At 39.2% G+C, this 72089-nt stretch overlaps 2 protein-coding genes across 2 annotated transcripts; one reads left to right on the top strand and one right to left on the bottom strand.

Annotated features, from left to right (window-relative positions):
- Positions 1–16668: 16668 nt before the first annotated feature.
- On the bottom strand, positions 16669–48396 carry LOC137606515 (replication protein A 70 kDa DNA-binding subunit-like). The gene is made up of 17 exons (XM_068331790.1): positions 48272–48396; positions 47802–47849; positions 47511–47589; positions 47203–47311; positions 47016–47107; positions 46831–46932; positions 40698–40857; positions 37818–37920; positions 37642–37710; positions 35073–35265; positions 31996–32132; positions 31292–31440; positions 29683–29812; positions 23042–23218; positions 22778–22885; positions 22291–22377; positions 16669–16831 (listed from the first exon to the last, which is right to left on the bottom strand). Exons 1-17 carry the CDS (start codon positions 48302–48304, stop codon positions 16730–16732), a joined length of 1878 nt encoding a protein of 625 aa, XP_068187891.1. The 5' UTR covers positions 48305–48396; the 3' UTR covers positions 16669–16729.
- Positions 48397–49425: 1029 nt separating this feature from the next.
- smyd4 (SET and MYND domain containing 4) lies at positions 49426–54483 on the top strand. Its single transcript, XM_068331268.1, has 10 exons — positions 49426–49606; positions 49907–50051; positions 50501–50590; positions 50997–51981; positions 52411–52671; positions 52764–52945; positions 53054–53201; positions 53304–53417; positions 54053–54176; positions 54274–54483. The coding sequence occupies exons 1-10, from the start codon at positions 49473–49475 to the stop codon at positions 54395–54397; spliced, it is 2307 nt and encodes a 768-aa protein (XP_068187369.1). The 5' UTR covers positions 49426–49472; the 3' UTR covers positions 54398–54483.
- Positions 54484–72089: the final 17606 nt, after the last annotated feature.

The following is a 72089-nucleotide window of genomic DNA, read 5'->3' as shown; positions in this document are numbered from 1 at the left end:
AATATCACTGTCTTAGATGCTTTTTCATATATTCACACAAAATTAAAAATAAATAAATAAAAATTTATATATATACATATATATCTGTAATTTCTATTATGATTCATGTATAAAGTGTTTTGTTAACTAATGAAATAAAATTTTTATTATGTCATTGTTGTATTTATAGATTTAATGTACAATAACATAATAGTGATGGAAATGTCGCTCTTTTGGCGGACTCGCCCACCTGGCATGCTTCTTATAAGGTCTTCCTCTAGAGCAAACACGTGTGTGACAGATTGAGATAGCCTGCTCACAACCTGCGAGCTTCTGAGTAAGAGCATTTGGAAATACAAAAGAGACACAGTGATTGTAATTTAGAGACATGGATCAATTATGATATTATACTGCATTAGTCTGCTCTGGAATGCAACATTAAACAAAATGCAAGGTATGTATCTGCTGTCTGGCTCTCTTGTTGTTGGCAGTTGAAAGGATTGACGGAAGGAACTTAATCATTTGTGAACAATGTCCTCCCACAATCTTAAGACAAGACAATATTCCATTGAACACCCACACTACTATCCATAATGAAATGTGGTATTATTCCTCTGCGGAACACCTCTTTCAGCTTTCCCTCCACAATGCGATAACCTTCCCTCCAATTACGTCGTCTTTGTATTTAAGTAATCTAGTGTGACTCTTAAGCGGGCACAAAGAGAACAGCATCTTCTAAGACAGACAGAACAAGAAATCTTTTTAAAAAATGGAAACTCACTTGTGCATGGTCTCAACATTTCATTGGTTTCTAAGTGAAATGGAATGCCTGATTAAGCCCACCTCAGAAGGTTTGGCATAAAGCAGTGAGGAATGGGTAATTGTAATTAGGCTGAAGACAAACTAACCACAGAGGGTCTTAGCTGTGATATCACTAAGAAAGCTTATTTTAAAAGAGAAAGTAAAACACGTAAAGGAGATTAGAGGGCTGGTACTATTAACCAGTAAACTCCCAAATTAAAGAGTATCTTAATGTTTCATCTGTCGTAAGGAATTCTGATATCTATTTTTTTAAACAACTATCACCTTTTTATCTTCAAAGTAATGATATCTTAATCTTAATGAAGACTACTGTATGTCTTTGACCTGTCACATATATCACAAGACCTGTTCCGCTATGTACGGCTCATTCTACGGGGTTTTTTTCTATGCCTATTGCCTATTGGCCACATGTGAATAGTGTTTATGGTCCCTGAAAGGGATATTTTTAGAAATAGCTTCTTTAATGACACTGTTTTCAGCTGCCGTTTCATGTGTCGGCATATTTTTGTTGAGGTATTTACATTGAATTGTTTTGTTTACATGCTGACAGTTTGCTCTCAAGATATTTTGTTCACATATTTTTACATCATACAGTTATAATTCATCGGGTGCAATTCCTCCTATAGTTCCTATAGTTTACTCGATATGTTTTATGTCTCGTTGTTGTCTATTCTGATTAAAGCTCAAGATGTTGCTCAACACCGTACTTTGATGGTATCTTTGACACAATGCAGACATGTGAGATTTTTATCATACCTTTTAAATCTATATTCAAATGTATTTATCAAGGTATTCATAAATTAATACCTTTTAGATAGCATGAATATCACAAGCTTTTGACGTGCATTCCCACTCTGTGTCTGTGTGATTGGAACTGTGTCATTCTATCACTATTCTTGTAGCATCATAAATCTAAGGTACAAACAATATGAGCAAACTGCTAATGAAAACAAGACTGTCATACCTCAGCCTTTGTTGCTGCTTGGTAAAATTTCTTGCAGTGTGCCTTGTAATAAAGCTGTGTTTTCCATTTGCCAACAGAAATGGAGAGGTCTACCAGATGGAAAGTCAAAATCAATTTTTAGGGAACAATAAGAAACAGCAGGTAGCAAAGACAGAAAGAGGTTTGAATTGGAGCAGGATACAACCTGTCCAGCTCTTCCTTTTTTTCTCTATTGTGCTGGACTGCAGAATATGAGTAAACTTTTTTATTAATATGTTGGATGCGCCCGTCACATGAGTGCTGAAACCATCAAAATGAAGTAACATGAAATCCAGAACAAGTTTCCCTGCAGGGATAGTTAAATTTTTCTCATGTCTTCTGTTTAAAAGGTGTTGCTGCAGATTTTATACCTCATGTTCGGTAGCAGGAGGCTTTTGATTGGCATTTTCATCGTCATTACAGCTTCTATTTATGCATCTTTATCTCTTACTGTTTGTTTGCGTGACATTCATGATCTCTTCAGTAGGCAAAAAGGAGACCAGAGGCTATGATGATAAAACAGATGCAGCCAATGCCGAGCTGAAAAATGATGATTGGATGGCTTTGTGTGTGTGATTATAAATGGCAGGAACACTCAAATGCTAAATGTGAGTGTAGGTCGAACTCCCTTCAAAAAGATTGTCAGTAGGTTAATACAATAGCAGAAGGATGGAAAAATCATTTTTACACATTAGCTCCACTCTGACAGCCTCTACTCCCCAATCCCCCATTTAATAAAAGATTTCACTATTTTTCTTTCGAATCTAATTTCATACAAGGTTGCAAAGTTTTCTTCAATCACCTCCTCCAGACATCGCGTGTTTGGAATTGTATCTGCATCATTGTTGCTCTCTGCTTTATGAGTGGATAATGGGACGAAGTAACAAGCTTCAGACATGAAATGTGTTTAGCCACGTCCCAGTGGGAGAGAGATTTATGAATTTCGAACTCTGTTGTTTTTATGTTACCAGGTACTGAAACAGCCATGTTCCATAATAAAACAGACATGTCTTGTTATGTCTTTCTCTGAACATGGGTGTTGGAATATCTCATCAAATGTTAAACTACTCTATGAGCTTTGGGATCTTAATACGGTAATAATTTGTCACTACTTCTATACAACAAGAGTGGCGTTAAAAGGATTAGAAGATTTTTATAATTATAATCGATACAGACTTGTTATTTTTGAAGGTCAAGTCTTGCATTTTTAGCTATGAATTCAGTTACATTTCAGGTCTCGGTGTTTTGTCCTTTTATCAGTCAGCATATTATACTATTATCTTCATCAGACGTTTGCTCACTGACTACTAGAATTTTACCACCAACAGAGTTATGTTTGGCTGGCAGCACCTTTCTTTGATCTATTAGTGAGTTGCTACCATATATTTTTGGCAAAAGAGTCTTTCTATTAAGGTTTGTAAGTTTGTAATATAACACAGGCTAGGAAATGAATACTTATGATGACATTAATAAGAGAGATGTAACGTGAGAGTGCCAGGAGTGAAGACTTATTCAGGGTTGTGGTGAGTTCTTGTGTAATTGGAGGCATTTTAAAATTTATGTTGTGCAGTTCCAACAAAGACTGCTTGAATTTTAATGTGATTGGTACTGTTATTTTGTATTTGATGTAGACTGTTGATTATGTCCTTTCTGCCAGCCCCCACTTCCTCTTCTCTATTCACTCACCTAAACACCTCTCATTAAGAACCACATCAGGGAGCGACGCTCCAGATGAATGCTTATTGCTTCACAAGTTTGTGTTTAACATATTGGAAATAAAAAAAATACAATACATTTTTACTTTCAGCTCTGATAATCTCAAGGTTGGCAGTTCAAATCCCACTCTCTGTTATATACTTGGGTAAGACACTTTCCCCATATTTGCCTTCAGCATCTCACGCTGGTGTAGGTTGTCCTAGCTGGCTACCGACAAGAGGCAGGGTAAGTCCTGGACATGTCACCAGAGCATTGTGGGGCCACTAAATAAAGGTTAAAAAATAATGTACAAAAAGGAGTCTGTTAACAGCAGGTACTGAAGATGTTGCTTGAAAGTTGAAAGTTAAGTGAACAATTTGCAAAGAAGATAGTCACCGTTGCTATTTTAATGAAATGAGCTATGGAAGCTTATCTAAAGATTATGGTTACACACACACACACACACACACACACACACACACACACACACACACACACACACACACACACACACACACACAGGAACGGGCTGCCACACAACCCTTTCCCCTCTCCCTCCAATTCAAAGTCTAGTGCACTCAACATGTAACTTCCCATAGGGGTGTAATTACATTTGTGATGTAAACTGGATAATTAGCTGAGTCTCCACTTAGCCCTCAGCTGGAAACATACAGAAGAGCAAGCAAAGCAGCAGGCAGTAACATCCTCCCATCTGCTGACTCTGATTCTAGTGGTAGGATAATGCAATCCCTAAATATATCATTATAAAACACATGCTATTATAATGAAAATGATCCATATGCTCTATTTACAATCAGTATGGTTTCTTTTCACATTCAACCCCCCCCCCCCGTCTGGAAGCGTCCTTTGTGAGGGAACAAACACAGCGCACACTCATGCATATGTGCAGGATGAGGATTGGCCATGTCCTTGTGAAGCACACAATGGATTCATTTTATTCTATGATACATGTATATTTGATTAATCAGTACTGTACCATAAATACAGTCTGAGCTTTCAACATTTCACAATTGAAAAACAAGCCGATTTAAAAAATCTCTGGAAAAGCCGAGCAGGCATCCTTTGATGAGGATTTTTCTAATTCATTTTGATTTGTTTCATAAATGGCCTTAAACCAATGAATCATAAAAGCAAGTGATCTCTTAATTTCTCAACAGTTGATATTTTGAATATACTGCTCAGTTTCATTATGATCACAATCATCATAACAACTGCTTATATGGATGATTTTGACTACACATTTTTTGCAAAGTTTTGGTCCATATTTTTGAAGCCATATTTTTGAATGTAAGACTCTCCTGAATAAACCCAGAGTATGAGTTTTAAAATATGTTTTGCTGTGTTTAAACAAGGTGTACATGCTACATTATGGGTGACCAACTATGTATTTGGGAACTGCTTGAATTTAAACCCTGAACATCCAAAGCAAATTGAAGATGGAAAAAAAAAGTGGTTTATTAATGAATGTTTGATTAGCTTAATCACAGACCTCCCACACCTCCCTCCCTTTCTGTACCTGGTGATGAAGAAGGAGAACCATCCCAGCAGGTGCCTCTAATCCTGCAGATATGTTAAACAAACAAGGGGGAGTCATCATGGTGGACCGATCAGATTAGAGGGTAGAAAGTCGGAGGCTTAAGACATTTATCTACTGGATCATCCAGCTAACAGGTGCACACAGAAACCACATCATGTGATCTGACTGAGAATTACTCAGCCACTAGGATGAGTATGGCATCAGGAATTAATAAATATACTGTAGTTTCAGTCACACATTTGTCACACCTTCGCCAGATTTGGATTTGCAGAATTCAGGTTGGAAGATTTCAAAAAGCATACAGAAACATCATGCAGGAAACAGACATGGCAGCCTGAAAAATACGACAAAAGCCAGCAGGCAAAATGTCAGCGCTACACACACAGACACTAAAGATAAAATGAGGTGCAGCTGGCGAGGCGAGCAGCATGACACGATGGCTGGTGAAAGAATCAGCAACAGGTGTGCAGAGGTGGGGAAGCCAGGGGAGCTGCAGGTGAGGAATGATGCCGTCCCTCCACTCAGGATGTTTGTGCTGTATAATTACTACAGAAACTGTGATGATATGGTGTATTACTGGTACTGTTACCATCACACTGCCACTCTGATTTATCACTAGAATCCCACAATCCCACAAATTCTTTGGCCAAAATTGTATATAATTTTCTGATAGGTAACATTTTTTAGATACTGCAGCCTTACTTTCATATCAATATGATGGGGGTGGTTAAATTGACTTCAACACACTTGAATCTTTTTCTTTACCACAATTCCAAACTTACAAGCAGTGAACTGCTGAACTGTGTATCCATGCACATTAGGTCCAAAGTCATTTAGCTCATTTGCATTGTGATTTAAATAGTTGTCTTTTGTCATTCTGCATTTATGTGTTAAGTAATTACCAAGGAACATATATCAAAAATACAAAAATGTTATATGCACCAGCAAGAAACATGTTTTTATTCATTCATTCATCCATTCATTTATTTGGTCCTTTTAATTTCAACCTGGGTCTACCTTAATTGCTGCCCATAGACAGTGGATGAATAGTCGTGGAAGCCAGAGTGCAATTTGTTAAAAAACAGAGGGGGGGTTTAATCATTAAAAAATAATCTACAGGCCTAATTCTTTTTTAGGTTAATGGTCGGCCCTATGAGCCTAAACTCGGAACAGTTGGACATTCATATTTAATACAGACTTAAAAAGACATGGAGCATTTAATTTTCTGTGCCAGCCTCGATGTAGAAGATGAACTAATTAGGCTTCAAGACCATGGATAAGGGCCAATCACACGAATGTGGCAAGAGGGTTAAGCCTTATGCGAACGATCTGTGAAACATAACATTAACACTCCAAAGATTAAGATTTAACATGTCATGTCAAAATAAGTCAGCGAATATCAGCCTAAGTGAACAATTTGCTCTGATGTCAGACTTCATGTGACCTGTTTGGCTTTCCTGCTGGTGCATCTCTGCAGCGTTTCGTCTGTCTTTTTTTTCTCCACATCTCTGTGAGCAGGAAACTAACACACATCAGACCCAATAACAGTGATGTAAAATAGACTGTTCAGTGTGGACACATTCATTCTGTTCTACTCACCGGTGAGGATGTTATTCAGCAGAGAAAGAGATGTAAAAGGATAGCCCCCCCCCCACTCCATTACATGTTTTTGCTCATGCCACCTACTTGCTAGAAAAATTATTTGTTTAATTTTTAGAACAATTAAAACATACAAATACATCAGTTTTTATTGTAAACCTAAAAACAGCTACTGTAATGACTACTGTAATGACTTTAATGCTCCTCTGTTTCTCCTTAAGATAAAGTTTACATATTGTTGCAGGGAAATCCACTTGCATTGTGTATGTTCTACTGGATATGTATTAGATAGGACAATTTAGGGTTCATTAGCATTTCTTGATTTAGAAATTGTCAAATACAATTCATTTGCACGGCACAAAATCCCGATTCGGAAGTTTCTCATGAAGGAAAAACAAAACCAAACCAAAAGCGAGATAAATGCTCTTGTTATATTTTGTAATCACACTTGTCAGAAATCCAAAAATCTCACGTTTGAAATAACAACTTTAACCTGTTTTGGAATCACCATTGCAGCCTCTAAGCTAAAAGCGCCCCGCCTGTGGCAGGTGCTACTCAAACACCTGCTAGACAAGATCACAGGGACTCACAATGTCTGCATACCTTTGTGTTTACCAGCAGCCTGGAAGATACACAACACAAAATGGAGACAACTCTGCCTCAGAACAAAAGCCTGTCAGATCCAGACAAACATGTTGCATATACCCACAACGTTACAAGTGGCATAGATGGCAAAGGATACAGATCTGTTTCTAGGGTACACAAAACAGTGAAAACCTGCCTGGGACACATTTGTTGCAACAATTTTTGAATCATGATGTTATTGAAATCTGTAACTTATTAGGAGAGTTGGAATGGGATTGATTTTATCATCATGACATGATTCAGATATTGTGGCAGAATGAAGACAAAGTCACAGTTCTGATGAGGTAGCCATGCGCATCACGTTTGTCCACCTTCACAGTGACAGACTAAAAGAACATCCTTTTTCTTTATTTCTCTTTATCACAATATCTATTGTCAACTGAGTCTCTCCCACCACTTTCTTTCCCTGGTGTTTGTTTTGTGTATGTGTGTGTTCATTTGTTTGCAGCACATACTGTATGGTGTCAAAATGATATCTTTGTTTTCTCACCTTGTATGGGTTTTCTGAGGTGATGTGTCTTGAGCTCTTTCGTATTGAGTTTCATTTCATTTTCAGCAATGTATTTTCAGCACATATTGCTTTTATTAGTTGAGAGAGTGTTTTTTGTTTGTTTGTTTTTTGTCTGTTTGCTTGTTTTGTTCATTTTTAGTCCTTTGAGCTTTCTGGGCCACAGAAGGTAATAGACATGGCTGTAGTGGTAGTTAATTTACAGTATAATGTGCAGTACTACCTTGACGAGTTTGATTCATTCCATGACTGGGCTTGTAAGTCAATCTACTCGTAACTCAAACAAATTTTCCCATTTAAAATACCGGTAATTAAAATAATTTAATCCATTGCAGCCTTGTAAAAAAGCCCCAAACCCCCTAAACTGTGAAGAGTTAAACATTTTTATCAACCAATAGACATTCACACTCTTCCTGTGCATAAGTAATTACAGTATATTGAAATTACATAAATAAGGATAAATTATGAAAAAAAACCTGCAAAAGTCACAAGAACACACAAGCCACATCTTTACTCCACAGATGACACGTGGGAAAGAACGAGTCGCGAAATCAGCCTGAAGCACGACTCTGAACTCGGATTTTTCCTCGTATGTCGAACAAATATATTCACCGAACAATGACTCATATCTCAGAAATTTTGTATATCGAGTTATTCGTATGTCAAGTACTATTGTAATCAGTATCATTTATCACAAAAGATAATCTGGAGGGGACCTGCAGTCTTTAAGAGCTGAAAGTTAAGAGATTTATTCTTACCAGAGACTACTGTATTTATGATACGTGTAAAGTCATTTTGTGAATTCCTCTTTGGTAAACATTGACAAAGAATGAATAAACCACGGAGCAGTTTCATATGTAAAAATACTCATAAAAACTTTTGCAGTTCACGTTCCTTAATTTTTTTTCTCCCAACTGGTTCTGTTTACTCAAATTTGAAACTGTTTCTAGTATTGAATAAAGATTTGCAGGGCATGCCATGGAGTATCTATGCTTTTCTAAGCTAATTTAATTTGAGGTGCTACACACATAGTGAACCTGTAACTCCCACACAAGGACACCAGTTTCCTCTCGAGAGAAGCTTCTGTGGCAAATCAACTCCCAACTTGTTTGTATTACAGATGCAGTTCCGTGAAGCAGAGATCTGTTCTCTAGAGGAGGGAAGTAAAAGATTCATTTGACTGAAGATGACTGACACAAGCCCACACCATATCGTGTTATATACACTTTGATCAGACCCCGTCTCCAACGACACTTGTGCCACACAACTCAAGCAATTAAATGCATCCAGCAGTCATCAGGCTCAGTGGGAAGCAGTCTGCACCATTGATTCTTGGGATCAGAGCACACAGAAAACAATTTGTATATCAACAGCAGCTACAGTAACCTGTATGAATATGACATGTTCAACACTAACTCTGTACTACAAGTGATCTATAAATAAATCTATGAGGTTGATAACTGAATGTGAAAGAAAATATATTTTACAACAACCTAACTTAGCTGTTGTCAGGGTCTCTGTCCTTCAGATAAATTTTAATTATAATAAATTAAAATTGTTACTTCGTGAAGTTAAGGAGTCCTCATCATCTCCCCACCTATATATTTGAATAAGCTCACTTGAAAACCTCACGGTGTCACATTTTAACTCCACCCACTACTGCCCAACCAATCACGACGCATCTGCCAGAAGGAATCATGGGAATCATGTGAACAATATAGCGTAAGGCATCGGGCAGCGAGACTTGTTGCGTTGGTTATGCCTTTTGTCCACACAACAACGCAGATATCTGGGACGAAAACACCGGCCAAAGTGAAGTTTTTGGAAAACGCCGGGTCTGTGTTGTCGTGTGGACGCTGTAACCGAAACTTTTTCTATCCGGGGGGCGTCTCCCTGTGACGAAAACCGCTGCGACGTTAGTGTGTGTGACCCGTGTCTACATGTACACACAGAATGGACGGAGGACGGAGTTAAATCCGGCTATTTTCTGACGTATAACAGCTCCACGTCGAAGACGCGTTGATAAACATGCTTGACAGTTGGATGTTTGTTCTTCTGTTTCTTTCTTTACGAGTCATAAAATTAATTTTATTTTTTTTATTTATTCATTCATTCATTCACATTCCTCGCCAAAGACGCCGATGCCAGTTCAGGATGCACTAAAAAAACTGGTCGAGAGTTCCTTGAAGTTTTTTTCTTCTTCTTCTACTCAAGGGCTAAATTGAAAGGGCCAAAAACTTACCGCAAACTAATCTGAATTCAAAGCAAACGCATAAATCATGAGTGATGCTTAATGGTAGATACTGGAACTTTACGTACATAATTTAATATTTATGTTTTCATTCTTATTTATTGTACAGTAACATGATATTATGGGCTTATGGGCTATTATGGGCTAACCCTAACCCTAACAGTTTTCCAGTAATTTTAGGACTCCAGTATTTGTGGCGGACATACATAAAGTCTTGTGAAATGATGGAAACTTGATTTTTATTTTTCCGCGTATTTTCTTTTTTTTGAAAAGTGATGTATAATCGAGAACAACTTAACTTCAAACGACTTGTGGCTGTATTTTATTTTATCGTGTTTTTTATGTCCTGTTATTGTTTATGGTAAGTCTTAGGGAGTAGTACTATACTTTAGTATTCAGAGTGCAAATGATATTTGAATGATTTCCAATGGTGATTATAGATTGAAATTTAATAAATAACAACTTAAGAACATTCCAACTTAAGAACAACCTGTCGGACTCAATTGGGTTTATATGTTGAGGACTACTTGTGTCTTCAGACCAAGGATAATTAAATTCTACTTTATCACCAATTTTATTATGATTCTATATTGTATATTTAAATAAGTTTTCTGTACTGTATGTTTGGTATCTGGTTATTTCTTCAGCACTCTAGTCAACTCATTATTTTTAAATGTGCTACTGTATATAAATGTATTCTGACTTCTCTTTTGGTAGTGTTATTATACTACATATCTGTATCAAATTTCCTATTTCTCTGTGCAATCCACCATATACTTGATGTGATGATCCAGTGCACTCACTGCCTTACAGGGTGCCTTCCTACTGTTGTCCGAAACATCACAGCAACTTGCCATTGTCAATTGGGTCTGCTAATTCTGCACACCTAACTACTCAACCGCACGACTAACAGTGATGAGCAATTCAAACATGCTGCAATGTCCTATTTTGATTCAGGATCCATCATAACTTGCAGATTTATAAACAGACACGCACTGGAAAATTAAAATTTTTATACCTCTGAAGAGTTATCACACATCAGAACAATTACACAGCATGAAGGGTGCGTGGCTTTGGTGTCAGCTTGGCCTCTGGGAGAGGGAGAGAGAGAAGGTGGCATGGAGTAGAGAGAAATCAATTCCTCTTTGTTCAGAGTCAAATGATGCTGAAGAACAGAGGTTAGTGGATAGAGAGATGAAAATTATATGTTTGATGACGAGGGGGTGGGTTATTTATGTCGAGAGTAGAAAGAGGGCTGAAGAAATGAAAAAATGGGAAGATGGGAATATATGTTTACAGATCCCTGCTAACATGAACATGAAATATTGACTTCACAAAAGAATATGTCTGCTGTTATACCTGAAAGCTTTTCTAAAAAGAATCAGGGGCGCAAACATATGTATCCTGAAAATAAGGAACTACCTGTAGTCTTGGAACTGTAATAAGATAATATATAATGATTTGACAAAGGCATGTACTATATGCTTAAATAAACAGGGAATTATACTCAAAATACAACAATCATTACATTTTCAGCAGTATTTTTCTCTCTTTACCTCAGCAGCCTCTCCTGTTCCTGTGCTTTATACCTTCTTCCAGCAAACCTTCTGGCACAACCCTCTATCCTCTGTTCCGAACCCCTTCATCCTGTCTAAGTTGTAATACTACACATCCTCATAATGTCAATCTCCTGACTTTCTCTATACTCTCTATCTCTGTTTGAGTACGGCCTCCTTCAAGAGGAGGGGCTTTGGATCCCTTAGGACACACCTCTTGACTCTCATTGGTGGTTTTTGATGAGTACACCTCAAAATTCATCAAATAAATTTATTTTAATGCAGACCAACGCATTGAGGACACTTCACATTCTATTTCAACGCAAGGAAAGTGGAAAAAATAATAGACTTTGATAATATCTTACAGAGGCGGCACGGTGGCGCAGTGGTTAGCGCTGCTGCCTCACAACACGGCGGACCCGGGTTCGAGTCCCGCTCTGTGTGGAGTTCTCATGCTCTCCCCGTGTCTGCGTGGGTTCTCTCCGGGTTCTCCGGCTTCCTCCCACCTCCAAAAGCATGCGCTTCAGGTTGATTGGCCGGTCCCAAATTGACCATAGGAGTGTGTGTGTGTGAATGGTTGTTTGTTTGTTTCTATGTGGCTCCGCGGTACACTGGCGTCGTGCCCGGAGTGTCCCCCGCCTCACGCCCTGAGACTGCCAGGATAGGCACTGGCTACCCCGCGACCTGCGTTAGCGGATTAAGCGGGTTGGAAAATGAATGAATGAATGAATATCTTACAGAAGTCACTACAGAATCATATGGAAGACAAACAACCACTCACACACACACTCACACCTTCGGGCAATTTGGAAAGACCAGTCGGAGAATTCGGAGAGAACCCATGAAGACACGGGGAGAACATACAAACTCGGCACAGAGCAGGATTTGAACTGGGAGCCATCGGACAGCGCTAGCCACTCCACCACCGTGCTGCCTACATCTTCATTTACAAACTCAAAAATGCACCGTATAAATTAGGAAATGCTTGAAATTTCAACTCTCCTGAGAATCATAAATTAATATTTAGCTACATAACCATGGTTTGTGATAACCGCTTCACATCTGTGTTTCATGCAGTCGGCCAACTTCTTGCACCGGTCAACAGGTATTGCAGTCCAGGACAATTGTACTAGGTTCCACAATTCCTCTGCATTTCTTAGTTTTCTATTGGCCACTCCGTTACTTGAATTTTGTTTGTCTGTAACCATGATTTTTCTCACTTGCTGGTGTGTTTGGCGTCAGTGTCTTGTTGAAACACCCATTTCAAGGGCATATCCTCTTCAGCATACGACAACATGACTTCTTCCAGTACAGTATTTTGATGAACCCACACTAATCCATGATCCCTGTTATCTGATAAATAGGACACACAGTTTGAGAAACATCCCCATATCATGACGCTTTCACCACCACCCTTCACTGTCTTCACTGTGGACTGTGGATTGAATTCTGTGTTTGCAGGTCGTCTGACAAGCTGTCTGTGGCCCATAGACCAAAAAAAAACTAATCTGACTGTCAGTAGTCCAGAAAATATAGCACCATTTCTTTTTGGGCCAGTCAGTGGGTTCCTTAGCAAATTGTAACCACTTCAGAATGTTTTTTAACAATTGGACTTTATGGGGGCTTCTTGCTAGTAGCTTGGCTTCACATAGACGTCTTCTGATTGCTACAGTTCTCACAGACAACCAGACAATCTTCTTTGATCCTCCTGGAGCTGATCATTGAACCTTGCCATTTTGGTTATTGTCGGATCCATTCGAATAGTGTTTTTTGTTGTTTTTTTTGCCTTCCTTGCCTTTCTGGTTTTGGATGCAATTTTAAAGTATTTAATATTATTTTAGTTGAACAGCCAATCTTTTCTTGCACTTCTTCATAGGTTTTCCCCTCTTTCAACAATTTCTTAATCAGTTTGCTCTTTTTATTAACAATGTCTCAAAAGATTCATTTTACTCTGTTTTTCAAGGACGGAGCACAGCCAGCATCTACAGCATTAACAGCCTTGATCCTTAATAAAGGATCACCTGTTTTTGCACTTCATCATAGACCTCACTAAATGAACTTCGCATTGCTATTTTTTTAAGACACCTCTTTCGGTTAATGACTCCGTTTCACAGAATCAGCATCATGCACATCATTCCTGTTGGGTCTGTTTGTTTTCTATACCTTTGCAGTGTAGAAGTTGTACTTCTAACAAAAATGGCAACTTATCTTGCTAGTGATGTGGGACTGCTGTTATTTTGAACAACACTGTAGGTGTCATTGATTGATGTTTCAAGTGGAATTATCTGTAAAGTGATGCTTCAGATCACTCCAGGGTGTATTTTTGCCTTTATACACTGGTGTTCCATGCAGTGGTGTTTATTTTAAATACTAGCTTTTTTGTCTTATCTATAATCCAGTTCTATTTCAGACATTCTTAATTATTATTTTTTCAATGTTTACATTAATACACAACTGTGCTTCTTTTTTAAAAGCTTTTATGATGATTAAAGGATACCTTTGTCATTAATTTTATTTCACGGCTACTGAAATAACTACAAGACCCACATGCTGTCACCAGAGTGGTGGTTGTGGTTTAGTTGGGATCCAGTTTGTAAAAAGTTAGATCACCAAGGTGATCAGAATTGGACCTCTAAATCTTTGCCGCTGTATGCAGCGGTTCTCAGGAAGACTGGCGTCCTCCAACATTTCTCTCACAGAGATTCACGGGAATGCTCGGCTAAACTACATCGTCTTATACGATAAGACTATTGTCAGATAGCTTGTGATCAGGGTTGCGACCTTTGTGATAACTGCTAGTTCATTTCCATTTGCTGTCCTTGTAGCCTCACATAATCTGCAGATAGAGACAAACTACATATTCACCAGGCTGAAGGTCCCACATTCCCAGAAAGGAGATATGACAAATTTAACAGCAATTCAGTTCACTGCTGCTTAGCACTTAGTTCGCCAAGGATAACACAAAAATGCATTTATCTGAGTCTCCTCACTCAGTCTTCCTCTCCATAATGCCTTTAGGCTGTGGGCCTATGCCCCCATTTAATGCCTTCATCACCTGCAAGGCTTTAAGTCTGAAATGACTTTCTGATCTTGCTGGCTTATTGTTTTACTCAAACAGAAAGCAGTTACACTCACTTCACCTGCCAATGCCAGCATTTTTTTTTAAAGCCCTGGATTTATTTTTTTTTAACCTGGCAAAACTTCAGTGTAAAGTGAACCTTGAAAGTAGCTGTCATGAGAATCATTAGTGGATTAAATTGCATGGGACCTTTCACGTTTCTTCATCAGTGATACATTAATCAAAAGCAAGCTTTAAATATTGACGTTTTGACACTATAAAATGCAGGATCTATTAGTATGTCTGGCCACTATGTTCATTGCTTCAGACAACCTGTGTTGTCACTTGAGGACATCGTCTGTCATCACATTACTCTAAAAAAATAGATAGAGGAAAGACAGATGATGAAAAGTTAAGGGAAAGGTGGCACAGGGATGAAAAGTCCACTGTTCTTGTGTTTTAATCTGCCAAACCTCCACACAGCACGATAGGCAGCAGGCAGGAAATGGCACTGATGGTGCTTGCATTAGAGGTAGCAGGCGGCTTGCTGCTGCCATAAATCAATGTCACCCTTGAGTCACACCCCAGTAGAAAAACATGCCACTGAAACACTGTCCTCACTTTCTGAATGTGTATCCACAGGGGGTGTAAAGTACTCCGAAATATTGATATATTAGTGTATTTTAAGTGTAGTAAAATACCTTATGAATGAATGTACTTAGTCTTTACTCTTAAAGACATAGTACATTACCACGGAAAAGTAGTTAACTAAACAATTTGAGCATAATGGCTGTATTGAAACTAAACTCAGATTGTATGGTGTACAATTTTCATTACATCAGAATTTTCAAGTATTTACACTAGCCTATACCTTTACTTTTTTAAGATATCAAAAGTGTATTAAATTATCAGAGCATAGGTCAGCATAAGAGGCAAAAAATATATTAAAGGCTTTAAGAATTAAAAATAATTGTGATGTTTTTGATAAAAATTAACAGTAAACTATAAGAATTGTGGGAAAATATTTCAATTATTAAAGCTGGTAGATTGATTTACACAAATGTTTCAGTGAATAATTCATTCATTCATTTTCTACCGCTTCACCCCCTGTGGCGGGTCGCTGTAGCCTATCCCAGCTGACTGAGGGCGTGAGGCGGGGGAAACTCCAGGCGCAACGCCAGTGCACCATAGGAGCCACACAGAGATGCAGACCAGCATGCACGCAGACACTTCTACTGACAATTTCGAATGGCCAATTAACCTGAAGTGCATGTTTTTGGAGGTGGGAGGAAGCTGGAGAACCGAGAGAACCCACTCAGACACGGGGAGAACATGCAAACTCCACACAGAGCGGGACTTGAACCTGGAACCGCCTTGCTGTGCGGCAACAAAGCTACCCACTGCACCACCATGGTGAATCTAATAAAGGTGTGTTGTCTCCAGTCTGCTTTAAGGTATGAATATTCAGTTCTTCTGTAAAATGTAAAGACCTGCTCCCCCTTAAAACACAATAAAGACACAATTTAAAAATCTCAACATTGATTTAATCATTCTTTTCCAATACAGTATTTCTTTTAAAATGTACAGAAATGACTGTGACATATAACAAATAACAATTCAAAATGAGAGTGCATCTCCCATCTCATTGTCAAAATAATGAAAATTTAAAAATGTGACTGATTTCAGTCTCACTCAACTACTGAGCTTCAGAGATGAATCATTTGCATAGGCAAGAAAAGCACTAATTTTACTGTGTACATTAATAAGTTAAAATCTAAGACCTCTAAAATGCTATTTTATGCAATCAAATAATAAAACCTATTTAATAAAATGGGATTAAATTAGAGGATCAGGCCGTTTCCATCACAATTCCACACTTTCTCAACTGGTCTTTTGGAGACCATGAGTAAATAAATTAGTCTTTTGTTTGGCTGCTGCTTCATGACACGACTCACTGAATGCCCTTCTGCTGCTTCAGTCCGATATGGTGTTATCTCACTGGTGGAAAAAGTCAGCCACCAGTCAGAGGCCAGTGGAAGACAAGTTCAATCACCAGGCGGTAGCTCATGACCACATTCACTGGGCCAGTTTGTGGATGTTGTCAAGGAGTCTCCTGCTGTATTCTCTGTGGTCGACTGGTTGAACGTCCATTACAGTAACTCTCAGTCGAGTCTCATCCTGAAGAGGAAAGAAAACCTGAGTTAAGGCTAGCAACATCCAGTAGAGAGATTACTGCTTTATATGAGCAACACCATTCAACAAAGAACTGTTAACTAAAGACAATTTATTCTCTGAAGCCTGACAAACTGTAACACATTATTCAGAACCCTTGCAGGTGTGAGGTCCATCATGGTCGCCTCTGTAGACAGACAGCAAATTCAGAGTTCTTAACAAAACACAACTTATTGAGTCTCCTGTTCCTAGCCCATCACTGACCAATCACTCAGTACAGTTTAGCTTCCAACACATCGACTTTGAGGAGAAAAATATATGATGTCAGAATTACAGTAAGAGGACATATTTGTCAACCTGTCAAATCCATAATATAATGTATATGTACAAAGCCCTTTATGTTCAGACACCAGCATACCCTTAAGAGCTCATAGTACTCTGCTAAACATATAGAACATTATGCTCTTAATATGCAGCTTTAAAGTCTCCCAAATAGAATGAGGGTTAGAGCTTTCAGACTTCAGGCTCCTCTCCTGTGGAACCATTTTCCTGTTCAGTCCAGGAGGCAGACACCCTGTCTAACTAACTTAAAACATCCCTTTATATGTAATAAAACTTACAACTGAAGCTAGTTCAGGCTGATAATTAGCTGCTCAGGACTGGCCTAATGGTTACACTGCTGACAACCTGCCTGTGAGGCACAGAGATCCTCTTCTTCTCTACACCTTCATATCTCATTGATTAATTTCACTAACTTCACCACTTTCCTCAAATCTTGGTGCTTTATCATGACGGCAGTTACCATGGGAACAATCTACTGTTGAGATCATGGTGAACATCCGACATCATCTTCATCAATATTCCTGTTATTATTATCATCATCATTACTACTAATGTCAGTGTAGTCATTGTAGGAGTTGTAAATACTGCAGGAAAAGGTCTGCAGCCCTCAGCAGCCCTTAATCAAAAACACATCAAGGAAAACAAACTTCTAGAGTCTTGAAGGCTTGGACTTTATTGTTGTCTTCTTCGTGTCACAATAAACCCAGGCTGGTTCTTGGAAACAACTGAACACAAACCAGTAGCTAAGGTGAACAAACTCAACCTCCTTCACTGTTTAAAGAAAAAAATCACCCCATTCCAACCTAAAAATAAGTGTTTCTTCAGCTGATCCACTGGGGTTTGTCTGGGCAAGTCCCTGACAGACTGCGTCCGTGACTTCTGCAGCTTTCCGTGTTTTTAAAATTAAAAGAAAAGTCTTCATCCCCCCCCTGCCCACAAACACACATACAAAGAAATTCAAGCAGAACTTATTTCAACATTAATGTATTTCAGTTTAAGTTAAAGTTTAAAGGTGTGATTTTCAATTTCTGAAAGTTAAAAACAGAAAGGTGTCTGTTTATTTTCATCTCAACATCCAAGTACCAAAATATTTTTAAAAAATGACCTGAGTTCTATTTTGACTTACTACATGATAATACTAGAATGTTATAATGACACAGATCACCTATGTGACCGCTAATACCACATGATTCAGTTTCATGGAGTATCAAATGTGGCAACAGTCGTTATCAGAAAGACACTAAATATAAAACATTGTAATTCAGTGGAAACTCTTTGATAACATAATGACAAAAAACATTTCAATTATAATATCTAACAAATAAAAAAGTTTAATCCAGAGGCATCCATTAATCAATTAGCAATGCCACTAGCATAACCAACACAGAGATTTTAATGTTTGCCCATTATCTCATGTGATTCAGCACCTCTATTAGAAAAACCATCATTTGCATCTACCTGAGGATAGGAGGCATATTAAACAATACATTGGGCCATCAAGACAAAGGTGCCACTTTACCGAAGGTGACAAGTTATTTTTAAAATAATTGTCTTCCAGAGGACCAGAAAACAGTGAGTAAGAGGGGTTATTAAATGAATGTGCATATGTAATATTCAAATCACATATGGAGAAAACAATTACTCAGTGGCCAGGCAGTCACCTCTATTTTCTGACTCTATTTCACATGGTGTAATTCTTTTCTGGGGAATTACGCCGCAACACAACCACAAAGACACACACATTCACACACATGAAGATAACCAACACACATCCTTGCAAACAATCAGTTAGCTACTCTCGCAAAATATACATAATACACAAAGAAGAGAATCCCGGTGGGAAAATGGTTGAATAATGAAGTACCAGATAATATAATAAACAGATAAGATAAACGTGAATAGCAATTATTATATGGTGTGCTTTTAGCTCAGTAGTCATTCATTCAAACAGGGACTGGCCGCTGAGAATCTTTATCAAGGTTGCCTTGAATAAACACGTAAAACATAATGATGTTTTTGTAAATCCTGATGTCAAACCAAAATATTTAAAAGTGGAGCTTAATATTTGAAAGCTAAGTTTACAATCTAATTTTTATGCATGTAAGTGGCACAGATGTAAAGTTGTGAGCTCTTCACTTTGATTTATCTTGAAATATTTCAACAATAAATACATTTATTTATAGTGTGTGATCCTCACTGATCTATCCTAGTGACTGTCTTGATGTTAAGTATCTGATTGTCCACACAATATCCTTCCTCTTTGGACATTCACCTGAGGTGTGTCCATAATCTCCACTGTTGTTTGTGTACACATCAGTTTGGCACAAAATCTATCATTAACAATTGTAAATTGCTAATGAAGAATAAACTCTAGGGATTCTAGTTGAAAAGTTTTTCAATCTATTATCTGTACTCTTCTCTAAAAGAAAGCAAACTTGAGTTGATAGAAAAAAGCTCAAATAGAACTTTTAAAAAATGAGCGCAGTTGTTCGTTGTCTCAGTGCCCCTCTTATGAATAATGACAAAGCACAAATTGTGTAACGTCTTTCTTGTTAAGCGCTGACATCTCATTACATTGTTCTATTTTTATAAAAGCACTGTGGTCTGTCTGATCTTTGTCTGGTTTCACACTCAGAAGTCTATGAGAAAGAACAGAGTGAGGTAGAAAGACGCACTGAGCAAGTGAATCAGATGGTTTCTCCGTCCTCAGCTGGTCTTTTTGAATCACAAGCTCTGGCACAAAAAATTGTCGACTTGAACTAACACTGACAATACATTGTGTTCTGCTCATCATCTTTCCTTCATGGAACACTTCATTGCTCTTGTTCAACTTCGGATCAATTGTCACACCTTTCTACATTACAAAATGTGACAATGGATGACTAAATAAATTGAGAAGTTTTGACTAATTTCATAGAAATGTCACCAACGTCTGTTCGGCTCTTCTGTGTGGTTCAATTGTGCCTCAGTGACGATTAATTCTTAATATAAAATGATACTATTGAATTACTCAGATAAATAGAACACATTACGTTACGTTATTTGTACATTACAGATGATAGATTTAGGTAGGGTTTAACCCTAAACAGTGCTGTGTGTGTTGTGTGGAACAAAAAGGAGAAAGAAAAAGCCTGTTAGTTCACTTCAGGTACACCGGCAACAAGCCAAAGGTGTAGTTAAAATAACTTTATCAATTAGTGCAAATCAAAGAAAACAAATTCTCATGGGTCTCAAGTAAGTCATCTTCATGCCATTATTAATTCAACACACACAGAGGTGACATGTCACACAACAGTCTTGCTGGTTTTTAATGTTATGTCAATGTAAAGACATTCACTCGGGCCAGTGACGCAGTATGAAGAGTTACAACTGATTAAATATTTATGTTGCCTGGTCAGTAGATCTATACACTCATTTTGTTGTGATGGTAGAACACTAGTTTCCATGTATTTTTGGAAGATAATTGTGTACGTCTGGTCTTTCTGGATAAGGCTAATTTGAAGCAGAAAATATTTGGAAACTGGGAAACCTCCTTCAGGGATGTGTCGCTTCTGAGAATTAGAAGAACTTATCTGTCTAATCTGCTGAGCACTGCTTGCATAAATTTGATTAAACGAAGACCTGATGAGTCTTGTTTCTGTTTGATTTGTAAAGAAAATAATGACTAAAAATAATGATTTTCAAGGTGCTTTTGTCCAAGCTGCGGAGATCATCATAAACAGTGGAAAGTGCTGGTGTTATTCGATATGCACTACGAACGAAAGTGGGTTATTTCACATCATTTAGGTTACTATACTCTTTAACAAATAGCTCTATACATTCAATAAGACTTTAGCTACACACCATCAAGTACTTGCATGAACTCAAGTAATTCCTCATTGAAAAGGTTTTACATTGTTTTCCAGGCTCATTCCCTGACCAGTGGCCTACAAACTTGGCATTCCTTGTAGGTTTACTCAGGCTCGGGACACAGAATTAATCCGACATCTCAATCCTTCCACTCAGACTCTTGGTATGTGCCCCAAGTCGCAATTTAGCTTCTAAATAATTTAACTAATTAGGCTTAGACAGATAATAGCTAAATGCTAATGAGTGTCTAATTAAGAGAAATGAATCCACAGCTGCATTTGTTTTCCGTTATCCAAAGTGCACTAACAATTCCCTTGTCACTGTGATACTAATTGAAATGATTCTAGATTCATGTTGTGTGACTGGCATTGTGTTGTTATTAAATTGTACTTTGTACATCTGGCTTTGTGGCTTCATAAACTTGGGACCTTATTTCAGAGGAAGACATGAACTGACAGCTATTAGCAGTTGTGAACAAGATGCTATATATGCTATATATACTGTATCTGTGTACACACAAACGTTTATGAACCCTCCCCATACAGATATTAAACCATCTTCTATCTGTATTACTCTTTCCCACACTCTTATCGACTGTTTAAAGCACTTTTGTGTCTCACGGAAGTACGAGACTCACAGAACGTAGCGCACTTCCGGATGCCATCAGCCAATAGAATGTGTATATGGTATCACGTTACTGCCTAACACAAATCCGTGATGAGGTAAAGTCGCGAGTGTTGCACGAACACGCAAGGGCACACTGTGTGTGTGTGTGTGTATATATATATATATATATACACGTGTATATATCTATATATATATATATATATATATATATATATACGTATCATTAAATACTTGCATAAACTGAAGGTATACATAGGCACACAGCTCACATGTGTTTACTAAAATTGGGTTGAATTGTTGACGTTGATCCTAAATGAGACCATTTAATGCTTTATAACAATGTCTCTTATTCACATGTAATCTAGTTTCTCTAGAGCCACGACTATATTTTGGTAGAAATAAGAAATGTAGGTTTTATTTATTTTTTATTTATTTAGAATTGCAATAAGACAGGAAAAGACATGCACTCGCCAATCAGAGTTCCGTATTCCTGCCACGCAGACATTACTAAAGAAATGCCTGCCGCTTGCAGGACAATAATGAGCGCAATGGAATGTCATTATCTTCTGCTATTTTATTGCGGTGAAACAAAATTGAATTGCATTAAATCAAATTCCATTGTGCTCCTGTTAGTTGAAGCTACTTACGTTGTATGTCTCCAGCTTGACTTTGTTGCTAAAGATGTGAGTTGTGAAGTTGGCTTTTTGGAAGACTTCATCAAACGCTGCCTCATCCTTAGGATCACAAACACACAAACAAAAAAGATAGACAGCAAGGCTTTGTATTTAAGTACGACCTCCTGGGAAAAGTTTGTTGTTAGATGTGAGCAAACGTTACGGTAGCATCGGTGTGTGTGTGTGTGTGTGTGTGTGTGTGTGTGTGTGTGTGTGTGTGTGTGTGTGTGTGTGTGTGTGTGTGTGTGTGTGTGTGTGTGTTGGAGGGACATTTTCTCCAGTCCTTGACTTCAAAAAAACTAATTTAAAGTTAAGACATGGTTTTAAGATTAAGTTTAGGTTACTGTTAGGGGAAAGATTAGAGGAATGCTTTGATAGACTTCATAGATGTAGAAAGGTGTGTGTGTGTGTGTGTGTGTGTGCGTGCGTGCGTGCGTGCGTGCGTGCGTGTGTGTCTCACCGTTTCTTGGAGCCGTCCCAATGTTTCTGCACTGTGACCTAAGAGGACCTCTGCTGTCTCCTGGAAACATGTCACCCACTGGTTATCCCCGAAGTCTGCCAAGTTGGCCTGAGAGTCAGACAGAGATGATGAATGGGGTGAGAGATTATTCATGTGCGCATGTTGGGATGTGTGTCCATGTGGTCACAGAAGTGAAAATATTCTTCCAAAATCAGTAAGATGTGGAGCCAGAAAGTGTTAATAATGAAAAATGTATGTACTCACATGAAGAATGAGTCCGTATTTAAAGTTGGGAAAGTCCTTGTTACACTTATTGCAGTAGTACAGTCCGTTCTGTTGGTCAGTAACCTTCTTTTTGCAGTCTGCAGAAGGGCAGGCCTGGTACAGACAACTGTCCTTGCGACTGTGCAGCAATGTTGCCACACAGTTGAAAAACTCTGCCTGAGAAGAGAACAAAGTTATAAGATTAATTTAAAAAAACCTCACACCACACTGTTGCAATTTGAACATTTTACGGGCAGCAGTTAATTTGCAAATGCTGCTCCCAACATAAAAGCATCCAAACCAAAGGAACCTTAAAGACTGCAGTAGCATTATGGAAACTGTTTCATCCTGCACAAAGAATGTGACAAATGTCATTCCACATTAACCATCTCACTAGTAACCAGGAAATTGGTGGGCAAAGTGAATGGAGGAATGGGTTAGCAGTAATAGTAAATTTTGCAGTCAGTGTACAGAATCAGCTACAGTAAGTTAATGAAAGGCAAACGTGAACAGGGTTATCTTCAAGGTAACAGGTAAGACAAAGCAGCGTTCTAATTCAACAGCTAAATAATGTCCTTCAAAATGAGGCAGAACGTGATGACTATGGGTTTAGACAACAGAACGTGATTGCTGGCAACGAGGTTCGAAGGTCATCTAATTTCCCTAATTCAGCTTCCTCCTTTGAATGTGTTGGTGCTTGCTCATGATACTAGAGGATGTTGAAAGTAGAAGGATAACTGTGGCTTGTCCCTTTGACTACCTTGTAGTCCTCTTACATCATTAACATTTCAGAACACACTCATCTGTTTCTTTTCTTGCAGTCTCAGACTTGAGAAGGGTCATGCAATTTATATAACCTACGAAATACAGCCGGATAAATCTGCAAAAACCTCAACTCATCCACTTGCATCATATAATGAATGCTTTTTTCGCTATTAATGATTTCTAACTGGAGAATTGTAACATTTACGAAGCTGGAGCCTTTAACCCGGCACATTTTCCAATATTTCCATTAAATAAAAGGATATAAAGAGGTGAAATATCAAATGCTTAAAATTGCAGATCTTAACCTATTTATTAGATATATTTGTGTGTGTGTGTGTGTGTGTGTGTGTGTGTGTGTGTGTGTGTGTGTGTGTGTGTGTGTGTGTGTGTGTGTGTGTGTGTGTGTGTGTGTGTGTGTGTGTGTGTGTGTGTGTGTGTGTGTGTGTGTGTGTGTGTGTGTGTGTGTGTGTGTGTGTGTAGGTCTGGCTGATTATATCAGATTATTGTGTTGTCTACAATGACTCTAACACCCTTAGCCTCTAGTTTTTGTAATGAAAGTAATAAAAATATTTTTGAAAATAAAAAGGAATATATTTCATGTTATTTGTGTTGGGAAAACAAGAGCATGGCAACAACATCTGAAAAGGTGTACACTGAAGGGACTAGAACAGACATGTCATCAAAGCGTTTGTTATGTAGGAGGCTCCATCTTGGTAGATGAACAAGACACCAGGTGGCTCAGGCTGAAAGAACATCATGAGTAAGTGCTTGTCCAGCACACAAGAGTCATATTCACTTTTTTGTGGTCGAGTATGATGACCAACTTACAAATGCACAATGCTATCAAGTCTATTTGGATTAGCGAAAAATTTTAGCTTTCCTGCTTGTCATAAATCAACACTCTAGAACTACAAGAAAGATCAATAACTGGATCCTGAAAAACTCTTACTCAATCTGAGGAATCAGATCAAACCTCAAGAGCAGACATGTCTGTGCAGGATCTCAATCATCCAGGTCAAGTTAAATCAACAAGAGCAAAAGAGAATCAACTGGACTTGCTTTAGGCTGGTTGAAGACGTTTCACCTCTCATCCAAGAGGCTTCGTCAATTCTGACTGGTAGAGTCCAGATGTTTGTTGTTTTTGTTGTGTGAGACAAGACTTATCATCTTGGTGGTTTTAGTCGTTCGTTGTTTTCAACAGGACTGCGGGTATCTGGACACTCTACCAGTCAGTTAGAGCTGAAGACGTGTCTTGGATGAGTGGTGAATGTCCAGTTGATTCTTTTTTTTTTTTTCTCTTTTTAATTCACAAGAGTTGAGTGAGTTGTCCACAAGACACGGCCATCCTCATCAGGTGATGGTCAGAGACTCTACAGAACATCTGCAGTGGGTGTTGCAGTTCAAGTCCAACTTAACATTGAAGTAAACATTCCTTCAGTCTTTTGGTGAACGGTCTTGTCGTTGATCCCCTGTTCTTATGTAAATGGTTAGACTATTGTTTTGGCATTTTCTTGTATTATCATAGTTGGTGCTGTTAAACTTTCTGATGCTCAGCAAATGTCAAGATACTAAAGCTCAAAGAAGATGAGGAAAAGCTCCCCTCCAAATACAGACACTACATCTTTCAACAGTTTAAAGGGATGCGAATAGAGTCAAAACAAACTTGGCATGATTATTAAATATGCTGCCAACAAGTCAGTCCAGCTGGTAGATGCATGCTGTTTACACATCTCTATCTGACATCCAAACAATCTTGGAACAGTTTAAAAAGGGAGTGAAGGGAGCTCGAGAATTCTATGCATAATAGATGCGAGATGAGATGAACCGCTTTTTCCTTGTCTAATACATTAACTGTTTTAATGCGTGCATGGGCACACACACACACACACAAACACACACACACACACACACGCAAAACCAACGTCCAAAGTTCTATGCATACAAGAACAAAACTTTAACATTTGCAATACACATGCAGATGAACCTTTCATTTAGGGATTTAAATTAAAATGCAGACAGTCAAACAGGATCAAATTAAAATGCAGCAATGTTGCAGTCATTCATACAGATATTAGCACCTTAAGCGCAGAACTCACACTGCTAAAATCAACAGCTAAAAAGCAAACAAATGCAAATTTTGGAGGGAGGAAAAAAAAGCTATTCTATCATCCTGTGGAGGAGCACAGCATTTGATTTCCATAAATATAAAGAATGCACACAGCAAATGAACTGTGTCCCATTGGAAGAGGCACACGTGTATGTGCCTGCATGCTGACATTCACACATGGAAAACAGATTTTTTAAAAAACATATAAAAAACCCCACAGAATAATGTTTTTCTTAGCTTCACCAGAGGGTATATACACCAAGAGAGTAGACCTTAAACAAGATGTTGGAATTACAGCCAGAATGTGAAATGAAATGCTTTAAAATGCATTCTAAACAACTACAAGCTACAGCTGGGCCAGACTAATTACTAATGTTGGCCTAAATGAGTCTATCAAAGACTCTCTCTAGGATGCTGGCCAGATTCTCTCTCTCTCCCTCTCTCTCTCTCTCTCTGTATGTGTGTGTGTGTGCATGTGTGTGTGTGCATGTGTGTGTGAGCGAAAGAGAGTGAGAGCTACACTGTTCTTTCTTCATACAACCCACACCTTCTTTAAAGCATCCTTTGGAGCTCTGGGTGTGAACAGGCCCCTCTCCCTGCATCCCTTCTGATATCGGCTGATACTGTCCTGTGTCCCCATGACCTCTACAGATACTGTCAGTCAGACTCAGAGCTCTCTGACACTTTCTTACCGCTGGCTAGCACTGACTCATAATCTGTCCACCCATCCATCCACCCAGCACCCATGCCACCCCTCCAAAACACGTTTTATTTTTTTAATTTTTCTTTAATTAGGACAATTTCTCCCTTAAGCAAAGCCCTCTCCTCCTCAACACTCCATTCCCATGTTTCCGCCCGCATGCCTGCCTCATCACATTTTGCAGACTTGGGCAGATTGGAGTGCTGAAGGGGCGGAGGAGGTGGGAAGGCGCTGGGTGGGGAAGGTGGCAGGACGTTTCAGGAGAAAAGGGTGCTTCTCTTTCAGAGCTTGTTGAGGGCTTGTGATATTGGCAGATGCTACCCAGATTGTGTGGATAGAGGTCAACAGAATCTGGGCCGCAGTGATTGCATCAGAACTAGACCACTCTCAATAAATCCCCCTGTATTTGTTGTCAACACCCTTTTCCTCCTGTGATTTTCCTTGCACTCGACCCTCTGTATTCCCTTATGTACAAAGCAGCTTTAGGGCCAAGTCCAACCTTCATCACACTGAGGAGAACATAAAAGAGCATCATGACAAACATTGCACTTAAAAACAGATGTGCAAAAACCCTAACACAAAAATCTTTGTGTAAAAACATCTAAAGATTCTCTTTTTCACATACCCTTCTGAAAATAGTTTGCATTCTTATCACATATAATTCACGTGTCACCTTCTGGCACATAGACGCAATTAAAATTTACACATGCAAGGGCAACCAAGTGAAAATCTTCCTCACTTAATTGACATGGCGTTGCATGCCAACTTTAATGCTTGTCCCAAAATCCAAAACACACACACACACAGACACACAGACACACACACACACACACACACACACACAGCTACAATAAACAGAAACATCCAAATCCAAGCACATCCAGACACACGGTGTTGTAGTCACACACACTGAGGAAGAGTAAATTGGTAGAACCTTAAATTTGGTTGCCGTAAAATTAGAAGCTAATGATTTTAATTCTATTATCATTACCAAAAGCAATCGCAGCTTGTGACAGAAAACCTCCTTCCACTTGTTCAATAACAAAAGCGGTTGGGGGTATGCGGAACACAGAGAGAATAGAGAAGACAAGGGTAAAGAATTGAAAAAAGCCTTAACTATTTACACCTTCAAAGTCCTTAAACTCCTTACATCTATAATTTTTGTCTGATTTAAATCTCATGTTGCCACACTCCCCACTGCTTTTCTTTCTAGCATTTCTCACAATAGTCTCCATCCATTTCTCCACCACCGTCACATAAAAAAGTTTTTTTTTAATAGAAAAGAAATTGATTTTGAAGCTTGCTCATAAGTGGCTTCTAATTAAACTTGAGGGATGTGGAGTTGACTCGTTTTAGATAAACCTAATTAATTAGGCAGAAAGTTTGAGTGCCACATAACGCTACACTTGTACTACTTTTAGTAGTACAAGTGAAAGAAGGATAATTTGATGTGATAACACCTCTTAAAATGGCACACACATCATTTTAAAAGTTCTCACTTGCCCCTTCAATGGCATATGGCACTTCAAGTCTGCTACGTTAACAAGTGAAATATTCAGTATCACCCACCCACAGCTAAAGCAAGAGAAGCACGACTCTAACCACTGAAGTCAGAGGGAGACATAGCTCAGAGCGTCTTTACTTACAATAAATTAAAGACTAATATGGCCTTTGTTTGTCTCAAAGCTAATATGTAGATGAGACAGAACCAGTTGGCTTTTCATAAATTACTTTTTTAACAGTTGAGTTCCTCTGTGTGTTTTGCTGTATGTGGAGCTACAGGAAGATACACCATAGTGATATGGTGGAAAAAGCAGGAAGCCACTCTCTTCACACTAGATTGCATCAACATGATGGGTTTACCCCAAAGTTTTTGGCAAAATGTTTATGCAAAGAAGTAAAATTCTGATTCTCTAACACCTAAACCTGGTGTTTACCGTGCATTACAACCCTCGGAGATTTTCCACTATCACACTCAAATAACTTTTTGAGTTTTGAACTGACAGGCAGGAGGCCTAGAGGAAGACCAAAAAGGAAGTTTATGGATGTAATGAGAGAGGACATGAAGGTAGTTGGTGTGAGAGAAGAGGATACAAAGGACAGGGATAGATGGAGGCAATTGATTCGCTGTGGTGACCCCTGAAGCGAAAAGCCGAAAGGAAAAGAAGAAGACACTCCATTGTGCTGTAGCTATGCTGATGCTCATTGTCTTCAAACAGAAGCAGCTGCCTGAGCATGAGAAGGACTTTATGACTCACACATCAATCTGCTTCTAGTCAAAGTTCTAAGAAAGAACCAGCTCAGAGATAAAAATAAAACACAAATAATGATATTTTCTCATTTCTTCGTTTCCACCCCATTGTATGTACATTCTCTATGCTGTGATAAACAGCATATAAACATTTTAAATAATTATTACTTCACACTTCTCTAAAATAAATCTACCACTTAAGTCAAAGAAGTGAAAACAAAGTAAATACCAACATAAACAGTGAAATGATGACAAAAACAAGCTTTGCACAGATCACATACTGTATTACTCAATGTAGCTTTTATGTTTTTCAATGGTGAGGGATGGAGGACAGTCTGGCTGAGCTAGTCGGTGAAAATCAGGCTTCTAATGATGGAATTTAGCGTCATGACGGCTGATCCAGTGACGGAACAGAGCGAATCAGCAAAATCAACAAAATTTGCATATGTCACCGTTTTCATCTCAAGTAAAAACACAGTGACATACGCAATTAGTCAAGAACAGAAAGAAATTTATGGAATATTTATGGAAACACTGGGGTTTTCATCTTTTGGAGGCTTTGTGAGAGCATTAATGCACTTACTGCACTTTGCCTTTGTAGGAAAGATCTGGTCTCTCAAGAATTCCAGTAGAATATGAGACCACAGCATCAGTTACAAAGAAATAACCGCAAAAAAAAGAACTATAATATTGTAGTTTTTTTTTTCAAAGAACCAAATTAAAGGACTTTTTTTAATATTCAATTATGACTTGTTGTTTTTCAGGCAAATGTCTTGAATGTGAGACAGCATATGTGTGTGTTAGCTCATGCATTGCACCTTCTCTCGATGTCCCAAGTGTTCGTTTTTGATGTCGCTCAGTGATTTCCAGTTCATGCGATCTCCATCCCGCACCGACTTTGTCCCTGACAGTGATTGGCTGTTGAGTGCATGGCCTTTCTGGTCAAACCTACAGTGCGGAGAGTAAAACATGTACAAATAAATAAAAGCATAAACAGGCTACTGCATAACAACAAACACACACTGTATATATGATATCTGTAAGCAAATGAAGGGATGAAGAAAAACAAACACAATTCAGCCGATTCCTGAATATTATGTTGTTTAACCATATTGTGAAACTGTTTCTAATGCTAAATAGTTGCAGACTAACAAACACACTAGGTTGCAATCAAATGGAGGACCATTTTAAAAAAAGACTGAATCACTCTTTTAATCCCTGATCTGATTTAAAGCCACTGCTTATATGCTGAAATACATCTATTGAGATATGGCCCATCTGTCATGGATAAATTCATTCATATATCCATCAGATGTTTAAACAGAAACTGAAAGTTTGCACACACAATACCTCATTCCATGAAGAAAATACTCTTTTTGTCTACCCACTACATCTGTTAATTAATTAACTTCTTGAAATTCTCTTTAAAACCATAATGCAGCAACAAGACTGCTGCTCTGCAGTCTAGCTGTGCAGAGCAATCTAATCAAGGTATCACTCAAATTCATCAGTTTCTTTTAATTATGCAAGCAAGCCTGGTCAAAACAATCCCACAAAGCACTGCACTGCCACAGTCCAGTCATCTTGAAATTTTTTTATAAATGTTAAAAATAGGATTTTTGTAAAAAAAAAAAAATACTGGAAGGCTAACCCACTATCTGTGGTTGATATATATGTAAAGTTGTGTGAAGCAGTCGAAGTGTAGTGTGTGAGATATGCTTTGGAAAATAAATTATTCCAGACAGATGGACACGCAAACCAATCACTTTGTTCCCTGACCATTTCATGGCTGGGGGGGAAAAACAACTGATAGAGTGAACAGAGCAATGCCCACAGGCACTCATGAACATACCCCTTTTACCTAAAAATAGCTTTCAGCGCAACACGCAGCTTTGCACGTATGCACACTGAGGCACGACACAGACACACACACACACATACGCACACACACGTACACACATAAAAGAATAAATGGATTTATATTTCAGTGCTGGCAAGAGCTGAGAACAGTCTTAATGAAAGAATGAGTCATTATTTAAGACTCCACCATAGGAGCTGCTAATAAAACCCAGTTTGATGCTGCTCCATCTTTCTGCTCATTTTAAGTAGCAACTTAGATCTGGAGTCAGAAATATCCATGTTTGCTTTGCCATTGTTCCCTCCATCCGAAGCTGTCTACTTCCTGTCTGGAGTCCCACTGAGCCTGGGGAGGCACATGCCACCACGTCCACTGACATGTGATTATAAGGAGACGCATTTGTGCAGGCACAGATTGAGGTTAAGGTACGTGTGTGCCATTACAGCAACAAGAATTACAGTCTACTTGATTAGTCTGTCAGCTGTGCTCATCATAAAGTGGCTGGATGTCCACGCCCACTGCATATACCAGTGTATGGACCACTCTGTGTGATCATGAGTATGACTCACCAATCTCTCAGTCTGAAGGCCTCCGGTATGTCTGGGTTGACCATGACTGTAGAGCTAAACAAAACTGAGACAGATCTGCCGCCGAAATCAGACAAGCGAGCACCTTTGATGGCGACCACAGGCTGCCCAGAGCTGTCAAACTTCTCTGCCTGAAGAGAGCAAAGAAATGCGTCAAAGACAGATATGGATGATGGAGAACAACAGAGAGTAATAGCAGCTGTCAGCATCTCATACATCCACAATACAGCATGCTGAAGAGACCAGAAAGTAATATGTGGCGTAGTTTGCCTTCATAATTGGACAACCTACAAGTTAATTAGAAAGTCGTTTTAGGATTTTGGCGAAGAGGAGGGATTAGCTCTTGCAGATTGGATGAGCTTACAGAAGAATTGTGCCATTTCATGCACATTCAAGAGTATTTAGCCTTCAGCTTCAAATCAGGGACCCAAATACTCCTGAAGGTCAGGGGAACGATGTGACCTACCCAACTCTAACAGCCAGCAAACCAAATAAAGTGGTTATATATGCACAGGAACAAAGACAAGATCTGTTCTTGACAGGGTTACACAAATATGGCAACAAGGGTACCTTCATAAACATGACTAATTGCAGCTTGCTCTGCATGTTTTCATGTTAAACCACAAATTCATCCCCAGATACATAGAGAATATAAGAAGAGACAAAAAAGAGATGAATGTTATTACCTCCTCCCCCCACAAGGTGACTTCCACCCCTTTTCCGGTTGAGTCTACGAGGTTTAGGGCCCTCTTGGACATTTCTTTGCAAGTCCTCGTGACAACAAGTGATACATCCTCTGCACTCTTACATACTCCGATCACATCTAAAGACATAGATGGTTGATTTTACAACATGGGTATATACAGTTCAACTGGGAATACAGGCAGATAATTTTAATTCCTAGTAGATGAGATAGGCAGTAAAAGCCGTGTGACAAGTGTCTTTAAATATCTTTACATGCTGGGATGTGAAAAAAATGTACTCTGTAAATATATGGAGAAGAATCGGTAAAAAAACATCTTAGCAGACATTTGACTCCCCTCTGATACCAACAAGTGAGAGCAGATTGGCGTAAATGTCATCCCAGTCTGGATAACACCCAGAACCACACTTGAAATCACAACAAACACACTCAGTCATGTTTCCGCTGATGCCTAATGCCAAAAAATTCATCCAGGATCACCGTACTGCTCGACACAATGGTGTAAACCCTGGAACACCATGACATCTGTTCAAAACTCGATCAAAACAAATCAAATGAATTTACTGAGCAAAGAACAAACAAATGCTCTATAAATTCAGCATTATTGCATCTCAAATCTCTGATACAAGTTAGATAAACTACAGTATATGATCAATTTTCACTTAATGAGGTGAAGCTACAGTCTTTAAAATTAAAAGATACAAATCAATGACAAACGGCAATCACATGATGACCACCGGTATTTAAAAGTCTAGATATAAGTTGCTTCTCCTATTAACTAGATGAAAAGTCAACGACAACGCCCTCTGGAGCCTCCCTGTAAACATTTAAATACTGTACTGTCACTTCACAAAAAACTCCCTAGAGTTTGCTACCTTGGAATCTAACAAAATGTGGAATGCATCTCCTCTTAAACAAAATATAAAAACAAATATGTCTTCTTCTTCACTGCCTGTGTTTAAATATTGCTGCCTTATTTCACATGTTGCAGATCAGTGGAAATCTATTGAACAGCAGTGGTGGGAGGCCTTCGCTCATAAAAATGTTGCTCTTTAGCACTCTGAGTGACAAACACGACACCTAAGAATGGGTCTGAAAAGCTTTTTTGAAAAACGTTAACCAGACATAACAGAGATTTGCAAACTTCCTTGGACTTCCTCCTCCTGTCTGCTACCTTTTTCTAAACTCTTCCTTATTCCCCTTCCTCTCTGGTTCTGTCTGCGCTCTCTCTGTAATTCCATTATGATTAAGACGATGTCATCCACCTCTGAACTCCATTATCACTACAGGAGCAGAATGACAGTTCTCATTACCATGTTATAATCCCCTATTTAACAGGAGTGCAGAATGAGAAGAAGCACACACAGGACATGTAATGCTGGTCCTCAGCGACTGACACAAACATACTCCTCCAGGTAAACTGCTGAGTGCATCTCCAAACTGTTATCGGGGTGCCGAGCTGAATGGAATTGTCTGTAGCTTCACCAAATTTACTCATTACAACACTTAATTTGTCCTACAATATGGTGTATTGAAAACGAAATAAGAGCCCTGCTTGTGAGGCCATCCTTTAGTTCTTGCCCAGTCTGTTGCCTCAATGCCATGAAACACTGCATTCATGTGCAATGAAAAAAACACAACAGATTCAATAGAATGGATATGAAGCATTCAATGTGAAGAATGCCTTCCATATAGACCAAATTTCTATTCAATTGGCACTTTGATTCACATTCACCGACATCCCCTTTAACTGTGCAGCTCATTATTAGGTTATTTTGAGCTGGGTTATGCTTTTAAAGGTAACTGGTCCTTTAGTCAGAACTATTTAACCCAAGCTTTGTGCCAATCTCAGATAATCACATTAGTTCTTCTTTGGTTTCTGGCCCAGGATATCAAATATTGTGTAGTATCACTAACTCAGATATTGCTTCCATAACAGGACTGTAAATCAGAATAATACCGCCTCGACTGATAAATATAAAAAACAACAACATACTAATTCAGTCAAAAAAGTCAACAGAGAAAAACTTTGAAAATGGGAAGTTAATCCTCACCCTTCACCTCATCCTCACTGCCACCGCAACAGAGTCTCACCTGTGCCTCTTTTCATTAATAATACTGAGGAGGCTGCCAGGAGGAAGCTGTAGGAACACTAATTTCAACACCATTTTACATGTGGACCATCCCAATTTACCTGTTGCAGAGATAAGATATTCCTATCAGGCTAGCAGCTAACCTTCATAAAATCAGGGACATGAGAATTATCTGATTTTTATCACTTAACTATATTCCTGAATTAACTGTCCCTTTGACCCTGAAATAATGCATTCTGTAAAGACACCTTGTGTTCGAGTGATTGGGACATTCTTGTCTATTACCTCCGTTTTTTAACATACTGTATCTAGAACCTGTAATTGCCTGGGTTGATGGAGTAGATATGGATGAAACCTCATTGTGTAAAGGTGGCATTATCAGGCAGAAACCGCAGACTTACAACAAGTTTGTCTAGTTCAGAGTTTGACAACAAATCCAATAGTAGAAAGTAACAAACAAAAAAAAGTACAAAATAAAAGACATGTCCTGAATCCCAACTGAAATTTTATCTTTAATATATTAAGTTATGGTTGGTCTACAAATTTGGGGAAGGAATTTGGTGAAGCAGTTACATCATTATCTGAGCCCTCAGACTGGTGACTGGAATGATACAGAAAGTCAGCTGATTTTTAATACAGTATTTTCTGCACTATAAGGTGCACTGGATTATAAGGCGCACCTTTAATGAATTGTTCATTTCAGAATTCATTTCATATATAAGACGCGCCGGATTATAAGACGCACTGCAGGTTTACGAGAAAATTATAGGCTTTAAGGTGGGGAAAATACTGTAGTTAAAAGTATTGATTTCAAGCATTGGATGATCGATATGCTGACTGGCTTTGTGAAGCTAAAACATCACAGCAGTCGTCAGATCTATCCGCTCACTCATGGTTCAGCTACTTTTCATCAGTTAAATTCTGTAAATACATGAATTAAGTCTCACTGAACAACTATTTCTTTTACCAATGATGGTGTCCACATTTTTCTTTTCCAGTTCTGCAATGGGCACAAAGTCACACTGCACTGTTGGGACACCCACACTGTCATCACATGGCACAATGGATGAATATGCATGGAGGGTCATCTCGTAGTCATTCTTCAGTGTGCAGTATTGTTTGTTAGCAACCTTCAGATTACCCTTGGAGATGTAGTACACCTATGGAAAAAGAGGGGAAAGCTTACTAGTCACACAATTTCCTCCGGGATTAAGAAAATATATATTTACCTATCTTATAAAATTTGTAAAAAATAAATGTATTCTTTGTCACTGCTTGAGAACCTGAAGTGACAAAGACCAATGACCAATTAATTGATTCTGATAGGCAACTTTGTCAGGACAAAAAGTATAAGCACAACCAAAACCTCTTAGAGTGAAAAAACCTTCACGTGTAACTAGGACGTGGTTTCATGTCAGCTTCATCACTTAATTTAACAAAAAAACAAGAAACACCCGAGAGTGAAACAGGTGAAAAGCACGATTCAAACTCAATATGCAAAGCATGTATCTTCATTTACACTCCAAACCCTCCTCCTCCTCCTCCTCCTTGCCCTCTCTCCCTGTGTGGCTTACTCTCATCATTCTCCCCCCCTCCCTCTCAGATTCAGCCCACACAGAGAGCCATGAGGGTGAAACAAATGTGATGTGCATTCTGGCCACTGAGCGTCAGACACACCTAGCCACTGTTCTGTCAATACTCAGATCACGAAGGGAAGATGAATTCATTCCTTTATTTATCTTTAAAGGGCAGAGGGCACAAATTGGATCTTGGGCTCTGTTGGGAGTCGCCGCTGGTGGCTGATACCTGCATCAGTGTGACGAGCAAAACGATGGCTGGGTTAATTGAGTTATTAAGCTATACAGGCAGGCTGGCATGCCTGAGAAAGAGTTTTAACATATTCTCTGTCTCTTTGGAATCACACAGGTGTACGATAACATGAAGAGAGCATGACCAGGGTGCTTAGATTGACAGGTTCATTTTAGCACGCTATTCCTCAGCTGGTCTGTGAGACCAGTGCTAACTCTGGCTTTGTTTATCTTTCATTGTCATCACGTATACAGCAGCAAACTTTTTAAACTGGACTAACATAAAATCAGTAAGTAATTTCACTTTGTATGAAACTAAAGTCACTAGTTTCATTTGAGAGTGACATTTATCTGTGCCCTCACAAGCAGTTTGGAAGCAAATGTTCTTCACAATTCATAATTATTTTCAGGATCCTGCTGAATCTATATTAATTTTTTTTTATAACATTCAGATATGGAGGCCTCAGCAAAGACAGAGATGAGTGTCAGTGTCAATTCTGTAACAGGAGATGGAGCCCGTAAGTGTTACCTTTCTCATTAAAGCACAGTAAAAAAGGTTCCTAGCGACACAGAGTCTTAAATGAGGGCCATAAATTTAAAATATGATTGTTAAAACCTGCTTCAAAATCCACCAGAATCCTTTCAGACAAAGTATGTAACAGCATTTACATTACTTCATGCTGGCTTTCTGTAGTATTATTCCAAATGATGAATGTAAGAAAACCATAATGACAGAGGGTATATTCCTCAATCCAATTTTTCCCCTCAAAGAAATGTCCTCTTTTTGGACAATGACTCCTTGTTATCCGGGGCTCGTGCATCCTGGTTTACCAGTTAACATCCCCTTACATTTCCAAAGCAAAACCCTGGCAACCAGAATGGTACTCAGTAGAGCGTAAACCACCGCCAAGGCCCAGCAGTCCCTTTTAATTAAAACAAATCCTAACGCAGATTCCAAAAAGACATGCGTGCCATCAAAATGGCTGTATTCTGTTCTTGTAAATAACCAGAGATGTTGCCTGCGCTACTGGGTAAAACCATTATGAGCAAAATGTCATGAAAATGGCTTAAAGCGCCAAAAGAAGCAAAAATCTAAATATACCTTAAGACACCAGCTATGATGTGCACAGCTTTAGAAACCCTACAAGGAATCGCATTCTGCCAAGAGCTTTTTAAGGACTAGACAGACGAGGAAATATCTCCCTTTAGTAGAGGCAAATTAACAATAAAAACATTTAACTTAAAATTTTTTTAGGCAAAAACAAATCATGGATCAAGAAATTTATATGGGCCTAGTCCAGTATTCAGTAAATATCTGTTTCATGAAGATCTGTGAATGTGTCATTTACAAGATTCCTGTAAAGATGTGACATCTGAAAGGAAATCAATAAATTAATTAACGGGTCCACCTCTTTAACAAAATCTATTCCAAAAATCCAGGATGTCTTGCATCTCGATACTTAAATCTGTACCTTAATATGGATTTACCAGAACATTTAACAGGTTCTCTTGTGCCAGATACACACACCTGTTTCTTGAAAATACATACGACAGATGTTGTGGAATCTTTCTAAAACAAAAAAATGATTGAATGTTCAAGTTCCAATGAAAAAAAAACTGAGTACAAGCATTTCCTTGAAGCACTGCGAGCTACGAATGCTGTACTTTATATCAAGAAGCTCTGATCACTTGGAGTGAGGGTGGATGTGGTGAGTGGAATGTGCTCACTTTGCCTTGCTCCACTAGAGGGAAAAACTTGTCCACTTCATTGTTGAAAGCTGCGATTCTGATTTCTCCCTGTAGAACAGCAGATTTTCATTAAACAGCATTTGAATTGAAAACTGAAAAACAGCAAAGTGTGACAAGCGTGCTCATATACAGACATCCAGGCCTCCTGAACTCACACTCTCATCGACTACTTCAAAGGAGAACACTCTGCCCTCTCCTCTAGAGTTACTCCACGTGCGGATATTGGACTTGCCGGTTACTCTTGCTTTGATAGTCCACCTAGGAATATGCACAAAACAAACACAATAAAAGAAAGTAAGACCTTACAAACTACATTTAGTATGTAAAACTAAATTTGAAAAAAAAAAAGTATTGTATGGTAACTTGTACTCTACAGAATTAATTGGCCTCCGTCTGCAGATATAATATTCAAAAGGTTTTATAAGCAAGACAGTTGATTGTAGGTTATCATATCTGAAAAACTTAGAATAATAACAAATGAATAAATAATGAAGACAAAATCTCCAACACATAAAAATTGTAAGAAAATAAAGAAATGCACACAATATTAAGGTGAATGATGTAGATATTGAAAGGGTTAATGAATTTAAAATGCTAGGAGTGATTATTGATGAGATGCTAAATTGGACACCTCATTTAAGACAACTGCAAATTAAGTTAACTAGAAGTGTATCCATACTCTGGAAAACTCAAAAACTATTAAATGAGAAGGCACTCCATATAATATATTGTGCACTAAACTTGCCCTATCTGAACTACTGTGCTGAAGTCTGGGGAAACACATTTAAAAGTGGCTTGCAACCTTTATACCTGACCCAGAAAAGAGCCTTGAGAATTATTCACAATGAACATTATAGAGCTCACACAAACCACTTATTTATTAAATGTAAACTACTGAAAATAAATGACATCATCAGCTATAAAACTGTGCAATTTATGTATAAAGCAGCCAATAACAATTTACCTCAAAACATACAATCACAAATACAGATTAATGAATCAAATTACCAACTAAGAGAAAACACAGCATTTGTACAGAAAAAAGCAAGAACAACATTAAAAACATTTTCATTATCATCAAACTCTGGAATAGACAGGATTATGAAATTAGGAGTATGGGAACTCTAACTGCCTTTAAAAAAAGCATTTAAAAACATGATTTTGCAAGGTTATAATTCTGACGTGAATGATGGTTAAAGGACTGCACTGTTATGACGAATTAAACTTCATGTTGTCAATCTCGTGAAACAAATGTCACTGTAACCTTTGTGCAGTAACTGAGTACATGCAAGATGTTATGACTGCTACGAAAGTGGAAAGGAAAGGAATGCTGAATAAACAAGGACACTACTGATCAGAAACAACCCTTGAAAGGAATTACAAAATGAACATTAACAAAATTTGGACTCTTCTCAAGAATTGATAAAGAGGTATGCAAAGATGCATGCCTATTGGACTAAATAGACGGATTAAAACAACAATGTACCAGAATAAAATAATTGAAATTGATTTGTGACATGCAATGTATGAATTGGTTGACAATGTGCTGTAATGAGAGAGATGTTGATGATTTAGGGGACGGGAACCTTACAAGCCAATGGCTTCTACCCGTCAAACCTTTTTTTTTCTTTTCAGATGTTGTTGCTGATGGAACCAACACCGATGAAAGTGAAATCTGTTGTACTAACATGTCTGGAAAGAAGAAAATAAACTGAATAAAATAATGAATGAATGAATAATGAAGAAAAAATCTCCAACACATAAAAATTGTAAGAAAATAAAGAAATGCACGCAGAAGCCTCTGAAGATACAGAAACCACCACAGGCACTCCTTTTACATATTCTTAGGAAAATTTTGCGTTGTCTATTTACTGCTATTACAAAATGCCAAAATGTTCAATGATCAAAATTTAAGCTTTGCTAATGTTTCATATGCTTCTATCATAAAATAAAATGAAGGACAACATGAACAGAAAACAGCCTTTTTATTGATGCCCACTGAAACATATTCATCACTCAGTCGTGTTTGTTTTAAAGGTTGTTGTACTTCTGTCAAATCCTGGATGCATTTGAAATGTGTTTTTTGTTCTGTTTATAACAACAGCCAGCCGAGCTCAGTGGCAGCGAGCTGTTAGAACGTGTTGATAATTGTGCAGTGGATGATATTCATGCTGTAACTTTTTCTGCAATTAAATCCCATATCAGGAGAGCGGCTGCTGGCCCAGAGTGAACCCCATTCCCTGCTCAATATGGATATGACTGCTACACCGAGGTTTATGGCAGTCAAAAGCTAATTATAGTGAGCTCTAGACGCCTTTCCTCAAAACCGGTTGAATGGAATGAAAAAGCAATGCAAACAGCCACATTAGACCATGTACACATGCACAACATCCCTAGTCCCTGTACTGTGTGGAACATTTGATGTCACACCCAGATGCACAAGAACATGCTTTTCATATCTGCAAATGCTCACAGCAGCTGCTGAAGTCGTCTGTTTTACACTCTGTAGGATCTCCTCCAAAGTCAAAGTAGAACGGTCATCAATTTATTAAAACACCTAGAGGCACAGTTATCTTTACAGCATGCAATTTCAAACACGGCTACATTATCAGAGCCCAAACATTGAGAGCTGACGGGGAACCTTCACTCCAGTCTGGACAACTTTATCGTGCTTCACAGTTCTCTTGTCTTTTAGTGGTCAGCTCTGAGGTCAGAGACAGCCAAATGAAATGATAACAGCTAAAAAAAAAAACATCAAGCACTAAAATGGGGCCCCCGGAGGGAGCAACAAAAATTGTGAGAGAGGAGGAAGAGAAGCAAAGAAAAAATATGTTTGGCCAAATACTCACCATACCAAGAAAAAAAACAGCATTAAAACCTCAGCAGAAGACCATAATGATGCAAGTACTGAGTCTGAGACACAAGTACAAATTCACCCAGTCACATACATGCACATTCACATGTTGAGTATAACTTATTATTAATTCATTTTACTTTGAATACACAAGTACCTGACAGGGAACACACAGACTTACTTGCTTTGGTAGGGGTTTAGGTGAACAATAGGAACCGACTTTGTTGACGAACCCGGTGAAGTGTTGTTCCCCTTCAAGGGTGAAAACTTTGAGGGTGAAGCCTTTGTGGGTGAATTTCCCATTAAATCTGTTCCATTGCCTCCAAGGGGGGAAGGGCGTTCTGGAAAATATTGACATGTGAGACTAAAGTGAGATTGAAGTGAGATTGAAGTGAGGTAGGTCCACTGAGTGTCACGGCTGTTTCAAAGTTTCAAACATACGCAGACAGTTCCCGACTTACGAGCACAACAGGTTCCGAGAGGCCGTTTGTAAGTGTAATTGTTCGAAAGTCATTATATCATATATAACCGTTAAAATATAACAACATACGAACAATTAATATTACGAACAGCTTCTCGAAACCTATTGCGTTCATAATTTGCAAATTGTCTGTACTGTATATGAAATTTCAATCTATGTCTGCAAGAACAAACTGGGCAAGACGAGGAAGATGAGTGTTGGAGATGCAGCAGAAAAGGCGACTACGTTCAGACATTCCCTGAGATATGATATCTCTATCTGCTATACACCAATTTTTATTTATTACTTTACAATATGTCATCATTTAATATCTCTGGCATACTTTGGCTAAATACTTTTATTATGAAACCTTGACACGATCACTGTGCTCTCCCCCATGTTAAGGGCTCCAGAAAGTCAGTTACATATCATAACATGAACAACATGGCCACAAAGCCAAGCTAGTTTATTTTTCTCTCGGTCACTTGTTATGAGACGCCATCCATGCATTTGACCTTTCTGCTGAAAGGCTTTTTTTTTTTAAGCTTATTCAATGACCTCAGAAAGACCACTTACTTACGTCACTCTTTTTTTTCCCATCTGAAACTCTGGACACTGTTTTGCAGCACACTCAGTCGTCCGTATTAAAAAGATGGAAATTTAATGGGGCAGAGAGATTAGTTGTTGGGTTGACAGTGATTGACCATAATTCGGGTAACTGCTGTAAAACTTTATCAAGCATAAGAAAATTGCTGGTTCAAGGTTGCGAGGATTCGTTGCTTTTCCCCATTTTATTTTATTAGGAAGTCATCATTTCAGGATTTGGTCATAATAATTGAGCAAAACAAGCACTGACAGGAAGTTACTTCTGGCCTAATGAAAGAGAAGTTGTTTCTTAAAAATAACATAAAATAAGAGTACATTGCATATATTAAAAAACTCACATCAAGACCAAAAAAAGTTCATCAGTAAAGACAGTACCATCAATCCAACAACTAAATCATCTACCCCATAGTATGTAGACAGAGTAAAGCATGTAACATGTCTTTTGAGTACCTTTGAGTAATTACATATTGCCATCATCACCTATGCACCACGAAACTGAACAGTTCTACAACACAAAGATATAAGGTTTTAAGACTCATGATGGACGATCAAAAAAAAGTCTCAGGACTGATGCAGCATTCTGTGCTCAGAAACTGATTTAGAAAACTGATGGCAACTTTTTCTAAATGTCTGGATGAGTGGTATTTATGTATGCAGAAATCTAAAAGTCAAATATTTTACACAGTGTGAGATTTACAACACTCCAAAGTACATACCAAAGTTTCAAATAACAATATTGACACAGACTATTAAAGGTAAGTCATTAGCAGATACCTACTAGTACATCATTAGGCAGCAGAAATTTAATTAGGTGCTAGTGGTACAACTGTTTTCTCATCAACTGAGTAGCTGCCAAAATGATAAATACCTGAAAAACTTAAATCTCCCTGCAGAGCTCCCTAAACTCCCTGTTAGGATCAGCTTGTGCAAATAAATGCAACTGTTTTTCGTTTGGCTGCCAATTAAATAAAAATTTATTGTCATTGATAACAATTTTCAGAGAAAAAATCCATTAGGATTAGTTCTCAGAACATTAGTCTGATACAGGTTTTATCTGTAAATCCTCATCTTCACCACATTCAATGCATCTTAATGATTTTATTTTTGTTTAAATCTGAGTAAATAAAATGTTAATGTTGTCTAACACAGAAGCTTTATTATCATAAATAGACTGCATAATGGGGCAGCATGGTGACGCAGTGGGTATCGCTGTCGCCTCACAACTAGAAGGTTCCATGTTCAAGTCCTTTCTGTACAGAGTTTTCATGTTCTCCCGTGTCTGTGTGGTTGTATCCGGGTTCTCCGACTTCCTCCCACCTCCAAAAACAAACAGATTAGGTGAATTGGTTGGTTCCAAATTGTAGGTGTGTGTGTGTGCGTGAGTGATTGTTAGTGTTTTGTACGGTTCCACGGTGCACTGGCATCTTGGCTGGAGCATCCCCGCCTCTTGCCCTAAAGTCTCCAGCAACCCTTGTGACCCACGAAAGCGGAAGAAGCAAATGAGAAGGTGAGTGAATAAAAGGCTGAATAATGAGTAATACATTGGATGAATGGAGAAGCACAATATACAGTACAAATAAAAGCCCACATATATTTGATAAAGTTAGGAAAAAGTTTCCTTTGTTTCCGAAGCATCAGTTCAGCTTTTGTTAAAGCCAGAATAATTGAACAGCTTTGACGAGTCACAGAATCACAAGTTGATACCTCACCTCCCACAATAAAACAGCATCAGCCCTATCAGCGGTGATTCAGACAAGATATTTGGCTGCTGTTAAAATTTTATGCAATGCCTCATTTTAAATCATCTGCCGTACAGAAAAAGAGAAAAATGAGGAAAGAATTGTTCTGGGAAGAAGAATGGAAATCCTCAGAGACCACTCCCCTGATTTAAGCTCCTGTTCCGGAGCACAACACACCCTAACCCTTATGATACCCTCATTTGCAGGTGTGTGTGTATGTGTGTGTGTGTATGTATGATGATGAACAAATTCCAAGGGGAAATCACAGATTTAACAGCTATTTTCAGGCGTGGGGTAATTAACATCAGTATTCATGTGCACGCTGTCTGGATGGAGGAGTAGAGGGAAGGGAGTGGTGGTGAAAAACGAGGAGGCGAGCATAGGTGGGGATTGGTGGGTGGGGTGATGAACACAGGAAAAATAAGGACACAGAAATATATCACGGCTACTCATTTTTTGTGATTAATATTGGTACCGAGTCCTAATACGTATGCAGGTAACATATTCTACAAGCAACGCCTGGTTTTTACGGGTAACGTGGAAAAAGAGAAATAGACTCTAAATAAAGAAGGTGTCTAACAAATCCCGGTGTGGAAGCGCGAGTGTATGAGAAAGAGGAAAGAGTTGTAAAGATAACGTAACATGCAGAGAGGAGTTGGTAATGAATAATGAATATTTTAACTGCACCACTTCAAGGACAGCAGCTAATGAGTAGCTGCATGAACGCAGTGGCTGCTGGGGCGTAACCTTTGGTTCTTCACCTCCTGCTCGAGGGTTTTCCTTTTCACTGTCATGTAACTTAAGTGTTTTTGTGCGTTTCTCATCCTTTCTCTAACCAGAAACATCCCATTGTGATACAAGAGCTCTTCTTCCAGAGCGTCCTGAACAGTGAGAGCATTCTTGATGTTAAATGCTTACAACATTTCTGATGATTTTCTCTGCTGATACCAAAGAACAAGATTTCTCTTCCCGTTACGTGGATTGCAGTGGTCATGGTTCAGAACAGAATGTGCTGATAGAAGTGTCTTCCATCAAGATAATTACACTTCTTTCACCTTTCAGTCTATGACCTGGAAAGTGATCAAGGTCTGCCATAGAACCTGTCGGGAACAGGATGATCTATCGGTTACGACAGCCGACTCCCACACATGGGTTTGAATCTCATGGATGCCATTTTCATTTCCGACTGGAACTATTTTCTTGCTACTTTTAGGATTTCATTCAAACACATTATTTCTTATTGATTTTGAGAAAATCGTGAGAATTTTCAACACTAGTCTTACTGTTGAGCATACAATAAGGTCAGCTATCACTCCATTGCCATCAGTATGTTCGTTGATTAGGAACTAACAGTGGATATGAACAGTAATAAGAACATTTTTTCAGATTTATCCAGAAAATTACCTGGAATGTGCTTATTTTGAATGTTAAATTATTCATAAATATGTATTTTCTTCATCAGCACTTAAGTATTTTACCTTCTTCTTTACTGCTTTAAGTGCATATTATCTGGGGAAAGTGTGTGTGCTTATCAGGTGCACCAGAGCACTTATCAATGCTGAAATATTCAGCCTTAGCCTAAACAGGAGAGAATAACTGTACCTGCACCCGTTCAAAGGATTCTATAATGCTTCTTCTGACTTATGCTAAACTCTCTGTGATAAGCACATGTATTGTCTAGCGGTATTATTTTATCTGCTCCAATGGAGCATAAATCTATAACTGTTAGTGGAGCATGCATTCGTTTCTACACAGTGGGACAGTTGAGATGTGTCAACAGTGATTAGTTTCAGAATTTTTTTAATCATACTAACACAATCTGACAAGGACTAAATCTATGTTTTAATGATCATTTTTCAGTACTACTGTATTAGTTTGGTTTAAATATTTGTCACCTCTAGCTTTAGCTCTAGTTTTTAGTTCCCCTCCAAGGAAAGATGAGGAAGATATACCAGCGAAGGGAACAGGAGTCACGTCAGCATGACAGAATCGTCCCGGGAATCATTGTTTCTCAATGACTGTAAAATCCCAATAGAGGCCTGAACTCAACCTTATAATAAAGGGAGGAGGATAAATCACTATGACACAGCCCACACCTCATTAAAGAAGTTAATATAACAGAAAAGACAAGTCACAAGATGTTAAAAAGAAAATATCATTGGGACAACTCAGCGAAGAAGCAAGTGTTGTGTATGTGGTGTGAGTCAAAAGAGACGACGAGGTAACAGCCTCGTCTTTGCTGAGTACATCAGTTGAATGTCTCTCCCTCCTTCTCTCCCTCCCTCCATGCGGCACTACAGGGGAATTCAGTCCACAACAAAATATTCATGAAGCCATGAACTAGAGGAACATTCACTACCACAAAACTCCATTATTCCCAACACAAACGTACATAGACACACCTACACAAGCAAACACAGAAAATATACATACCAAGCACTCATTGTCCATCCCCATGTTTAAATTCTACACTAATGGAGGACTATTGCTGTTTCTGCCTCATGAAAGAAATCAATGCCAATGCTCAGAGCAGCTGGTGACATGAAACAACCGAAAGAGACAAAGGAAGATCCAATAAAACACGAGTCGTCCTGTCGACCCTGTTCAGTAAATACTTAGTTGGTGTTAAACGAGCAAAAGATGGAAACCATGCCCTCGACCTGCCACAGTGGCCTGTGAACAGCAACAGTTGTAATGGTGATGAAGTGCAGAGTGAGATGTAAACATGGTGGAACATCCACTAATTTGCCACTTGCTGCTGTTATACCTTCATCTAGTTTAAAAGCTTTAATCTTCTGACTCCAGCATGAGATCACCGAATGAAAACCAAGATTAACAACAAAGACACTGCTGGTCCCAGTTCTGACTGCAGAACAGCAGCACTGTGGAGACAAAGCAGTCAGAGGACTGCAAATCCTTCAACTATGTGACTGAACCCTTCCCTCTGTGGGTAACTGGCTCCCTCTGCCGGTGGTAGCAAGGACTGACAAGTTGAATGAATTGTCTTAATAAATTATAAAACGTGTCGTCATTTAGTAAACATGTGTGAAAACAATTATGCTGGAGGAAAACAGATGGCCGTTAACACACACAAGAACTCATCAGAGGAAGCTCAGAATCTTGATGAATTAGTCATTACTTTACAATGACAACCTGACAACCGTGTTAGTCATGAAAATGGTTTTGTCCTGCATTTCTCAAATATTACTTAAGCATGACTGAAAGAATATTTGAGAAATGTATTATTGTTGCACAGCAGTACAACAATAAGAAGTTTGCCACTTTATAAAGTGCAAATAAACAGTCAAGTGCATATTAACTTACTCCATTTATCGCTCTCATTTAAGATGCCATGAAAACAAATGGGACTTTTCTTCTTACTGGTAGATGACGAGCATGGTGGAATAATTGCTTGCAATGTGAATCTCACCATAATAGAAGATAGTAATAATTAAGCAGGTTTACTGCTATAATAGCTCTATTAACTGTGACCTTCACATGGAACTCACTGCTGTTGTTCTCAGAGGAGGGTCCAGGTACTGCAGCAGATGGAGGAGAGGCCGGGACAGATGTGCTGGTCGAGGCAAACTCCTGTGAGGATGACATCTGACCTGGAATTTGAAAGAACACCGTGAGGGACCTGCAGAGGATCCTGACTGCTTCTTAATAAATGTATAACTCAAAAGTACTGCACCTTCTATCTTTAATGGAATGGGATTTCCAATCACCCCTCCAGTTTCCTCAGCCCTCTGCAATATGTCCATGTCCAACACAATGACCACAACCCTGTAACACAACACAATGGTAAAATATTGCCAAAGAGGATTATATGGGGGGAAAAAAGGAGGGGAGGAAAAGGAAGACAATATGAGAGCATACACCTTCCATCTGGGAGTGTGGTGGTCTTGGTCATCTTCAGCTTACACACACAGTTAGGTTTCAGCAGGTTCTCTTCAGCCAGACGATTCAGCTGAGTGGCCAGAATGAAGGCTATATCCACAAACACACAGTCAACAGATTTATCAATCAAGAATAGTTCATTATATTCTGAGGTTAGATTTTTCTTCATTGTCGCTATTTACAATCCACATTACCCTTGACATATTGGACATATTAGTTGTTTTCAAGGAGTCCATGTGGACCAGAGAGCTGGAAGTCTCAATGTTTTCAGTGTATTTTAAATACTTACAAGACCCAGATTTCTGCCCATCACTCATCATTAGTCGGTACCTCTTTGGACCGGAGTTGTTACAGACTTCACGGATCCTCTGCGGAACGGAAGGAAAAAAAAGAATTTATGTTTTGTTTTCAGTTTTAATCTAAACAGATAATAAACGGATAATAAAGATCACATAACCATCACATACAGTGGGGGTTCATTAATGCAGCTCTATTTTTCTGACAGGTCTCTCCTCCAGTTCACACTGGGGCTTTAAACAGAACCGGACTACCTGTTGAGGGGGATTCATCATGAACTTACCAGCAGCTGCAGCACCGGATTGTCCACCCCTGAGTTTCTGCACAGGGTCTACACACACACACACACACACACACACACACACACACACACACACACACACACACACACACACACAAGTTTCAGTTTTACATCATATCAGAAGACCTCTATATCTATCTATCTAATGCTCAAATATTTGGATAAACTGGACAAAGACAAATATTTTTTTTTGTAACCACACAAGTTAGAGTAATGCGTGTAATGCGTCCATATTTGAATACGTAAAGAAAGTGAGCGATTAACTGACCACGAAGACACACGAATACAGAAAAGACGAATCTGTTCAAGTCATGAGAGTCAAAGTGTTTACAAATATATCCCTGTAGCTTCCGGTGTTAGCAAGTGTGGCTACTAGTGCTATAGTGCTAAATACAACCAAAACACAAAGAGTCAATAACAGAGTACTCTGTTACACTAGTATTTCTCCTTACTTCAACTGCCCCCTGCGTTAGTTCTCCACTCATGTCTCCAGGTTGGAGGGGATTTAAAACCCACCAGGAACCAGTTTTTTTTTTCAGCGTCGCTAAATTGGAGACGCGGAACGTATCGCGAGAGAAGAGGTGGGCGATATTTGGTCATGTTGTCGTGTGGCCGATACGTCACATCCTGCACGGGATGTGGTACAGTTACTGCCTTCAAAATAAAGCTGCGTGTCGCCCCAAGTACTCTGACCGGACTTAAAGTATGTCTGCAAAAGTTATAATTGATATTGAATGATATTATCATTGCTCTTGGGCCAGAAAACACACCATTGAATTTAACTACATTAAGGTTCGGATCCATGGTTTTTTTCTCTGTTCTTATTTTTCCCTAGAGGAGTAGTACACCCTATTTCCATTAAGGGATTGGATCATACTTAGACTACAGTTGTTATATTTCCAGCTCTATTCACCAGGTATAACTCTGAATTTTCCTGAATCCGCCTCCTGCAAGTGGTAGACTGGTGCCTCTACAGAGAGACTGAATTTGCTCCAGGGGTACGATGAGACCCTCAGGAAAAGGCTGCAGCATTTATAGTTTTACTTGGTGTGTATTTACATGTTGTTAATTACGGCATCTGTACATTTGTTTGTCTATTTATACATTTCCTTGATTTATACTTATATATAAACACTCACATGTTTGTGTGTGTGTGTGTGTGTGTGTGTGTGTGTGTGTGTGTGTGTGTGTGTGTGTGTGTGTGTGTGTGTGTGTGTGTGTGTGTGTGAGAGAGAGAGAGAGAGAGAGAGAGAGAGAGAGAGAGAGAGCGAGAGCATGGTGTTATATGCTTGTCTAGCTGTTTATTTATTCTTAGTTCTCGGTTGTGCATCTGTGTTGTGTATTTATCATGTCCCTGTTGTGCAGTTGTTTTCTCTTTTGTGCATTTATCGTTATCTGTATTTATTTGTTCCCTCACTGCTGAGGAATTTGTGAATGTGTTAGAGGAGGTGATACGTAATTTCCTTCAGGAAAAATATTCATCCATGCATCCACCCATCTGTCCGTCCAATCCGCAGTGGGAAAGCGTGTTTTATTTTGAAAACTCCAAACGGAAACTCTCATTGGCTATTAGGTGACTTGATCATTGCTCTAGTGGTCCTGCGTGCTGGGAATCCAGACACGAACTTTAGTCCGCTTGTTTATGTTGGTATTATGGATCTTCCGTGTGTCCAATGGCAAGATCACGTCGCACAGAAATGGGTCGGAATCGATCCCGACCTAAAGGAACATTTTACGTCACTGCTTGAAATAGATGACATTTTTAAATGTAGCTTATCGACGATAACGTGAGTACGCTAGCTTACATCTGTAGCTTTAGTTTTGTGATTTTTATGCCTTATTCTGATGAATGAGAGACGTCCGTTTATTATTTGACTCTAACATCCTTTATCGTCAGCCGTAGACTTGAAATAAATCACCTGAGTCCACATTATTGCCACGTGTCTCTTGCTAAGTTAACAGGTTTCATTGAAACTCCTTAACACCACTAATGCACCACCCTCAAGTAATTCTGTAGAGATCCGTCCAGAACGCTGATACGATAGTAGAATTTGTAGTTGTTGTTGAGCTTTATTTCTGTTTTACAGCCCAGATGATCTGGACTTCGTGGATTCTGTGTCTGTGGGTTACTCTGTGCAGAAGGATGCAGAAAAAGCAGCCCGGTGCAGGGAGGGGGGCAACTCCAGCTTCAGGTCCAGAGACTACACCTCAGCTGCTCTGCACTACACTCAGGTGGAGAGGAGACACTCCAGTCTGCTGTTACACTATGTTTAGTGCATCAGTCTGTCCCACATCATAGGCTGCTGAAGGTTATTGGTTTTATTACCATTACCATGGAGATCAGTTTATGGAATCAGTTTATATTTGCACGTCACATGGATTTCACAAAATCTGCCTGATACATTTTCCTCAAAATTGTCATATTAGCAATTGTAATTTAATGGAAGTGTTATTGTAGTTAAAATAGACTACTTAATACTTTAATAGTTCTGATGCAACATAATAGTAAAATATTCATGGATAATGTCCTGTATGAAAGCATCTCTGTAAATGAGTTCAAATCCCAGACCAGTGGTGAGTAAATGGCTTTGGGATTGAACAGCATAAATCATACACATGTCAGTCCTCAGTCTGGATTAACTTGCATCAACAGCCTGTTTCTTTGTGTCCTGTCATGACAGGGTGCATGTTTTGCTCCTGTAGGTTCAGAGCAGCTGTCTCTGTGCTACGCCAACCGCTCTGCTGCCCTCTACCATCTGCAGCACTACCAGGTGAGGAGCATTGAATCCCATCAGCAGCATAATAACCATCTTGTTTCATTCATTCATTTATTCCTATTTAGTAAAGTCAGACACATAACAGAGCCTTTTACGTGTTGTTTTTACTACCACACAGAATTAATTTACTTCACAAACACATTTTGAAGCATGCATTGTAATAAGTTCTTTGATGACTTATTGAAGTTTAAATGGATCAATGATGAAGTCTTGCCTGTGGCCAACTGGGACAGGCTCCAGCAACACCCTTGACCCACAATGTGAGACAGTGGCTAAAGACGTGACGGTTATGGTCGTCTCATTTTCAAGAAAATGGGTGGATCTTTATATCTTTGTGATACTGAGGTAAATTTTGATTATATAGTGGCTTTAATAGGTATTTATCTGCTTTTGGTCTTAGGAGTCCCTTGATGATATTTCCAAAGCTATGAAGAGTGGCTATCCCCCTCATCTTTTACACAAACTAAAGGAACGCCGGACGCAGTGCCTCAAGCATCTGTCTGTAAGTCAAAAGGCAAAGGAAGACGGTCACAATACTGCCTCAAAGAATCATGGACCAGAGGAGCAGGGATCTCTCCAGTGTGGCATTTGCCCCGAAGCCGTTATGTCCTTTGATCCAGAGAAAGGTCGGCACCTGGTGGCGACAGAGAGAATAGGAGCTGGGGAGGTCATCCTCACTGACAGGCCATACAGCTGTGTCCTCATTCCAGGGATGGAGGGGGTGAGAGGGACAGCAGGAGGACAGGACACAGAGGGGGGAGTCTTTGGTACAGAGCAGCGACGCTGTCACAGGTGTTTGCGTGAAACGCTTAGTGCTGTGCCGTGTGACTGGTGCAGTTACAGCCGATATTGTTCAACTTCCTGTCAGAAGGAAGCCTGGGAAGAGCATCACCACTGGGAGTGTCCAGTTGGAGCAGATCTTATGGTGATGGGTGTGATGTCTCAGCTCGCACTAAGGGTAACACTGAAGGCAGGGCTGAGAAACGTCCAAAGGGCCAGAGATCCAATCAGAGAAGAGCTCACTAAATCACAACCAAGCTGTCTGAACAGCAAGTCTCCTCATTCCTACTCGTGCCATTCTACATCTAATAGTGACTCTTACCTGAGAGTGTTTCACCTGCTGCACCACCTGAACAGACACAGCCCTTGCCTGCGTTTCCTGTACGCTGTTACTATAGCAACAGTATTCTTGAAACTCTCCAAGGTGGGACCTCCACCCTCATCTTGGGATTTCAGTGGACTCTCACGAGAAAAGAACCAATCCAATCAGGAGGGAGACATCACAGATTGGGGTTCAGAGATGTGGCTCCTTGGAAGTGCAGCTCTGAGGCACATCATGCAGCTGGGGTGTAACGCTCAGGCCATCACCATGCTTCAAAATACAGGTGACCTTAACTGATAACCTGACAACTGCAGCTCAATGTTAGAAACATGAAAAAAATTTCTTTCTTCTTTCATTATTGGGTGCTGCATCAGTGCACAATCCTACAAAATCTATAGGGAAGAAAATACATTTGTAACCCTCAAAACAGAATGACTACAAAGTTGTATTTTCTATGCTTTACCTGTAATATGGCCAAAGTTGTACAGCAATGTTTTCTGAAGGAAGGACACTGACATTTAGAAAGGAATTTTTTTTTTACCCAATCAGTTTAGCTTTACTGTTATTGTATCCACGCTTATACAATGTTCCAAACACATTTGAATATTTCATGCATTCTATTAACAAATTCTTCTTTAGCCATGAATTTCTGTAAGTTACAATTTCAATATCAATATTTGTCTTTTTTTTTTCATATTCTCTCTTCTTGAAGGAACAAGAAACTCAGCAGTGCAGTCCAGTAGGGAGATCCGCATTGCAACAGCAATATTCCCAACTCTTAGTCTTCTGAATCACTCCTGCTCTCCCAACACCAGCATGGTGTTTGAGTCCAGAGATGTTTTGTGTGGTTCAGAGCTATCTGCAGACATCAGTGAGCGTGTAGCTGAGGAGAGAAGCAAACCCTGCAGAGTCACTGTTACTGTCAGAGCAGCAAAAGTTATCCCCCTTGGGCAAGAGATCCTGCACTGTTATGGTGAGGTGTGGGCTAATGGATTATTACACTGTACAAGGATGTGCAACTTTTTTAAAAATTTGGCTCATGGCTAAGTTGTTTTGTGAACTCAGGGCCGGATAGCCGAAGGATGGCTACCAAAGATCGCCAGCATCTCCTGCTGGAGCAGTACTTCTTCCTGTGTTGTTGTGAGGCCTGCAGTCTGCAGCAGCAGCAGGATGAGGAGGAGGAGGAGAAACAGGAGAAGGGTACAGCGTCTGGTCTCTTGTGTGGAAAGTGCAAAGGATCTCTCAGAGTTAGTGTGGATTTCTTTAGTTATACATTATACATTATTAATAGTACCACTAAAAGAATCTTTCCTTGTATTACTTTTGACTTTTGAGACCCCAATCATGTTTTTCAGAAATTCATTGAGAGCAAAGGAAAAGGATTTATGTGTTCGCAGTCCTGCTGTGGTCATCGCATGTCTTCCTCTGAAGTGAGCCGCAGCCTACAGAGCATCAGGTCGGATTTGGAGAAGGTGGTGGACCTCCTGCAGACAGAGCAGCCGGGTGTGTGATACAATATTCAAATACAGTATGTGTGTGTGTGTGTGCCATTTATTCACATGTTCTTTCACTACATTTCCACATTGTTCTTCTGCCGTCCATCAGATAAAGCGTTGAAAATATTAAGGACCAAATGTCGGTCTGGACTAATCCTTGCAGAGACACACCCTCTACAGGGGGAGCTTGATGACGCCACGGCTAGAGCGTATGCAGCCATGGGTGAGAATCACATTCAGTAAATCAATCAATCAGTCCGTCTGTCTGTCCGTCCGTTTATCCATCCATGCATCCATCTAGTTGCACCTATTCTGCACATGAGTGTATCTCTAGAGGGGCTGACATGAGCGTCATTTAAAGTGAAGCCAAACAACAATGGATCTTAAACCAAATGAACCAAAGGAGAGCTTTTTATCTTACAGGAGGTTCTTTGTTGAAATGGCAACGAAAATATCTACATACAAATCAATCTTTGCTTTAAAATATCCATCCAGTGTCTTGTAGACAAGATGATTGTATTCGTCACGTCTCCAGCTTCTCCTCCACCTTGTGGATCACAGGTCTGCCAGAGTCTAGCCCAGCTGGGCCAGGGTGAGAGGCGGCTACACCCTGGATGAGACGCTGTTAGTTTTCTACCACAACACCAGCTCATCGGGGGTTAATTTAAAACATCTACCGATAATTTCCTGTACGTTGACAGACTGCCTCAACCCCAGTCTGTCTAATCAACGAGATATTACTGATAATAATCTAAATATAAACCTGACTTGTGCTAATTAATTTATTTTTATAATCAAACTTTGTTTCACCATAATCCCTCTGATTTATAATCCTTTAATTTTCTATGCTGTCTGTAGGTGACTGGAATAACGCTGCCTACCATTTGCAGCGAAGCGCTGCAGCTGTTGGCTCCCAGTATGGAGAAGACAGTATTGAACTCGGTTATCAACTCTTCAAACTGGTTCAGCTACACTTTAATGGGTGACTGACTTTTCTAAGGATTATTGAAGAATAAACAACAGCATGTAACTAAACTAACTGCGCTTACTGAAATCCTTCTTCTTTGCTGTCCTCCTAGTGGCTCCAGAGCCCCGGCCCTCTCGCTCATTCCTAAGGTCAGACACCTCCTCCGCCTCCATCGCGGCCCACGCTGTCAGGAGCTGCAGGAGCTGCGAGCCATGGAGGACTGTTTACGAGGGTAGACTTATTGGTGCAGCAGAAGTAGAAACTATAATTTCAGTTTTGAAGTCTGAAAACTGAATAAAATTTGCAAATGTTTCTCTGTGTGTCTAAAGTCTGTGTTTGTTCTGTTAGATGTGAGTCTGCACAACCACTAAATAGCTGGCAGATGTGCACACAGTTCCTTGTGGCTCTCTGACCTCTCAGTGTCAGAATGTGTCCGTCAATAATTTCAATATCATGCGTCAGTAGTCGTACCACAATTTATGCACCCAGTCCATCCAGGTTGTATATAATCCTCTAAATGAGACCGAAGTAAATGCATGTTTTAATTATTCTACTTAAGAAACTGTTAACACTCTAGCAAGACAATCAATATGGAAAATCTGAAGAACAGATGTGCCTTCTTAGATATATATCTAGGAAGCCCTGTGACCTTCAGGTGGCAGCAGTTATCCACCGACAAGTTTAATTTTATGCTCCGGTGACTGGTAAGCAAAATGTAGCTCTGACTCTTGAGCATACAGTGCTAACCCCCCGACCTTCAAGACATCAATATATTCTACTTGGAAGTCTTTATGAGCACAATAAAGTATTGTGTCAAAGTTTTTGTCTTTCCATCCCTTCTCAATACCTACTGTCTATCAGTAATCAATAATGAGGAATCATTCTGAGCACAAACCGCTGGAAAACAAGCATCCTGATCGCTGTGAGCTCTGCTGCAGAGGATCGATCATTTCCAGAGACGAGGAGTAGCTTGTTTTGATCAGAAATGATGGTGATCACAGCTGGATGTCTGGAAGGTTGTGTTGGTTATAAATCAGTGTCTGGAGGGCAGCCATGCTGACAGATGTGTACTTAGAGCCAAGGTCAAAAAACTCAGAGTGCTGTGAAAATAACAGAGGGGTTGAGTGAGGGCAAACTCGGAGAACTCCACAGGACAGGGTCTGACTGAGACCTGCTGTAACAAGGTTGGATCAGGTCAAGGATCAGTTGAAGTCCTTGACTCACTGAACCGCACTGGGGTAAGTTGTGTGTCCAAATATACAAAATCACAGATTTTTTTATATTTACATACTGCATATAGCTTTAATTGGAAATAAAAACTCAGAAAGGCTGCAACCAACAGTTATTTACAGTCATCTATTAATAAAATGATGTTAAACTAACACATAGTGAGACGTGTCCATGATAACATGCTGGAGCTAACATCAGTGAATTCAATGAAACGCAAAAGTATACCATTCACTATAATATGTCGCTTTTCTGACCTCTGACCGGTGAATACTTGCATCATTTTAGCTTGAAAATTCAATAAATGAATTACTTGATCATTAAAGTAATTGATTCATTTTTTATTCATTAAATACACAAATAAGGGATATAAACGTCAGTGCCTGAAATATTTATTTTGATTAATATAAATTTCCCGTGAGCCAAAATTATTTTAATATGTATTGTTATTATTGATGATATAGCATTTATTTTGGTGGATTTGTTATGGCATAAATGATTAAATGGAATTAATATTTAACAACGTATAGACATAAATCACAAACAATGAATCTAAAGTCAAATAATCCTGATTCAACTTCCTTTTATGTACAGTTCGCTAATGAGATGCTGCACAGTAATACATTACCATGATATGTAATATAAAATAACTGTTGATGAGTCATTGATGCAGTTTAAAACCTGATAGTGTTGTGACTTATACAACATAATGTTCTGCAGCAACTACAATTACATATATTTATTAATGTAGTTAAATGTTCCCTAATTATGGGCCTTTGACATTATTTAAAACCCAGTTCTCTTTTCACTAAACACAACAATAGAAAAACTAAGTCCTATAAAACAGTTCTCGCTTTTTTAATTGGGTTATTTTTCTCTCTGTTTTTCTTCTGCCCTGTAAGTTTTGACATGTCAAGGATAAAATATCAAACTGCTCATTCCTGTTTTCCAAGATATTTCTCTTTGTAAGATGAGCCATATGTGCTTTTACGTCAGCAGCTCAGAGAGAAAAAGTAAGAATGTAAGAACATTTTGAAGTCTAGGGATAAAAGGAGCGTGAGGAAGAGGAGCACAGCACCCATTAATTCTCCCACAAACATCTCCTTACTGTTCCAGTATCATATCACAGACTCCTCATTTGACTCTCTGGTGCCATTTGAGGACATTTCCAGAGGCTGTGATCTCCGGCTTATCAGATGTCTTCCTATACATAATGCAATTAAAACTGACCAAACCACAAACAAGACGCTTTTGCGTGTGTGTTCTGTAACAACATCTGTGTCAACATCTGAGACACAGAACTATGTCGCTAGCCTCACTCGGAATTCTTTTGTAAGCTGCTGGGCATCAGCATTACAACCACGCTTGCATTAATTTTTCACAGAGCTGTAACCATAACAATGAACTCTGACCTGCAGTGTGAATGTATAGCTGGATGCGTATTTCAAAGACATGCTTAAGGCCTCATCTGGTTGGTACGAAGTTAAGGCAATGATACAAGATAATAGTAATATATGTGAACTCATTAGAATCACACAAGCTATTTCTTTCTCTATCTGGAAAAACAAACAATCTCCTAATAAGATGCACCTCTACAGAGTTCATTGTGTGTTTCCACATCAGAGAGAGACACCACCTCCTGACGCTTGTTAGTACGTCTACACACGGTCTGCAAACAGCTTGATGATCGGCAATTCATCTACCAGCTATTGATAAATTTTTATCTGGACCGAAGTGATGAACTGACAAATTGAAACTCCGCAGAGCAATGAACGCCCAAAGATTAATCAGAATCTGCACAGTGGAAGATGGGAAATTAAATATTAATTCATTAATATTCGCATGAGGGAAATCAGAGCTTTTTATGATTAGAATCTCCTGATTGAAACTCCTGTGTCAAACACTTTTATTCTAACAAAACTGAAGCCTGTAGCTTTTTCTTTTAATTTGGGTTGTTATCCCTGTGATGAAGTACAGATAGGTGTGTCTGTGTTCTATTCAGTTTTTACACTGTTGTACATGTTAACATGTTTTTCTTCACTCATAAATGTCTGTTTTCTCAGATGTGACATTTCAAAGCTGGTATGACGCAATATTAACTCCTTCACATTCTTTTTTTATTTGTTAAGATGTTTATATTTCTCATTTCTATTTTTTTCCCCCTAAGCTTTAATATCCAGTTCCTCCCAGTAATTCCCTGGCACCAGAGAACAAAAATGAAACCCCAAAAGCATATTTAAACTTGAACTAATGGGCAAACAGCACTATAAAGCTGTAAGTATGTAAGTGTTTTATCATATTTTTACAGCTTTAATATTTTGGGTTTGCTGTTATTTGTGTTTGTGGGAAGAATTTCCTCTCATTTTGGTACTTAGTAACAATCCAATCCCATTTAGCACCCTTTCATCACTTATCCATTAGACTTAAACTCAGACCTTCGCATCCAAACCCCTCTAGAGGGTCTCACCTTCCACCCTTGCCATCGTCCTCCTAACCTGATAGCCACACGAGTCCCTCACACTGTTCTCAGAACTCCAACCCCCCCGAGCTCTCCAATGTCTGCATTTGTCTTTAATTGGATTTGTTCCTGTACTCAGTCTCCTCAACGCTGTCTTTCAGCCTCTCTCCAAGCAGCAGAGGACATCTGATACACGATACAGACAATGCTAATACGGCCGGTGCGCATGTAAAAATAAAGTCACCATCACTCTCACATACAGGCAAGGTTATTACTGACTATTATGGAAATGGATGACAGTAAGTAATGATCACTCCACTCTAGGCCAAATGTCAGTGATGAGAATAGTGAATTTAAAACAGATCAGAGACATGTGAGGCGCTCCTTTTGTTGCATCAAAAATTGAAAAGCTCATTCGTTTCTGCTGTGACTTCCAGACTGCATGTCCAACTTTTAAGTCATACTAGATGGAAAGAGGGAGGGCTTGTATGTGTGTGTGTGTGTGTGTGTGTGTGTGTGTGTGTGTGTGTGTGTGTGTGTGTGTGTGCTGCTATAAATTAAATTCAAATGTTAAAAAAGATTTCTTAGATTTATGAAGTCCTACAAAACAACGGGGGGAAAAATTAATAGCCTTAACGAAATTCAATACTTATTCCTTATTTAGTTTAATTGTTATTCAATGTAATGTTTTTTCAATACCTTTAAGGGTGTCCAGATCATAGTAAATAACACAAACATATTTAAAAGTGAATGTAAAAACAATTATGAAAGAACCAAACCCAACTCACACAACTTCATAGGTGGCATATGCTGGGAAATGATTTTGACAGCTCCTTTCATGCAGTTATACTATGCATTCTAAAACATGAAGTGAAAACTTGTTACGGCTTGTAGCTTCTGCAGTTCTTTCCTTGGAGTGGTCTTCGTCCCTTCATTCATCATTTTTTGAAGCTTTAAAATTCAGATCACCTACTCTGATATGGTTGGATTTTATGTGCTCTAGCATCTGGAAGCCATGACAGTGGAAGGAAATTGAGACCGACCAACATGACACCTACGAAACTAATCTCGGCAGATTGATCTATTTGACATTTGTTTTTGCATATGTCATAGAATAAACCCCCTGATACAGTGAGCAACTATAATGTCTTCGGTTATTTTGTGAAATTTGTCAATAATTATTTAATGAGTGAATACAGACTGTTGTGCTTCCCAGACAATGTATTATAATTACTTTGCTGATCCCTGACTGTCCATACAGTATTGCACCGTCATGTGTAACGTTCTGCTAATGAATTTAAATCTGAGGATATTTCAATACTAATTATCAAATATTATAGCAAACAAAACTGAACCTTTCTTCACTGCTAATTTGCAAATATCTGATGACTTGCCAAACTGATTTTATGGCGTTTATTACACATGCTTAGCTATGGACGTGTTTCGGAATTGTTGGGATCATGATATGATTACATATGCATTTATCCTGCTTACATTTGCATACTGCTAGCTCTGTGTAGCTAACATTGCAGCAGACCAACTCTGAGTATTGAGAAGTTAAGTGTGACCTGCTGACATCAGATGATTTTTGCCATTTATATCCTAAGTGAAGTTTTTATTTAACATTATTTAAATTTTAGTATCTACTATAATGAGGAGTTGATTGAGGTAAACTATGAAGAAATCCTTTCCCTCCATCCCCTTACTACACTCACTGCTCACTTGTTATGATGTTCTCAGATATTAAAGCTGAATATTGCCGACATTACTCATCCCACTCCAGGGAATAATAACCCAGGTGACATTCGAAAGTCAAAAAGCATATAAAAATATTTAGGAGTAAGCTGCCCTTGGGGAAATTTACTATTTATTTACTCAGTTTATATTCTGTTGTGTCAGCACTCCTTTCTGCTGGCTGGGGTACTAAATATGTTAACTGAACAATAAAAGATCTGTCTTTTGTCCTTTTCTTCCTTCATAAGTGCCATAAAAGTGTGTCTATGTGACAATGCAAGTAGGGCATATTTTGTGTGTTTTATGAGACTAGTTGGGCCTTTGTCCTTTTGAACAGGCTCTCTCCTATCTGTTGATCCATCTTGTCAAGCTACAGGGGTAAAAGCTAAGAATAGCTCCTCCTGCTCTCTCCACATAAAAATGATGATCTCCCCTTTTTAATAAGCTCCTCTATAATAAATGTATGAAAATCTTTTCCTCCTCCCTGTCTATCCATCCATGCCTCCTTTTCTCTGCAAATGCCTCACTCTGTTCTCTGCCACAATTGCAGGAGTATTTTCAGCACAGTGGTGAAACATGGATAGATGATGAACATATTTCTCTCTATGGCCGCTCATGCTTCTCCATCAGTTGTCCATGACTGTAATGTGTAATATGATCCTTTATTAGCTTCTATAGAGCGATTTCATTTTCACTTTCTTCCTTCACAAGGGGGCTGGATCTGGAGGGGATTATAGTGTCACATTCAAGGACACATTAGGAGGGATAATTCCTGCTGTTTCTCCTGTTGACAAAGCCGGTCTGCTCTGTCTGTGTCATTATATAGCACTGACTCCCACATCTTACATGTCTTTACTCAAAAACTTCTCAAAATTATTTTTTCCTTCACTATGATCTCTATGACCGCATGAGTCATAAAGATGTTGATGTTGGTCTCTTAATAATCTTGAGGTGGCAGAGGTAGAAACAAACAGAATATTTATAGTGTAAATCTCTAAAGTAGTATCAGTAAAATGTACTTTTATTATCAAAAGTGAAAGTGCTTCTTCTCAAGAATACATGACATTATTAAATTATTAATACTGCAGATACATTTTACATTGTTCAAAAATATGGGAATCTTTAATAATAGATGTTATTTAAATGTTTATTGTGTTTTATAATTTTAGTAACAAATAAATGAAAATACACACTCAATTTTTTGTTTTTAGCTTCAAGTTATTTTATTTTTCAAGTGTATTAGAATTGAATTATCAAACAGTGAAAGGAACTTCCTGTCCATCCCCTAAATCTAAACTGGATATCAACAAAGTTGTTTACAGCCAGATAATCATTTAACAATATAAATACTGTATGTAGACTGTTTGTCCACAGACAGGCAGTTGCATGTTCCCTCACAACAAGATGGTTCTTAGTTGAATTTCTTTTCTGTGAGTTAGTATGTTCACTCCTTGGCTCTGGGTTATCCAGTTTCCTCCCACCTGCATCCATCTTCAAGAAAATGGAAAATGTCTATAAACACTACTACTACTACTACTACTACTACTACTACTACTACTACTACTACTACTACTACTACTACTGTTACTACTACTACTACTACTACTACTACTACTACTAATAATAATAATAATAATAATAATAATAATAATAATAATAAACACTGGCAAAAGAAAAAAGGTGCCATGTCCTTCTACAAAGGAAAGTCACAAAATGAAATCCCATTTTCATAAAATGGGTCAATTGTTTTTCAGCATGTTAGAAATTGTTTCAGAATGGATTGACATGTATGGTTTCACACCCTCTGAAATGTTGTGATGAAATTCACAGCAGGTGTCAAGAGAAACACTTAGAACCAATACCCAAAACTCCACTTAGAGTAAACTACTATAAACTGCAAACTGTTGTATGTTTTTGACCAAGAAAATCTCTCTCTTTAGCTTCATATGCACCAATTTCTAAATAAATGAGAAACAGCAGCACCAGACTCTGGCTGCCTCTTGTCCATCTATAGTATCATGCTACTTGCAGTGCAAAACAGCAGCAGTCTACAATGGATAGACAGAGGATGCTACCACTCCGTCAAACAAATACAGGCTCTCATGTGCCTTCAGGACAACCTGACAGAATCAAGGCTTACTGAGCAGGGAAGAAACTTCCAAGGATAAAATGTGCATAATTGAATAAAATGTTAATGAGATAGTCCTTGATGATTATTACTCTAAATTGAATTACACCACCACCGTGTAGTTCATGATTGAAGTAACTACCTACAGCACCTGAAGACCTTCATGAACTATGAAAACTCACCCTGCCCTAAAGTGCTACAATGTTGCATCCCTCTGTATGTGTAAAACAAAACTACCAGCATTATACTACTGCATATGAAATAATCTGAGCAACTTCTATGTGAGAATGTAGTAGAATTAGAGTGTATTATTTAAATTGGACTATTAAACTCAAATCTTCTGCTCCTTTCGACTTTTCCCCTCGGGGGTCACCACAGCGAATCAATTGCCTCCATCTAACCCTGTCTTCCGCATCCTCTTCTCTCACACCAACTACCTTCATGTCCTCTTTCACTACATCCATAAACCTCCTCTTTGGTCTTCCCCTAGGCCTCCTGCCTGGTAGTTCAAAACTCAGCATCCTTCTACCAATATCTTCACTATCTCTCCTCTGGACATGTCCAAACCATCTCAGTCTGGCCTCTCTGACTTTATCTCCAAAACCTCTTACATGTGCTGTCTCTCTGATGTACTCATTCCTGAACCTATCCATCCTGGTCACTCCCAGAGAGAACCTCAGCATCTTCATCTCTGCTACCTCCAGCTCTGTCTCCTGTCTTTTCTTCAGTGACACTGTCTCTAGGCCAAAAAACATTGCTAGTCTCACCACAGTTTTGTACACCTTTCCTTTCATTTTATCTGAAACTCTTCTATCACACATCAAACCTGACACTTTTCTCCACCTGTTCCATCCTGCCTGGACACGCTTCTTCACCTCTTTTCCACACTCTCCATTGTTCTGAACTGTTGACCCTAAATACTTAAAATCCTCCATCTTCTTAATCTCTTCTCCCTGTAACCTCACTCTTCCACTTGGGTCCCTCTCATTCACACACATGTACTCTGTCTTACTGCAGCTAACCTTCATTCCTCTCCTTTCCAAGACAAACCTCCACCTCTCTAGCTTCTCCTCCACCTGTTCCCTGCTCTCACTACAGATTACAATGTCATCTGCGAACATCATAGTCCATGGAGATTCCTGTCTAACCTTGTCTGTCAGCCTGTCCATCACCATAGCAAACAAGAAGGGGCTCAGAGCTGATCCCTGATGCAGTCCCACCTCCACCTTGAACTCCTCTGTCACACCTACAGCACACCTCACCACTGTCTTACAGTCCTCATACATGTCCTGCCACTGCTCGAACATCTCTGCCACTCCAGGCTTCCTCATACAATACCACAGTTCCGCTCTGGGCACCCTGTCATCAGCTTTCTCCAGATCTTCAAAAGCATAATGCAGCTTCTGGCCTTCTCTGTACTTCTCTATAAACATCCTCAAAGCAAATTCTGCATTGGTAGTACTTTTTTTGGGATGAAACCATAATGCTTTTCACAAATGCTCACTTCTGCCCTTAGTCTAGTTTCAACTAGTCTTTCTCATAACTTCATTGTATGGCTCATCAGCTTTATTCCTCGGTAGTTGCCACAATCAGAAACAGAATCAGAATCAGAATCAGCTTTATTGGCCATCGTTTGTAGAAAGCAGACAAGGAATTTGTTTCCGGCAGGTGGTGTCTCAAACTGTGCATTCATAACTTAACTATTCTAAATACTTTAAATATTATAAATAACTATACTGCAACTCTGCACATCTCCCTTGTTCTTAAAAATGGGCACCAGCACACTTCTCCTCCATTCCTGTTGAACAACCCAGTCAGAAACTCTACTGCCACCTCTCCTAGACACTTCCAAACCTCTACAGGTATATCATCAGGACCAACTGCCTTTCCACTCTTCATCCTCTTCAATGCCCTCCTCACTTCATCCTGACTAATCTTTGCTACTTCCTGGTCCACAACAACCACCTCTTCTAGTCTGTGTTCTCTCTAATTTTCCTCGTTCATCATCTCTTCAAAATTACAATTTCCATCTTCCCATCACACTACTGGCACCTGTCAGTACACTTTAATCCTTATCCTCAATCACCCTAACCTGCTGCACGTCCTTCCCATCTCTCTCTCTCTCTCTGTCTTGCCAACCGGTATAGATCAGTCTCTCCCTCCTTACTGTCCAAACTAGCATACAAGTCATCATGAGCCCCTTGTTTGGCCTTTGCTACCTCTACCCTCACCTTACGCTGCATCTCCCTGTACTCCTGTCTGTTCTCCTCAGTCCTCTCATTTCTTCTTAGCTAACCTCTTTCTCTGTATACACTCCTGTACCTCACCATTCCACCACCAAGTCTCCTTATCTACTTTCCTTCCAGATGACACACCAAGTACTCTCCTACCTGTCTCCCTGATCACATTAGCTGTAGTTGTCCAGTCATCTGGAAGCACCTCCTGACCACCCAGAGCCTGTCTTAACTCCTTCCTAAAAGTCATGCAACACTCTTCCTTTTTCAGCTTCCACCATTTCATCGTCTGCTCTGCTTTTTTCCTCTTCATCTTCCTCACCACCAGAGTCATCCTACACACCACCATCCCATGCTGTTTGGCTACACTCTCACCTAACACTACTTTACAGTCACTGATCTCTTTCAGATTACACCGTCTACACAAGATGTAGTCTACCTGTGTGCTCCTACCTCCACTCTTATAGGTAATCCTATGTTCCTGCCTCTTCTGGAAGAAAGTATTCAATATAGCTGTTTCCATCCTTTTTGCAAAGTCAACTACCATCTGTCCTTTTGCATTCCTCTCCTGGATACCAAACTTTTCCATCACCTCCTCATCACCTTTGTTTCCTGCAGCAACATGTCCATTGAAGTCTGCACCAATAATAACTCTCTTAGTTCTATGTATGCTCTGCATCACTTCATCAAAGTCCACCCAGAATTTCTCCTTCTTCTCCAGCTCACATCCTACCTGTGGAGCATACCCACTAACAATGTTGAACATCACACCTACGATTTCTAGCTTCAGACTCATCACTCTATCTGACACTCTTTTTACCTCCGGGACATTCCTAACAAACTCCTCCTTCAAGATAACTCCTACACTATTTCTTTTCCTATCTACACCATGACAGAACAACTTGAACCCTTCTCCTAAACTTCTAACCTTGCTATCTTTCCACCTGGTCTCTGGGATACAGAGTATGTCTACCTTCCTCCTCTGCATCATGTCAACCAACTCTCTACCTCCTCCTGTCATAGTTCCAACATTCAACGTCCCTATTCTCTGTCCTCTACTCTCAGGGTTCCTCTTCTCTCTCCCCCTATGAACACACTTTCCTCCTCTCCTTCTTCGATCAGCAGTAGTTCAATTTCCACCGGCACCCTGTTGGTGAACAGCACTGATGGCAATCGTTCTTAACCCAGGCCTTAACCGATCCGGTATAGAAGTCATAGATTTGATCTGCATGTTTGATTTAGCAAAAGTTTTATGTCGGATGCCCTTCCCGACACAACCCTCAGTATTTATCTGGGCTTGGGACCGGCACAATAAGATACTGGCTTATGACCCCTTGTGGTTACATTGACTGTTAAACTTAAATAACAAATACATTTCATTATCTAAAATGAAATGATTGCATAAATAGCAGAAGAAATCCTTCTTTGTCCAAAATGATTTTATCATGTGTCTTGTTAACCCGCTAACACAGGACAGACGGGAGGCCAGTGTTTTTCCTAGATTCATGCAGGTGGTTCACTTTCCAAGGTGTCACTGATACACTTAGCGCATTAGTGTTTTACCCAACATGGGGGCCTCAGTGATGTCAATCAACAGCAGCCAGAAGGACAAGCAGCGGTCACCCGAACATCAGATATCAACCATTTTGTAATTCCATCTAAATAGAACCATTGCAGGCTAAGTATCCATATCATTTGTCATGATATTAGAACCTCAGTCTCAGTAAACTGATCCAACTAGATACTGCATGACTCACTATTGTGTAATACTGTAAAGCTATTTGGGTTTATGAGGGTTAAAAATACACTGAAATGAATATCTATTTACAGATGTATCACCTATCATCACTCCTGAGCCCCTCATCTAATTTGTCTCAAGTCTTCAAATCATAAAGGTTTACAACAGTGGTAAAACATTCCCCATCAAAATAATACCACAGCAGACCTCTTGTGTGCCTCTTATAGCCATTCATTGTGATCTATTCATGATATTTTTCTTTACAAACAGACATCAAGAAAAAAACATTAAATATTTAGAAAACAAAGTGTATTATGTTAGTGTGATTTTACTTGCACTGATTAAAATTTTTTAAATCCAAGTTTTATGAATGAAAGTCTGTGAATGGACGTGATGCAGCATATGAAACTACATCAGCCCCCAGTTCTGACTGTAATGTGAAAAATGATGAATTTATATGTCACTGTGACTAAGGGTTGGAAAAATCTTTCATCTTCAACCCTGAAATAGAACATTAACTTTTCATTACGCACAGCATGTTTGGTGGGCAAGTAAGATGGTTAAAAGAATATAGACAAAAAAAGTGCCAACATTAAGGAATGACACCCTTACTTCTTGCTTTCTTTGTAACTCTGTCTGGCAACTTTTTACTGCAGTCCTTATTTTTATTAATTACATAATCCCAAAATTAATAAAGAAAATTATTTTAGACTCTGATGTGAAAGTGAAAGTTTTTATGTTACACGGACTCTGTGATTTCTCCGGTCACTCCGTGGTCTTCCAGTGCGGCCACACAGTCTGATCAGCAGCCACTGCTAACTCCTCTGATTGAGTGACTGGTTTTGTTTGGCTGGTTGTGCCTGTCTGGCTACGGCTCACTCCATTACAAGTCTAAATTACTAATTAATGGTTCCTAGGACAGGTGACACCCGTTCTTCAAGATCCATTTACACCCTCATCCCCACATGGTGCTGACTAGACCGCACTACACAGGTTCACTACTCCCTCACCTCCATCCTCTTCTCACTCATCTTTTCATCTCTTATTTATCAGGTAGTAGAAGATTGTTGGAGGAGCAGATGGGCAGAGAGAAAGAGAGAGAAAGGCAGAGAGAGAGAGAGAGAGAGAGAGAGAGAGAGAGAGAGAGAGAGAGAGAGAGAGGGAGAGGGAGAGAGAGAGAGAGAGAGAGAGAGAGAGAGAGAGAGGTTGACCAGTCAGAGGTACAGACTGCATGAGGGATGGGACTGAGAGTGAGATTAAAAACCCTGAGATGGGTGATGTGTTGCCATCTTGACTGTTTGTTTGTCTTAGCCTTACCTCCACCTGTCTGTGTTCATAGAATACTGACACTCTTCTTTATACTGTTAGATTTATTTGGTCCATTATTAGTAGACCTTGTGTGTGTATTGATATGTATCAGTCACATTATACATCACAGCTGCTATGGAGTCCTTCAACTTCTCACTCCCAGTTGCTTTCTTAAGTGATAGATACTTCAGAAACACACAGACACACTCAAGGAGAAAGACTGAGAACCTGTTTTGCCCAAAAGCACCCCAGTGCACATAACAAGTGTGTGTACTCTCAGCCAGTAATGATTCTGCACCTACAAAATCCCCTTCAGACACTTTCACAGCAAAAAGTATGTCTCCGCAGTCAAGGGAATAAACTATTCAAGGACTTCAGTCATTTTTATGCAAAATGTAAATTAGTGTTCCTAAAGGTAAGAACGAAGGAAACTGGGGGAAGGAGACAGCAGTTTAACATAACAGTTAAAGAGACCAACCTTTTTAAAGGTCAGGATTTCAGAATGACTTTCTGAATGACAAGGGAAAATATTGGAAAAGAGAACTGGAGGGACACAGATTTTTTTTTTAAATGTTACAGTAATGTACAGTAGTAAAGCAGCACATCAAACTGCTATGACAAGCATTATTACACTGTAATGACCAAAATTGAACATCAAAAGCCTTATTATGACAGTTCTTCATGTTATGGTGTCTATCTTGAGTTTAATAGTACAGTAATGACATTAATGCTGATTTTCAATAAACAATAATATTGAACACAAAATTTACAACCTCATAGGAGGAATGAACACAAGCCGGCGTTAAGGCGGACATTACTGTAAAATTAAAGTGAAAATAATGGTGGTTATCTAAATCTCCAAATGACCTTCCCAAATGCTAGGATGCACGCAGGTGACAAGGAACATTACTTAAAGATATTTTTGGTATAAATGTCCTTCTATCAGAACCAACACCAGAGCCTCACCTCTAAACTCTAAACTGGTCTGAATTTTGGAACTAGGTACTTAATTTGTTGTGTGTAAACATCACTTCTGTCATAGAGACAAAGCCGGTTTGAGGCTGCAGCGTTCTCTATAGTTACATCTTCAACTCTTTGTATGATGCTGTGTCAGTTTGATGATGAAAGTGCAGATGCTGTCTCTGATGTATATACTGGGTTCAGTCATGGTGACGGATCAACATCTGCTGCATCAACTATTTTACTACTGTCAGGCCTAATCTACTGCATTTCATATGCAAGACTTTTTCTATGAGACGCACTGACCCGTGTTGAATTAAGGTTAATGACAAATCGCACAACAAGAACAACGAAAGAAGTTTATAAGTGAGAGCTCACAGCATGAATGGTGTGAACACAGAAAAAGACACAAACACACAAAACCTAATAAACATACCTTGTATGTACGTGCAAAAGTATCACGCCGCTGCTCGTTCATCATCTACACCAGACCTGTCAGAAGCAAAGGTAGCGATGGAGAGAAAACTTGTGGGCCAACGGGAATTTCAACTGGTCACTCACACACACACACACACGCACACACACGCACACACACACACACACACACGGGGGCAGCCAAGAGGAAATCAATTATGAGGTTCGGTGTCAACTTGAAGGCCACAAGGAGGACACCCCAACAATGTCCCAGCAATGGCCTTTGAATAGCAGCCACCTCTAAATCAGCGCTCTGCACCGGCAGATGGATTGGACACCTATGGACCAGTCGAGGGGGTCCAGGGAGGAGAGGAGGAGGACTGATGTCCTTGTTTGTGTGGAGGAAGAAATACAATGCCATATGCCTTAATAGGCAAAACAACCTGAGGTAAATACGGCGCTTTGAGCTTATCAGGAGCACCAGCAGGAAGACCATTCTCAATCATTCTCTATCTCGGCCTCTCTTGCTGTCTCTCGGCCTCCGTTTCTCAGCGCTGCCGTCTCCCAGTGTCTATATTTACATCCCCGCCATAGTCATTTGTGTCGGCCCATTCCAGATTTAGTGCTCTTGGACCGAACAGCAAAGTGGAATCAGCTCACGACTCCCCAGTGCCATGCCAATATCAACAAACACAGAGGCCTAAATGTCCTCTATGGTTCCTGTTGACCTTTAAAAGAATAGTTAGGAGGCTCATACCTGTTCCTTTCCTGATATTAAGTAGTGCATCCTAGTCCCTGAATGAATTAATGCACTGTATAAACTACAGTGCATACCACATGTGACACGGTTGTCTGGAGTTGTTTGTCATCTAATTTTGGCTTCTTACCTTACATTAAGGTGTAATTCAACATACTTGCCAACTTGCACTTATGTTTTACATCAGTGCTTCTCAACCTTCTCTCTTCAAGAGCACCCATTTCTTGTATACAGTATAATACCACAAGTCACATCAATGTAGAGGCAGACATGTATCTCCTTGTCCACAGAACCTCAGTCGAATCCTTCACTCCTTCCTGACATAAGTTCCACTCCAAATGCTCACTTCACACAAATCCATCAGTGAGAGTGGTAGCAGAATTGCAATGGCACCACTTAAAACAAATGGGTACTCCTTCAGCCAAAACTTGCCCAAAGTCACAACATGAAAATTTATTTTTAATTTGCAATCTCTCGGTTGCTCCTGTGCCAGGAGTGGCAAATCTTTCTGTGATACTTGCACACACTTCATCATCACTTGGTCATGTTGACTGCGTTCTCTTTTCAGGTGAATAAAACACTCCCCATCTTTGCTGCCTAGAGACTGATGATTTGTTGTTAGGTGTCCTCTTGGTATGCTGGGACTCATTTCTTAGCTTGACATTTTCATACGACATTCTGGGTGCACAGGAAGAGAGCATAATGGATCCCCAGTAAAGATTAAGCTATGCCACAAGCAGCTGTCATAATGTATTTTCTTTGCTGTTGGCTTCCACTGCCATAACTGCTAAACTACCAGTTATGGTAGGTTAGTAGTTATGGTAGTATCAAATTAAACTAACTTTATTTTCTAAACACATTGCTTACTCGTCCATGTCTCACACAACGCTTTCATTATACTTCACTATCACAAGATAAACACTGTTTGGAGGCCAATCATGCAGTCATTCCCTGACCATTCACTTACTTGTCATAGGACAAGTCATATTTTGACATTGTGACACTGGAAAAGTGACATGAGACAAATGTTGAAGACGTATGAGGTGAGTCGTGATCTACATTTACAAAATATGTGACATAATTGTTTTTTCAGTGTAACCACCTTTCAGGAGAGGTGATATTCCTGCTGTCCTGCGCCTATGATTGTAATGGGTTTGATGTTGTCATCAGCGTCAGACCACTTTTGTGCAAATTTCTAAACTGATGGTATTGATTAGTGAATAAACTAATTTTTAAACCAGTTTATCATGGATCTGTAATTGTGCTTTGCAGTGCTGGAGACTCTGGAGTGTAGCAGGAGGCAGAGCCTCATCTCTGCACCTGTGCCTCATCTCCACACCTGTGCCTCACCTGGCTGATGAGCCTGTGGCTTTCTTCTTCCTTCGTTCATTTCCAGATTGTTTTCTACCCTTGCTAAGCTTCAAGTTTGTTGGACTTTTTGAGATTTCTTGTTTCCTGGATTTTGCCTGTCTGAAAAAACTATGAATGAGAACTTCTCCTCTGGTGTCCGTACATGACACCGTTACTGTTATACAGCACAAGTTTTCTTTTTTTTAGACTCATTTGAGAGAAAAGTTATCGCCATTATCTGACAGTCAGAATGCTCAACACCATCTGAATAAGTCAATAGTGTGACATCTGAATGCTTAAATATTTTGCCAAGATCATGAAAAACATACAAAACCCTTAGGTATGGACGACTAATGCTGGTGAGACTTTCATTGGTGTCAGGGTGCGCTAATGGAGAGGATAGAAACATGGCACTGCCACCAATATGAGGCTGAGATAATACAGATGCACATGGGGGAAAAAGTGCTGTTCCACTATCTGGAGCGTCTTTGGTGACCTTTTTGCAATCTATAACTTCTCTCCTGTCTCCCTGTTTCCTCAGCTCATGCTGTGATGTTGTCACTTTCTAAAAAACAACTGGAGCTCATTCCTTTTTTGTTCTTACCTTCTTTAATCTCTGTTTGGATGCTACTTCTGTTCTTGTTTCCCTTTGAACACAGAAGAGTTTTGAGGCATGCAGCAAAATGTTCAAATAGTGAACTTCCAACAAAATCTTAGGCTGAGCAAATGTTCACTCCCTCAATCTCTTCTTTCTTATTGGAAACTTAAATAACTGTTATGATACCAACTCTCTGCTTCCATCTTACTATTTGTCCTCCACTAAATTCTTATTTCAACACAGAATGATCTTCACTGAGAGCACAGAAAATGAAGTCTGAATTTTCCACTTAAGCCTCCATATTGATCCATCCATCCATCCATCCATCCATCCATCCATCCATCCATCCATCCATCCATCCATCCATTTACCCATCCATCCATCCATCCCACATACCCATAATACCTGGGCTATTGGAGAACAAGTTAAGATCCAAACAGAAGGGACAGAGAATGTGAACCCAGAACCCTCTTGTTGTGAAGTCACACAAAATAGAGTAGAATTTGTCTCACCCTCACAAGGTCTTCACACTTCCATCTTGTTTCCATTCAATAAGGAGGCATCACTCCCATGTCAGTCAAGAAATACAGGCTCTATGCAAACATCTGATGGGACCAGTGTTCTGGATTATTGATTTGTTTGCTAAATCTACACTGAGCGTAAAAGGTATTTTGACCAAGGCCCCATTAAACAGGCTCCATACCCTACACATAATTAGAATAATGCTGTAATAGAAGTGTGTAATGATTAAAGCCTGGTGTGGACAGGAAAAGACCTGCTGATCTGGATTTTATATTACCCTACAACAAAGATAAATGAGCTCTTTGTTTTGGAACAGAAAGAAACTCAATGGAGGAGGAAACACTGAACATAAACATGTAAGTCACAATTACTCATTTCAATTTAGAAACCTTGCATTTTGTGACTCGTCAACTTTAAGTGGCTATTTTAATTTGATCAGGGACAAAAACAAAGAGACGAAACAAAAAATATGATCCAACACGTAAACACAAATAGATTTC

This window comes from Antennarius striatus, chromosome 13 (assembly GCF_040054535.1).
Source record: "Antennarius striatus isolate MH-2024 chromosome 13, ASM4005453v1, whole genome shotgun sequence".
NCBI lineage: Eukaryota > Metazoa > Chordata > Actinopteri > Lophiiformes > Antennariidae > Antennarius > Antennarius striatus.
This window is presented reverse-complemented; position numbering and strand designations above follow the sequence as displayed.

Excerpts from the sequence above, each read along its gene's own strand:
- LOC137606515 (XM_068331790.1), bottom strand. The coding sequence starts at position 48,304 with ATGAGTGGAGAACTAACGCAGGGGGCAGTTGAA. Across the intron at positions 31,441-31,995 it reads TCACCTTGTGGGGGGAGGAG|GCAGAGAAGTTTGACAGCTC; the intron begins GTAATAACATTC and ends TGCTCTCTTCAG. Across the intron at positions 23,219-29,682 it reads ACTTGGGACATCGAGAGAAG|GCAGAGTTTTTCAACTGTGT; the intron begins GTGCAATGCATG and ends TTCTCTTCTCAG.
- smyd4 (XM_068331268.1), top strand. The coding sequence starts at position 49,473 with ATGGATCTTCCGTGTGTCCAATGGCAAGATCACGTCGCACAGAAATGG. Across the intron at positions 50,052-50,500 it reads CTGCTCTGCACTACACTCAG|GGTGCATGTTTTGCTCCTGT; the intron begins GTGGAGAGGAGA and ends CTGTCATGACAG. Across the intron at positions 52,672-52,763 it reads AGAGATCCTGCACTGTTATG|GGCCGGATAGCCGAAGGATG; the intron begins GTGAGGTGTGGG and ends TTGTGAACTCAG.